This window comes from Callithrix jacchus, chromosome 2 (assembly GCF_049354715.1).
Source record: "Callithrix jacchus isolate 240 chromosome 2, calJac240_pri, whole genome shotgun sequence".
Taxonomy (NCBI): domain Eukaryota; kingdom Metazoa; phylum Chordata; class Mammalia; order Primates; family Cebidae; genus Callithrix; species Callithrix jacchus.
In genome coordinates this window covers 155209194-155281282 of record NC_133503.1, presented here as the reverse complement: position 1 = coordinate 155281282, position 72089 = coordinate 155209194, and the positions used below count along the sequence as shown (strand labels likewise).

The 72089-nt window shown below is 41.7% G+C and overlaps 1 long non-coding RNA gene across 1 annotated transcript; it reads left to right on the top strand.

Annotated features, from left to right (window-relative positions):
- Positions 1–41737: 41737 nt before the first annotated feature.
- Positions 41738–45734, top strand: LOC144581606 (uncharacterized). Its single transcript, XR_013532645.1, has 2 exons — positions 41738–44705; positions 45002–45734. It is a non-coding gene; the product is annotated as an uncharacterized LOC144581606 (long non-coding RNA).
- Positions 45735–72089: the final 26355 nt, after the last annotated feature.

Genomic DNA, 72089 nt, shown 5'->3' with positions numbered 1-72089 from the left:
AAATGCATGGAGTGCATGTGTTGGAGTTAGATAAATACTGTCCTATTGCCATTAGTGAGATTGTGTGATGGTATAGGCATTTTTGAGAAGAAAAATATGTAAAGAAAGCCAAATAAGCCTCTTACTGAACAGGTGGGATGCTCATTGCCTTTAGCAGTCTCATTAGATGCAACATTCTTCCCCATGCTTTCAGCATTTGGAACCTTCTCCAACTTTAAGGTATAGAAACAGAATAGAATTCATTTAACCTCAGTTATGAGTAAGTCTATCTTTTAAAGTGTGCTCAGTTCATTATAAAATGGAGTTAGTAAGGATCTCAAGGTTTATGGCAGGATCACAGCTATCCAGTAGCTCATTGAGCAGCTGTTTATCTGAAAGCACAGACTGACTGAATCCATCAGTGTCCCAGTTAGCATCTTACAAGATCTAACTGCCTGGAAAAATAAACTACTCAACCAATTGCATGTTATATAGTATCAATCAAATACCATGCTATGCAGTAGCTGCATGAAATAACATATTCTCAATGGTACTGAGTAATAGTACTCGTGATGTTGAATTGTCCTGGTATTCAAGTTCTTATCACTTTATGACTTTTCATTGTGGGCAGTTAGAAGGGGTTTGGCTCCAGTGGGTTATCATTAGCAAGCCACAGTCTCCTTAGCACTTAGCTTTCACTCTTTCTAGTGATCAGATATTTTACAGAGATTTTACTCTTCCTGATGTATTTACCATGAGATATATAGTAAATGAAGGTACAGAAGTGAGCAAAACCAAGAAAATACAGTCCTCCATATAACATATCTTGGAGCACCTGAAGCAATTCAGAGCTTACAAGTACCGTATTTTAGTACTTTTTCAGAGACATTTTGGAAGAAAAATTTTAATCAAGATCTCACAGCCAGTATTTCAAAATTGAATGGCACATTCATGATACCATGGCAAAAGGTTCATGGATCTTTCAGCTGTTTCTTAGGCTGTTCAGTTTCCTGTTTAATTGGAGTGGAAATAAAGTATCCCTTTTAATAGGAAGGACGTCAAAGCTAATATAATGAAGGCTAGGAATCCAGAGCAGACAGGTCTAAGGCGATGGAAAAGTTCCACTCAAACTCATTCTCCAGCAGTTTCTGTCTCAGGGAGCGAATGGAGGATAAACGGCTGTCAGCACTGTGCCAGCATTCCCCAAACCCCGTAAGATGTGGTTTTGCAAAGTTTCTTGGAAGCCAGGTCAGTACAAATCTATTCCTGATGCAATTATATGAAAGTTTACATTTTTCCCTCTATGTCTAGGATGTCAGAAGAATGAGCAATTTCCTTTTATGTTTTGAAACTTACATATTCAGTTAAAAGATCTTAAATGGGATGGTATAATGAATATGTTTTTGAGTGCCAGAATTCCCTTGGGGCCATGATTTCCCCATTCTCAGGTCATAGTATGTATGAGGGGAAAGGGGCAGGGGAAGGTAGTATTTATTTTCTATTGTGTATAACAAATCACCCCCCAAAACTGAGTGGATTAAACAACAAACACTATCTCACAACTTCCATGGGTCAGAATTCTTCGGGCCAGGCCTAGCTGTACACCTTTGCCTCAAGATGTGTCTTAAGACTGCAATCAAGTTGTCCGCCAGGCTGTAATCATCTCAAGACTCAACTAGAGGCAGATCTGCTTCTAAGCTCACTCATACAGCTGTTGGCAGCCCTTAGGTCCTTGCTGGATCTTGGACACAGCTGTCAGTTTTGTGCCACTTGGATCTTTCCAAAGGGTAGTCCACAACATGGCAACTGGCTTCCCTCAGAGTGAAGGCTCTGCAGGAAAGAGAGACAGGGTGGGCAAGGCAGGAGTCACACTCTTTTTGTAACCTAATCTCAGAGGGTGGCATCCATTTCTTTTACTGTATTCTATTTATTAGAAATGAGTCCAGCCCACACTCAAGAGAAGAGTACACAAGGGCATGAAGACTAGGAGATTGGAACCAGCGGAGGCCATCCTGGAGGCTGCCTAGGGGAAATCATCTGGTATAATCCATTTTTCTGGCTGCAGTCATTGGTTCATGGATAGTCACATGATCCAATCAAGCCAATGAGACTTCACCCTGGACCTTTGCTGGAACTCTTGGGAAAGAAATCTCTTTCAACTAGAGTTTGTATGATGTAAGCATGGAGCCTCAGTGGCCAACTCTGTCACCATCTGGAAAAAGCACCTTGAAAATAAGAGCAACATAAAGGAAAATATGACCAAAGATGAAAGTAAAATATTGCTGGTGTAACTTGAACAACTTGGTTTAGATATATCTAGAGCCAGTCCTATCCCTAGGTTTTTCTGTTCCGTGATCCAATTAAAAACACTCTTTTTTACTTATGGTAACGTAAGCTACCTTAAGCTGGGTTTATTTCACTTACTACTGAAAGACATCTGATACACAGATAGAGTATAATAAAGATATGTCACTACTTTTTAAAAATTTTTGTCTGATAAAAATGAATCAGCAAGAACTTTGGCATGACAGGAGTGACAATAGACAAATGACTTCTAAAGATTATAGTAAAATATTTATTCACTCAGTGTCCTAAATATTAAGAAAATCTATTTTCCTTCTTTCATTTTTTTTTTTTGTTGGAGTTGTTGAGAAACAGTGTTTGTTATGCTGCCTAGGCTGATCTCAAACTCCTGGGCTTAAATGATCCTCCCGCCTTGGCTCCTAGAGTGCTGGGATTGCAGGCACGAGCCACTGCAAAGAGCAAAGAGAATTTCAGCTCACTTGTCCTAAGTGCTTGTCTCATTGTTAACACCAGATAGAGTAGTTCTCTGCTTTGCTTCTGATGCTTAGCTGGCTGCTTGTGTCTGGATGAACTTTGGTTTGAAAAGTAACATCACCATAAATCAGTGATTCTCGACCAGAGATAATTTTGCCATGTCTGGAGACATTTTTGGCTGTCACATCAGAGCAGGAAGTATGCTACTGTCATCTAATGGGTAGAGGCTGGCACATCCTAAAATGTTCAGGACAGCCCTGACAACAAATAATTATCCAGTCCAAAATGTCAGTAGTGCTAAGGTTCACAACTGCTGCTCTAAACTATCTGTGGGTAACACAGCAAATTACAGTGGGAGGTTGTGTTCACTTGTTTATGCTTAACTAGTAATATAAAGAGGGTCAAACTTGAACACACACTTAGAACATACTGCTTGGAGGAGAATCTGTTGTCATTCTGCTTCATGTGGTGGGCCCTAAGGCTTGGAAGACGGCACAGCAGAGAATGGGTTCTTAGTGTTTTTCAATAGCTGCTCACTGATGGATTCCTCTGAGAGTATATCCATACTCTCTGTTCTGTTCTCAGTTATATCCATTTCAGGATGGTCTGGTATGCTGAGTAAGAAAAATAGATGATTTAGGATCCCCTTGACAGGATCTAGTTCTACACCATGCTCACAAATATGAATTAACATCTACATCCTGGTTTTAACAATGAAGGGCTTTTGTTGTAGCTAGAAAGCAGAGCAGTTAATATTTTAATATGACATTGAGATCTGAATGGAAAAACTGGGAATCAAAATTATAATCCTACTTTTCCTATTAGTAAGAAATTTAACTTTTGCATGATCTGATGGTGATTAGCTTTTCTAATGCTTCTTCTTACCCTTTCCTGGGGATATGTTTTGAGACCCATCCAGTACTGCTGTTAACGGAGACATGTTATTTCATTCATTTATTCACTTATTTAATACACGCTTGTGTACCCCCCTGGAGTGCCTAGCACATAGTGAGTGTTCGATACCCTGTACACTGTTCTTTGTTATAAAAGATCCTCCAATCTTCAAAAACGGGTTCCTAAATCTGGGCCCTCCTGTGGTCTGGGGGCTTGGGAGGGTTAAGGTTTGTTATTCAAGATTTCAGGTCTGCCTCACATGGTGGCTAAAGCTGTGTCAAGCAGGAGGGAGTATGTGGAGGGACCAGATTCCAGCCCATGCTCCCCTTCCCAAGCTGTGTGCTTGACCTGGGGCTATGTCCACCAAAGATCCTGACCGCTGGCCAAGCCATGCTCCCTATGGGACTACATCCTTCTCTAAGGGTTCATCCTTCTCTAAGCCTTCAGTAGAGGCTAGTGGAGGCCCTGTGAGGATGAGAAACCCTAACTAAACACCCACTGGCTATTTGGCAAAGACCTTTCTACATGTGTGCAGGTGTTCTGAGCTCCTGGAGCTTTACTGCAGCTTTCCATTACCCATTCCTACATCTGGGTTCATGGGCAATATAGTTATCATTGCAGCGAGGCCCTATTAAGTCCTACCACCCAACCAGAGAAGACGATAGGTACTTATTAGGCCCTGACACATACCCAAAGACAAATTACTTGGACACTGTGCTGAGAGCAGGCATCTGTGTCTTCCACTTGAAGCCCAGGATGTCTTTAGGTTTTACTGCAGAGTAATCATTTGGATGTAGAGCTGGGATGTTGTGCTTCCCCTCCTGCAGTTAATGATTAGCTAAACCACTTACCAGGAAGGTGAGTGAAAGGAAACCACTTTGAATCAAAAGGTGAGGTCTGAGAGGTCATCTGCAGTGACCCCGAACCAAGAAAGGAAGCAGAGAGGCTGTTCCACGCCCACCGCACTCTCCTCCTCCCTCCTGTGTTTCCCTTCTCAGTGAGTGGCTCCATCATTCTCCCAGTATTCAAGTTGGAGACCTGGCTGTCACTCTTGCCTTCATCTTTCCCTCCCTCTAAGCTGGAAGAGTGACTGGATTCTGTCAGCTCTGCCTCTTCAGTGCCTCTTTCATCACCCCCACCTCCTCACCCTCAGGACCTCGCTACCTCAGTCCATTGGTCACCATCTGTTGTCTGGCCTATTACAGTGGGGTGTGTTCCCATGTCCAATCCCCTCTACAGGCAGCTGACCCCAAGAAGGTGAAAACATAAATCTCATCATCCATTTTCTGGCAGGGACAGTGGCTATGACGTGGCCTCCATCCAATCTTCCTATCTCAACTCTCTTGAGCCCTTGAGCCCCTACCTCCTGGAGTCTGGCCTGGGAAGCACCTTGCAGCATTCTAGATCAACCAGGCTGCCTCATGGCACTGTACCTTAACCCGTGATGCAGCTTAAACTCCTTTCTGCCTGTCCTTCTGATGAGCATCTAGCTCCTCAGCCTACAAGTCCATCCACGTGTCTCTCCCTTGAGAAAACCCTTTGTTTTCACCTTTCCAGAATTGGTGGCTCCCTGCCAGAACCTGAACAGACTTCAGCACACCTGTGTCCTCGACACTGGAAAGTCCTTCATAATTGGGACATCTTCAACCTACAGTATCCAACATGGCCCCTGGGGCTGACTGGCTACTTATTAAATGCCTGTGATTTGCCAGAATGCTGTTTCATCCTTTACTGCTCACAAAACATTATTGAAAACACACTAACTTGAAAGGTGCTTCCTGGAGACTTGCATCCTGGCTCTCGGGAAAGTCTCCTGATATTTTGCACCTTAGTGTCCTAGTCAGTTGGGGTATGATCACAGCTATTTGTGGACTAAGGTCCATGTTCTCCCTGTCTTGCAGCTCCTCCTTGAATGAGGAGAGAACCTGCCATTTATATATGTTAGTGAGTTCAGGTCCTGTTGGGCAAGACGGAAAACTTTTTATCGTCATTAACCACAACTTTGAAAGGCAGATTCACATTTCAGTTTCCACTTTTTTATGCACTCAGATTCTTATGTTGTCTGTGCAGAGTATGCCTCACTGTAGAAGTGTTTAAAATGAATCTGAATAGATAACATGCACACAACTTAATTCATCTGAAGGACACTTGGATTTCTGACCTTCTTGGAAGCTTTAAGGCAGGTCAAGGCTACTATGGCATGAATATTATAACCATTGTGTCTAGGGTGCTGTATTTATCTTGGTGAGTCTCCTTCCTACTGAAGCCAAGGAATAATTCAATTAATACACTGATTAAGTATTTACTGTGTATTCTCCACAACAGCTTTCACAGTACTTTGTACAAAGTTTTTATCCAAGTTACAGAAGGCTTGGCTCTCTCTGGACAAGTTGAGGACATCTCATCCCTCTTATAGATTAGAACTAAAAGAGTAGGCTGGGCTCGGTGGTTCACACCTGTAATCCTAGTCCTTTGGGAGGCGAAGGTGGGCAGATCACGAGATCAAGAGATCGAGACCATCCTGGCCAACATGGTGAAACCCCGTCTCTACTAAAAATACAAACAAATTAGCTGGACGTGGTGGCACACGACTGTAGTCCCAGCTACTCGGTAGGCTGAGGCCAGAGAATTGTTTGAACCTGGGAGGCGGAGGTTGCAGTGAGTGGATGTCAAGCCACTGCACTCCAGCCTGGTACCTGGTGACGGAGTGAGACTCTGTCTCAAAAGAAAAAAAACCTAAAAGAGTAGTTTAAATTTGACCATTATTGAAAGAGAGGATTGGAAACTAGGAGCATAAACAGGCAAGATCATGACCAGCTGAGAGATCAATCCACCCTTGCATTATGGGAGGAAAATTAGTCTTTCCCTTAAGATCAAGCAGGAAATATATTAGCTGATATTTATTGAACTCTAATCATGTTAAATACTTTAAAGAATTATTTTATTTAATCCTTGAGAGTTCCATGAGGTTGATATTTATATTCACATTTTATAGAGGAAGAAACTAAAGCATAAGGAAGCAGAGTCAGAGGCGTGGCAGTGATAGGATTTTAACCCAGAGAGTTTGGTTTCAGATCCCTCTCAATTTACCCATCGTCTATACCATACCTGCCAGCTTCTGATGACTGCATCAGGCCCCACCCACCTCTGCAGGTGAACAGTTGACAAATGTGCCCAAGCTCTGTTGTACTCAGTGCCCATAGTGCCCTTTTGTGAACATGGTGGGGAAAATTAATGGAAGAGTCTGGTTCAGCTCTCTCTCCAAAGTTGGAAGTCCTGGACTACTTACACAGGACAGCTTTGGGTTTGGGAAAGAAATGGAGTAGACTTGTGTACGTGTGTGTGTGTGTATATATGTGTGCAGAGGGGTGGGGAGGGGAGCCAAGCAGGCAGAGGGACCCCTTGGAGTATCTGCACCCTCAAAATGAGAAGATACCCTGCTCTTGGAGTGTCTTCTCATTTTGAGAGCTGACCCACCAACTTGGTGAAAGTGCTGCTTCTGGTCTGGATCCATTGACTCTATTGAAAGTGAAGTACAACCTCTGACTCTTTGTCCTTGAACTTAAGACCTCATGGCCTTTAAAACCTATAGAGGCCTGGTGCCATTTCTCATGCCTGTAATCCCAGTATTTTGGAAGCCAAGGTGGGAGGATCACTTGAGGTCAGGAGTTCAAGACCAACCTGGCCAACATGGTGACACCTCATCTCTACTAAAAATACAAAAATTAGCCGGGCATGGTGGCATGTACCTGTCATCCCAGTTACTCTGGAGGCTGAGGCAGAAGAACCCCTTGAATCTGGAAGGTGGAGGCTGCAGTAAGCCAAGATTGCTACTGCACTCTAGCCTGTGTGACAGAGCAAGACTTGGTCTAAAAAAAGAAAAAAAAAACCTAGTGGGAAGACATACCAGCCAACATCTGGTGCGGGAAGCAGAACTCAGGCAGCAGATCTGCCACTGCATAGTCACTGTTCATCTCTCTTTCCAGGCACCCAAAGGAGCCCACGTTTTCAAGCCTCTCTCACTGAACTTGTGTCACCTACAGAGGCAAAAATGAATTTTACAAAGCTGTAGAAATTCAAAGCCAACCATAAAAACCCATCTCCTTGAGGGTATTTGTATTTCGCATCTGATGAAAATAAGGCCATTTCAATGACATCATACAGCCATGTTTTTATCCTCCTGCCATCTCCACTGGGAGACAGCACAGTGCTCGTCCCCAGCCAAAACTAACAGCCAGACCTCTTTTATAATGTTTAGAAGGCACTCTTTTATTGAGAAATCCTCTCTAAAGGAATGTTTCATAGAACTATGCTCAACATCCTGCTCTTCTGTAGGAAAATAAATCCGGGATGGTTGTAAGGTTAATCAACTATCATAGAGTAAAAATTCATACTCTTAAACCAGGCTATTGTTTCAGCAGATGTGTAGCGTGTATCTGTTATAGACACTTCAAATAAAACAATTTGGTAATACTTTTTTTAAAACCTCTCTTTCTACCAATAAATAAATGCTGGATAATCATAGTCCACATGACTGAGTTTATTCTCCTCTATACCAAGCTGTTATTCATGTAACTTTTATTGAGCATCTACTGTATGTAGCTCTCTATTCTGGGTGCCATGGCAAATGTAAAGTTGAAAAAGACGCCCGTTTGCCTCTCTAGAAGAGACTGGGAAGATATAATCACATACAATACATCTCAATGAACCATATGACAATCAGTACTAGCTGAAGGATCCCCTGGAATCTTAAAGGATGGGAATTCTAATGGTATCTACAATAATTTGCAAGGCTTTCCTGAGTAGATATGAGATTAGAAGAGTCACACATGATTATGTCATACAAGTGACTGGAGAATGGCCACATTTACTATAACCATTCATTGTCAATAATTCTGAAGTCTATATTTCAGCCCCACTGCAAAACCTCAAACCAGGCCAGAGCAGATTAGTTTGACTTTCTTCCACTGGGACAAGGAGAACCCTACTCCAACCCCCTGCACCTCCTCTCCTGGGGAACAGAGAGGAGTTAATCGGAGATTTCAAGAAGCCCGGCATGTCATTGCCCCTACTAGCAGTCTGATCTCTGAAAAGGTCGAAGTGTTTGTGGCAGGCTTGGGAAGACGCTGGTCCCTGGTCCCACAAATCTCTGAAGCCCATTTCCCATGTGGGGTTCTGCGTTTAACAAGACAAGAACGCTGGCTCCCCTGCTACCTCTTGGGCCATGTTTCTCTCTTAGCATAGCTTCCCAGAGATGAGCAGATGCCAGGGGAGTGGATCCAGCCAAAACATGTCCTTGGCAGAGATGCCAAGACAGAGCCCTGGAAAACAAAGCAAGTCTAACAGATAACTGGCTTTCTCTGAAGGAATCTGGAGTTTTGACTGCCCACACTGAGCTGCTGGCACCATCAGGGAATGGAAACTGGGCTTTGCAAACAGAGTCCCAGCTTGTCTGTGCACCATGGTGGCTTGGACACAGTCAAATCATTCTCCCACAGCCCCAGCCCGGCACACACGCAGGCTGAGTGAAGGCTGCGTGCAGGACATGGCAGGGCTCCCTGTCTGTGTGGTCTTTCCTAGAAGCCCAGCCAAACCACTGAGAAGGGGGCATAGACACACACAGGGAGCTGTGGGCTCCAACCACCAGCAAGGTCTGCTCCAGGCCAAGGGAATTTGTTGTGATTTCTACACACACGCACACACACTCTCACTCTCTCTCTCCATTTATCCAAACCACAGATAAGAAATAATCCAGGGCAGTATCTGTTGTTGTTTTTTTTGAGATGGAATCTTGTTCTGCCACCCAGGCTGGAGTGCAATGGTGTGATCTCAGTTTACTGCAATCTCCGCCTCCCAGGTTCAAGAGATTCTTCTGCCTCAGACTCCTGAGTAGCTGGGACTGTAGGCGTGTGCCACCATGCCCAGATAACTTTTGTATTTTTAGTAGAGATGGGATTTCACCATGTTGGTCGGCTAGTCTCTAATTCCTGACCTCGTGATCTACCCGGCTTGGCCTCCCAAAGTGCTGGGATTACAGGCTTGAGCCACCGTGCCCAGTCCAGGGCAGCATCTTTCTGATATCAGAATCATTTGGTTTGCTTGCTGTAAAGACAGATTCCTGGTCTCCACTTTAGACTTGCTTGGTGAACCTGAATTGGAAGATAGAAACTGAGAATTTGCACAGTTTAAGAAATGCCTCAAGTGAGTCCCTTGTCCCAGATCAGTGAAATCCTATCTCAAGTTGCAAATAAAAAGGGCAAAGGACTGAGAAGCTTGTGTTTTGTATTCCAAGCAGGGGGTGATGGCATCATTAGACATAAATGGAATTTAAGACGTTCATTCACTTCCCAAACACACTTAGACCCTGAAGCTGAGGTGCTCCAGGGTGGGAATTTAGATAGTAAGTAGTTCAGGACCGGCAGTGGCATCTCTCCTACCTTAACGTGTTTTCTTATCTCAGGCAAGGCAGTTGGTACATCTGAGCCTTGGTTTCTGCATTTTAAAAGGATAGAGTTGGATGGTTGAATAAAGCTGGAACCAAAAGTTTGCCTGGTTCCGTCTGGGTTAAACATAGGACCCCAGAAGGGAATGAACTCCAGGAACCAAGTTCATATTGGACCGGTGACAATCATCTGCTTTCATCCTTCTGAAGGTTAATGGTTGAGAACCTGGGCTCTGATCCTGTCCAAATCTAAGCTCTGACCCTTATAGGTGTAAAATATTGTGCAAGTTACTTAACACCCCTGTCTCAGTTTCTCCATCTAAAAATGGTTATAATTTTTTTTTTTTTTTTTTTAGAAGGAGTCTTGCACTATCACCTGGGCTGGAGTGCAGTGGCGCCATCTCAGGTCACTGCAACCTCCACCTCCCAGGTTCAAGAGATTCTCCTGCCTCAGCCGCCTGAGAATCTGGGATTACAGGCACCCGCCACCATGCTGGCTAAGTTTCTGTATTTTTAATAGAGACAGGGTTTCACTATATCAGCCAGGCTAGTCTCGTGACCTCGTGATCCACCAACCTCAGCCTCCCAAAGTGCTGGGATTACAGGTGTGAGCCACCGTGCCTGGTTGCAAAATGGTTATAATATTATACACCTCATAAGTACTATAGGTGTGTAATGCACTTAGAACAGTGCCACCTGGTAGAAACACTCAACAAATGTTACCTGTTATTATGCATTTTGCATTGCACTAATGATCTTAGAAGATCTTCCTGCTTAATTAGTGAGAGCTCAATGGAGCTTGAACATAAATTTCACTGTGTGTGCTGGGATAGCAAGCCGTGTTCTTTTAGAGTCAACACATTTTTACTGAGGCCCTACCTTATGCAAAGGTGCAGAGGAAAGGTGCTTTGCCTTCATGGATCTTGTTGGGAGATATTATTTTGGTGTTGATTTACTTGTCCAGAAACACACAAAATAATATGAACAAGAGAAGCGTCTGTCAGTACTTGGAATCCTTTCTGCTTTGCTTTGATGGCTATAATCTCATTTTCACCCTAAACATCAGCCCTGAGCAAAGTGTGCAATACTTTGGAGAATCGTTTTCAATACTCAGTACCTTAAAAAGTGGCAGATGAAATTGAAGGGTCTCCCTCCTCCCCCATATACACACTTTTTCCAGCCAGAATCCCTCTCTTCTAACATGCTTATTGGACTTCCTCATAAGGCTTTAGCTGAATCAGGGTCCTGCTGGGTGTAGAGTGGTGTGGAAGAAGAATTCCAAGATGTGGCTTTGTCCTGGGCAAGTGAGGACTTCTGAGGGACCATGCCACAGAACTGATATATTCAGGAAAAAGGGGCAGAGCCTAGGGGCTCCTTAGTATTTGCTTCCCTTTGGGTTATTCTCGGAGTATAGGAGCCTGTAAACCAAACTTGCCCAACCCGTGGCCTGTGGGCTGCATACGGTCCAGGATAGCTCTGAATGTGGCCTAACACAAATTCATAAAATTTCTTAAGCCATTATGAATTTTTTTTGCAAGTTGTTTTTATTTTAGCTCATCAGCTATCCTTAATATTAGTGTATTTTATGTATGGCCCAGGACAATTCTTCTTCCAGTGTGGCTCAGAAAAGCCAAAAGATTAGACACCCCTGCAACAATTTAGACCCCACTAAAACCATTTCTTAGCACCTACTTCTTCACCTAGAGTTACACATATAAACCTTGCAAATATCATGATGAAATGAGGGAATAACACCCCAAATTTTTTTAAAAATGCACAAGTCTGAAAGACATATAATATATTTATAAATGCACACCATATTGGAATATTTTTAAAAATTGAGCCTCTTATTCATAAAATAAGCATCTTTAGGATAATTAATGTTTGTTAGGATACTTGTTTCAGTGCACTGGAAATTAACTAACTGAATTTCCTTTAAAATTAAACTTTTGTTACAAATAGAACTGTAAACTATTGAACTTAAAATTTTGCAATTTTAAAGCAGCCAGAAAACAATTTTATAGTGCCTCATTTTTGAACTTTGTGTCCATAATATATTTTTCCAGAAAAACATATTTTGAAATTTGTGTCTAAAATAGACATTTCCAAATGTGTTTATGTCTCCTTATTGGTAGGTATAAACATATTTTGTGTTTATTTTAGAGTCTCAAAATATATTTGTATTGATCTGGGCCATTTGATGGAGAATGTTCCCAAAGTTGTGCTTATTATAATCATAAGCCTTAATTATTATTATTAATATAATAATATTATATGTTGTTTTCCCTTCTTAGTCTTTGGCAGAGTTCATTTGGAAAATGCCAGCTTCTTTTTGCTGTGAAAATGCTTACAGACAATAAAAACAATAGAAAAGCCACAATGTTTCTAAAATACTTGCTGGGCTTCCACATTTCCATGTAAAATCAGTGCCTCAGATCTTCTTCCGCTCCAGGCTTTAAGGATTGGCACCATTTTCCCTGGTGCATTTCCTGGCATTATTTTTTCTTCTTGCTATTTGCCTTGTCTTATTTTATTAAAGTGACCTCATCATGTTGGTGCCAGCAGGTCAATTAATTGCCACGTTGATTTCAGGAATGAAAAATAATGGCCATCAATGTGCTGGAGGTAGCATAAGCAGTGGATGCTGTGGTGCTCAGCACAGATCTTTGAGGATGATGTACTCATGTACCAACTATGGGGGGAGTTGGCAGCTGAAGTGCTGACCTGGGTCCTCCTGGCAATAGCCCTTGGCCAAAGGCCATACCCTCTCCCTGGGGTGGCCTGCATCCAGTGACTGCTGGGTGTGCAATGTGGTGAGGCTGTAAAGATTCTGATCTCGTCTCTGGGGGCAGCCTCAGCCCCAGGGCTCAGGGCTTCCTGTGGGATCACTGAGGTCTCTGTTGCAATCGCATTGCAGTTCTGCTTCTCCCCTTGTCCAGCTTGCTTCCCTCGTCTCCTTACATATGCGTTTCCAAGAGCACTCCCTGATCTCAGGGATTCAGTGTCTGTTTCCAGGGAACTGATTTAGGGCAGACAAGGCTGATTTCATGGGATTACAATCTGTGTACAGGGGCCCATGCTCAGAGGGCCTTGCACTTGATTTAATGCTCTGCTGCTGCCATCTTGAAATTTTTAATATTTTTTGAACATTGGCTTCAACATTTTTATTTTGCACTGGGTCCTACAAATTATCTATCCAGTCCTGATGACTGCACTCAAGGGGAAACCTACCTGGAACATCATGTGCAGTGGAAACCTGAGATGTTCCCTGAGCTCATCAGGAATGACTGCTTTGATGAGTTGGCTCTGCCTGCCATGGATGTGGGAAGAGGTGAGGGGCAGTGGGAATGCTAAATGCTTCCCATCCCTGGCTGACTGGGGCAAACACCAGCTTAGGAGAAAGGCTTAGCTGGGTGCTCCAATCCTCTGGGCCCACTCACTTCTTTGGTCTGGTCTAAGAAATGCTGGACTCTAGCCTTTCTAAGCTTCCGAATCTTTCTATGATGCTCAGTCAGGAGCATCCACTCCTCTCCTTCCCTTTTCCCCATCAGGCCCATTCAGAAGGGGCCTGAACTGGGATGAGGCCTTTAAGTCTACTCATTTCACTTTTTCATTTCACAACACGACCATATTTACCTGTAAACAACTAAGCACATGACATTTTGATGAAGTCCTCCTGGTGTGACCTTTTTATCTCTGAAGAATTTTGTTATGGGAAGAAAAATCAAGTAAAAAAAAAATTGAGTTGTATGCATAACAGAAATATCATCTCATCTCTTCTGTTCTCTTTTAATAGCATTTTTACAAATCTACCCAGTAAACCTGTACCTTGTTCATGCCTGAGCCATCCTCAACCTCTGTATCTTTTCCCAAACCCTACTCTGCTTCTTGCCCCAAACCTGCCTTCCTCCACACCCAGAATTTCTACTCCTAGAATTGCATCAACAATGAGTAAGGAAAAAGGAAAACTGCTGATCACTAAGTGAAATGTTCATCCAAACAGACAAGGCACCCCATTCTAAATTAGTAAAAATAATTGCTAACATGTATATATTATAACATTTGAAAGAATACCTGGCCCAGATAATAAGCACTTATATAGAACTCACTCACTCCTCACAATGTATTGTGACATACAAGTTAAATGAATTCCCTAATATTACTTTATAGCCTAAGTGGATGGGGCCAGGATTCAAAACCAGGTTGCCTGCATTCTTTCTTAATCACTATGCCATCTCCACATGCGTCCTCAAGTCAAAAGGTGAGGGCTTCATCAAATATGTGATTTTATTTTTTTTACCTTAAATATAAAGTTTAAGAGATGAACGAGGCAATGGCCAAATATAAACTTGGTCAAAGCTGCTCGTCGACAAATGCTAATTCCAGTTCAGTGTGGAACAGTGGACGTGTGACAATTGGTAAATGAATTTTATTCGTTCAATCTGGTAAAGACCAAGAATATGAGCAGAACATGTGAAGGAGAGAATCATCATAGAAGTGCTTAAATGTATGAGAATGGAGAGAAGTTTGAGATTTTGAGCTGGAGAAAGGAATACAAAGGCAGAACTACTTCCAAATATCTGAGCGCAAGCTCCTATAATTTTCTTATGAATTAATCATAAATGAAAGATTGCCTTTCAACCTTTTGTACATTTGGAATAAGTGTTGATACCAGAATTCATTTCAATCAAATATCCGTTGGTGTTAGTAAAGTGAATTTTCAGATATTTTATTAGGGTCGATTTTATTAAAGGAAATTTTCTAATAATAGTGATTTTGCCAGTTGGTACCAACAATGAGGTATGAAGTGGTGGTGGGGGTGGGGTAGACGAGGTTCAAGTACAGGGAGCGGAAAGAGGGGAGCTAAAGATAATAAAAATAGTACATGCTAGGCAACAGGTTTCAACAAATGTGATAATTGAGGAGACACACCAGAGTGGCGTGAAGGTCAAAAGAGGGCAGTTGACATTACCTGATAATTTAATTTTTGAGTTCTGTGTTAAAACGGTTGTGTCAAAATGGCCTCTTGGTAATGTTCTGCATCACAACTCGTGGGTAAGATGTGTGAAATGCTTGGCCCTGATCTCTGGAGGGCCAGTGTTCTACATGACCTTGCAAATGGCTTCTCTTCCACAGCCCTCCAGAAGAACAAACCTAAGTCAGAGGAGAGGGGCTTGTTCCAGTGAGTCCTAGGCTTTCGCCTGCACGCGGCAGGAAACCCTGGGCTGCTCTCCAGCTTCTGCAAGACTTCACCCAGCTTTCAAACTGCTGGGCTGGAGAGATTGAGAGAGAGAGTGTACGTTTTCTTCTATTTCAAAATCTCTGTACAAAACTGGTTTGATGATTCCTGCACCTCATGTAATTGCCCAGAGGTCATCAAGGTGCAGGCTCCCATCATTCCTTTTGGAATTCATTCCCCATTGATATTCTATCTCTACATGAAGCTTTTTTCCAGAATGGCTGCTGCATAGATAGTATGTTGACTTTAATAACTTAAAAATAGCTGCCAGGGTGCATTTTTAGATATAGTTAATGGTACTTTCTGAGAATCTGTGATTTTTGAAACCACCCCAGTACCCAGATATATGAAGCTAAAAAATAAAAAGGGGGAGGGATTTGGAGACAGATAACCTGAGCTTATGCTATGTTTTTCGGACACCTATGAGTTTTATAAACTTAGAGAACTATTCTTGGATCCTTAGTTTTCGAATCTATAAAATGGATGTCACATTACCCCTCAACTTTAAATGAAACTCGAGGCAACTGAACAGTAGCAGATTACATTAAAAAAATTTTTTTTAGTGAAGAATTTTTATTTTAGAAGGGAATTGGGTTTTTTTGTTGTTGTTTATTTGTTTGTTTTTTATGCCCATTTCCTGATATAAGGTATTGGTATCTAAAAGGATGGCTTATGAAGAAAAAATATAGACCAATGAGTGGCACCGACTGCTAATATTTATTGCATATGTACAAATGTTTTACATGTATCCCTTCATTTTAGCCTCATAGCAATCTTACAAGATACACATTTTTATTATCTACCTTTATAGGTGAAGAAAACAAGCATAGAGAGAGTTGAGTTGGCTACGTGCCTGAGGTCAGCCAGGAGAAATGGCAGAAGCTGGATCTGAACCCCGGTCACACTCCTACAGGGCCTGACCTCATGACCTCATAACATCATCCTTTGAAGGCCTGAGGTCGGACCCTCCCCACCCCCACTCCATGGGCCAGCTGCTAGAGCAGTAATTCTGCTCAGACATAAGGTCTCTTTTAAAATATTATTTACCTTTTATTCATTCTATAGGCCTCACTTTAGATTGTATTTATCTCAATAGAGAGGAATACAAATGTGGAGAAAAATCATGTCTACGTCTTGAAAACTTAATTAGAAACAAACATTTTCATCTCCTGCCATGAGTGTCCTTAGTCCTTTTGAGGCTGAGAGTAAAAGTTTGCTTCCAGAGGTAGCCGTAGGTAGACCACTGAATGCTTTCCCAATCAGAGGAATTACAGTTTATAGCCAGGAATCTGGGGACATGAGCATTTTAAAATTCCAGTTTTTTTGAAGGCATATCATGTTAAAAAAAAAACTTCAGAAAATGCAATGCATTAGAATCCGTACATATTTGTAGATTTTGTAGATTGTATAGAGTGGCTATTCTTAATTGTGGCTGATCGCAATACAGGCATATCATAGAGGATCAGTAAATAAATTTCAGATGAACAGATGGACAAATTAACTTGGTGAAGCCAATGTCAGTTCCAGTTCTTGCCAAATAATAGTATCTAATATTCACTGACAGATGATTATATGCCAAGTATAGTCTAAATGTGCAGAAGGCCCTTATTTGTTTAACTCTCAAACAACGCTAGGAGGTAAGGACCATTTTTAACCTTTATTTTTCACATGAGAATCCTGAGGACCAGGAATAGGAACTTGCTCAAAGTAAGTTATGCACCCGAAATTCAGACTTGGGTCCTATGGCCTGAGTCTACGCTGGAAGCACCGGGGACAAGCCTTCTCTCGAAGAAACAAAGTTCATCTAGGCCTGAATAAGCTATGCTCAAGCATTCTCAGAGGAGAAGCGATCTGCAGATTTTCTGAAGGGGTGTCCTGGAGTTCATTGATTATGCTGAACAAGGAGGTTATGCAAGAATATTATATCTCAGCAAAAGTGGATGGGCAATGAGTGAAAGTGAGCTGTGGGCCCAGGCTCTATCAGGAAAGGACTAAAAAAATCTTCAGTTCCTGAGGCCAATGGAGATGGCACTCCATTGTAAAGATCCTGTCGGGGATCCAGTTAGAAATATTCTTTGATAAGTGAATGAGACTGAACATATGGGGATTATGGCCCTCCATTTTCAGCATCTAACTTCAGTGTGGTGTCCAATATCTTATTTCCCGGCAGAATGGACAAAGGCTCAGAGAAGCCTAACCTCAAATACCTCCTTGAGCCACAAGGACCATGACTTGGGGGAATAAGGATCATCACTGTCTGTAGAAATAGGGTCTCTCTCTTTTTTTTTGGAGACACAGTTTCACTTGAATCACCTAGAATGGAGTGCAGTGGCTCTATCTTGGTTCACTTCAACCTCCACCTCCCAGGCTCAAGTGATTTTCGTGCTTTAGCCTCCCAAGGAGCTAGGACTATGGGCATTTGCCGCCATACCTGGCTAAGTTTTGTACTTACTTTTTGTAAAGATGGGGTTAAATTGCTGGGATTATAGGCATGAGCCACTATGCCTGAGTAGGGTCTCATCTTATGCTCTGGCCTACAAGATGAAATAGTAATTCCCAGCAACAGACCACATGGATAGATTAAAAACAGATTCATGGCCGGGCGCGGTGGCTCACTCCTGTAATCCCAGCACTTTGGGAGGCTGAGATCTTTTGACCCCATCGTGAGGTCAAAAGATAGAGACCATCATGGCCAACATAGTGAAACCCCATCTCTACTAAAATACAAAAGTTAGCTGTGTGTGGGGATGCACGCCTGTAGTCCCAGCTACTCGGGAGGCTGAGGCAGGAGAACTGCTTGAAGCTGGGAGGCGGAGGTTGCAGTGAGCCAACATTGCGCCACTGCACTCCAGCCTGGCACCTGGCGAAAGAGCGAGACTCTGTCTCAAAAAAAAAAAAAACTAAACTAAAAAAAAAAAGGATTCATAAAGTGGTGCTCCTTTTACAACCTCTCTTTGACCATCATAGTGACTAAAAGGAGTCTGTGGGGGCAACTCAAAAGAGGATTTTCCTAGGGCTCCTCAGAATAGAGGGGGATGTCGTAATCAAGACTTGGGAATCTGTCCATTAAAATCAGGTTGATTAAAAAAGAAATCAGTAGCCTGGGTGTGGTAGCTCACACCTGTAATCCCAGCAGATGTGAGGCTGAGGCAGGAGGATCACTTGAGGTCAGGAGTTCAAGACCAGCCTGGCCAACATGGTGAAACTCCATCTCTACTAAAAATACAAAAATTAGCTGGGTATGGTGGCACAGGCCTGTGGTCCCAGATACTTGGGAGGCTGACACAGGAAAATTGCTTGAATGTGGGAGGCGGAGGTTGCAGTGAGCTGAGATTGTGCCACAGGAATCTGTCTCATTAAAAAAAAAAAATCAGGAAGGAGTATAAAGAAGTTCCACAAGCTTCACATGGTCCCATCATTCTGTTTCTTTTCTTGGGACTCACCCAGGGATTCCATACCACCTTGTTCTTCACCAGAGTCAGGCTGGAAAAATGCAAGACCGTCCTTTCACAGGTGTGACCTATGCAGCACACACTGCTGCTTCAGTATCATTGTCATATTCTGATACGTGTTTATGCAGATGCTGTATTATTACATATGACATGTCTATGCATGTGTGTGCATACAGACACACATAAACACATGTATATGATGTGATATTCCCCAAATTCACTAGATGCAAGAGACCAGGAGCTTTCAAAATATTTTTATAAGAGGTCTTTTTTTTAATTAATAGAATTATATCTGGAATCTCAGCACATACAATAAACAGAAGCTGTCTGGTTGAAGTTGGTGTGGGATGGGGCTAGAGCCATTCTGGCAGGAGTGGTGGAGGGAAGTCTAGAGGTCTTCCTATAAATCTAGCCACGCACAGAGCAGAGCCCCTTTAGGGCACTGCACTCGGGGCTTTGAGCATGCACTGCAGAGGGTGCACCACAAAGGGTTTCAAAGAGCTTTGCATTTCTACTATTTCCCACAGCACAACAAAGACTTTTATCCCTTGAGAAGAGTTACTCTGTAAGTGACAGGTAAACTACCGAGTCATATTGAGGAGGACGCTTTGCTACACCTCGGTTTTCTACAGGCTCACTGGCCCCTTGTATTTTCATGGGTGCTGAATGTGTGTGTGTATGTGTGTGGGGGTGGGAGGTGCAATACGGCAGCCTTGCCTATCACCTCCCACCAAGAGCAGCCATGTCCCTATTCGTTGCTGAGTCAAAAATACTCTTTTCCATACTTCTTTTCAGAATGATTGGTGGGTACTTGCCTTAGACTTACTTAACCGAAGAATTATTCAAGGACTTCTTGAAAAATCATAGAGGGTGATTTTATGATAAAAGGCTGACAGTGTCTCTGGGACAGACCTGAGTACCAGGATTAGACATGGAGGACGTTGGTGAAGTATCTGCATCTGCTGATGCTACGACAGCAGCACATCAGCTCATTCCCCAGGTATCAGGAACCATGGAAGGTGTGAGAGAGGAGGCTGGGAACGTTTTTGTCCTTGGTCGGGTCACAGTGCTCCTGTAAATCTTTAACAAAACATAATAAGTTGTTGACATACTTCCCCTTTAATCCCAGAGTTAGATTTACAAAATATTTAATTGCTGTTTTTGCATATTATCTCAGTGCTCTAAAATTATCCTAGCTGACCTGAAGGACTGGGTAAAGACCCCTTAAATAAGAATGAAATTAGTTATGTTAGTTCTTTTGCTGTTTCACTGCTTTAATTCCCAACTGTCAAAGGCTCATTCCACAGTCTTATGGGATTAGGGACAATGGGATGTCATCTCTCAGCTGGCTACTTGCTGCTGAACAGGGTCAATGTGGGGCAACTGTGGAATGAAACGTTTTGGCCTGGCAGCGAGCTGATGTTCAGGCCCTTGTTCCTACCAGGTCTTTAGGAAGACCTATCTCTTGGTCGAAAAAGATGGAGGGTCACGTCCGTGGGATAAGTGGTCCTGCTGGAAGCAAACTCATAAACAAAAGTTAGTGTATGTAGTGTCTAGTGTCTTAACCTATTTGGCAATTGTTAAATCCCTTAAAGCATCAGCTGGTTCTTACACCAGGGCAGAAACCCAGAATGGTCTACTATATCAGCAAGAAAATCAGTACATTTGTTCCCCACTGTCAATTGTATCTGGGGCTCCTGTGGGGAGATGATGACAGATGGGCTCAACATACGTATTTACCGGATTACAGAAGTAGCTATGAATATTTATGAAAGTGGTCTTGACACATGTACAGAGCAAACATGCATGTAACACATGACTGATGTTTACCTTGGGGTGGAGACTTAACCCTTGCCTTAGGTCCTGTTTATAATTTGGTATCTTGTTGCCACAGGCTGTGCTGCCGGTCTCACCAGTCTCATGATCTCTATTTTAACATTAGTGCTGTTGTGTCTGTTGTTGTGCCTACACTATAAAGGAGGCAGGGATAGTAAGGCATACCCAATTTCGTTTCTCGGGTCTGACTTTCCAGCAGTGGGCAGTGGACATGGGTTCAGTTACACCAACACGTTCAAGTAGAAGGACCTCTTTTTTAAATATTCGAATTTTACATGCTCTCACATAATGGTCATTATATTTTTAGTATCCAGTGATTGCTTTTTGCCATAATGTATTTTCTCAGACAAAAATTTAGTCACATCTTAAAATAAACTTTTATTTTACTTATCAAACCTGCCTCTATAGGACTTGAAAAATAGTAATAAATAGATGTGAAAAACACATTTAATTGTTAAGCAATGCTTAACACACATATAGATTCATGGGTTACCCTCCTCCCCCACAAAATCTGATGGTTGAACTCATCTAAATAAATCGTATTACCTTTTTTTAAAAAGCTACTTTTGGTTAATTTATATCAATTATTTTTCAGGAATGTAGTTCTAGTAATAATGAATGAATGCACTGTTTATTGACTATTTGCAAATTGTTTTTGTTACCTCAGATTGAAATTTGGGAGGGATCAATTCCTTGAGATAGGAGGGGAAGGGAAGGAAAACAAACCACAGCCTTTTTCTTTCCTTTTGCTGCTGCTGTGCGCTTTCCCTGTCTTCCGCGCTATGACTCAGGGCTCAGAGAGGGCATCTCAGAGGGCACCCTGCCTGTGTTCTCTGTTATTGCCTGTGAGCCACCGACAGGCACCATCATTTTAATCAGTCAAAGAAGCCTTTCTTTCAGGAATGTATATTGCTTTTCCGTCCCTGCCTGCTCCCTGGTAATCCTGGGCAAAGAGTCAGGGAAAGAATGTGAGTGCTCAGGCTGAAATCAATGGGCTGGAATTGTTTCTTCACTTTGGGCGACTCCACTGTTACTCAAGGAATGAACTGACTGGCACCAAGCAAGAAGAACAGCACATCCCTTTGGACTCATTGCCTTATTTATAAGCCATAACCTTAGGGACAATAAGCTAGAGACCCTGCCAGCACCCTTGAGCCAGGATCTCATCTGATGTCACAGTAGCCATGGTTCCCTGGCATCTGAGAGCCCAAGGATGCAAATAAAGCCCAGGCCAAACTAAGCTCTGACAATTAATGTTATTCCAAAGAGGAGGCAGCAAGGGTAGGAAGTTCTGTTTCCCCCGTCTTCAAGTTTCACAGCCAAGAGCGATGACGGCTTTAGTCAGTAAGTACAGTCAAGGAGCCTATGAGGCAGAACTTGCCACAAAGATGGCTGATGTTTCACATGGACCTTAATGGAGAACCAGTGGTTTTTCTTCAGGAATGGGCACAATCCAGAGGTTACAAACCATGGGTGAGTAACAGGATCCGCAATAATCTCATCTGACTCACTGCAGAGATTGCTGGCGTCAACTCAGCATTTATTCTCCCTTCTTCCTTACTAAGAGAAACTCAATGTGTTGTAATCAGCAACATATCCCCAATGGGAAAATCACATTTCAAACCTTCCTTTAGATAGGTGCCTACATTTTGGCCAATGAGATACAAGTGAAAGCTGTCAGGTGGGCTCCTCATGAGAGCTCCTTTAGAAGAGGCTGACCCAGCTGTGCAGCCATTTGTTCTGGTGCTTCCTCCTCTCTGCTGACCACAATGTAGGTGTGATGGCTGGAGCAGCAGCTGCTGTCTTGGGACAAGAGGAGACCTTGGGTAAACAGAACCTAGGATAGCAAAGGAGATAGAGGAGCCTGGGCCTGAGATGATGTGGCAGAACCTCTATACCAGCCTTGGACTGCTAATCTCTGGACTTAACTTTCAGGAAACAAAATTAAATTCTATCTGGCTCAAGCCACTGACACTTTATGGACCAAGAGCATTGGCAACACTTGGGAGCTTGTTAGAAAGGCAGGTTCTCAGGCCCCTTCCCAGGCCGAATGAATGCAGATATGCAGTGTAGCAAGATCCACAGGTGATTTGTATGCACAGGAAAGTTTGGGAAGCACTGGCCCAGATGTAGTTAATTTCTCTGTTTATGAAATTATTAATTGATATAGCCTGGGAAATAATGAATTCTATTTGCTGTTACTAAAACTTGGTAAGAATGATATAAAGACAGGGTAGAACAACTAAAATGACCTGAGTTATTAGATAAAAAGAAAGCATTCATGTCAATTAGTTAATTCACGTTCCAGCCTCCATACATGGCACCAGAGAAGTAAAGATATCCCTACTCTAGAGTTCATAGTGTAACAAGGAAGACGTATAGGTACTGTGTACTGTGTTGTATTGCACTGCATTGCAGGAACCTATTTGGATGCAGTAAGAGAGATATGACCAGGTGTTCTGGGGAAACAGATGAGGGGTCTAAGCCTACCCTCCTGGGCTAGGGAGTAGGTTAGAGAAAACTTCTTGGAAGAGATGTCACCTGAGTAGTTAGGAATTATCTTGCTTCCTTCCCCAGTTTCAGGGATCAGAGGCTATCCTTTGTGAGCCTAAGTCAGCCTATTTGCCTCTCCAGCTCCTGCTTAAGTGCTAAGAATTGGCATAAAAGACACAGGTTACATCACGAATGTCTTTGCCCTACACAATGTTTAGTTTCTCAGTTCACAATGTGGCCTCCTTGGCTCCATTTTACATATGAAAGATATTTGGACACTGAATAGAGAGTAAATTTCAAAGGATTCAGAGAAGGTAAACCCATATGAGGGTTTAGAGTTAATTGGTCACTAATACCTTCTTAATTTTGTGAACACCATGTTTTGAATTCCTTTATTGATTAGCTGTTTCTCTTCATCTGTCTTCTACAATCTGAAATTGGAAATGCTTTTGTGTGATGTTTAGAATAAGTCAATGTTTTTCTCCTCTTTGTATTTCTTCTGGATATTCTTCAGTTTTCTATACTATTAAAATGAAATCACATTTTTGGATACTTGTGGTTTGGCTGGCTGGTTGGGAAACTTTTCTGGCATTCATTATTGCTTTTCTTTTTTCCACTTAAAGAACATTTACTGGATTTGGTACTTGAAGAAAGAAAGTGACAAATTAAGAAATGAGAGAGAATAAATGCACTGTGCATGCTGAAACCCGAAGAAGACTTTTTCTCTCCTACTTTTTATGGATCTGACATGTTGGAAATGGAAACATTGTTTCCAATAAAATCCAAATTTGTATCTCTCTCTCCAAGAGATAGGGCTTTAATCTTTTTTCTTTTTTTCTGCTGCTTTTCTGAAACCGTTGGCTAGGGCTAATTTCCTCTTCTTTGAAACAGATCAAAATATTCCTGTGGGTGAAAAACATGCAGGAAGTGAAACAGAAAGACTTAGCTTGCCGGGTGTTCGCTGTCTGTCAGCTTCTCTAGCCAGTGCCTGTGTCCACAGCTCACTGCTGTCTGTTGCCGTGAGGTAGCTGCAGTGTGGGGAAGACACGAGAGGCTTGAAGGCATTTTATATTCTATTCTCTTCTGAAGAATTCACAAGTTAGCAAGCACTCAAGCACTGCTAACTAGAAGGTATTGCCAAGCATAACCAACTACACACATCAACAAGGCCTCCCTCAGATTGCAACCCCAGCAGAAAATGATGCAGCAAAAGTAATCCCCAAACCTTGGTTGCCTGCCACCCGAGTTCTTGTGCCAAGATTTGTGTTTAGCCAGCTCTGAAATGCTGCCACCTTTTCATGTGTCCGACACAAGGCTTTCGACCATAGTTCCCTCCACCCGGAATGTGTTACTTGGCTCCCACAAATGCAAGAGGAAGTGCCCTTCCCTGAACAGAAATCCAAACACAGGGGGAAACCACGACTTGTTTCAGCAGGCCTCCTGTTGTAAGCCCTCCCAACTGTGCCGCCTTTCTCCCAGAGAGCTGGGACTGGCAGCTCGAAGCAATGTAAATGGTCTGTGCCTCTTCCTGAGGCTGCCTGTAACAAGGGTCTCAAGAGCAACTCGTTATCAGCTGGAGATTTACCAACTTGGCTCACTGAGCAAGATCGTGTTTTGTCAGATGTGAAATTCTGATGTTCTGTTACACAGCTTGTTTGCAAACCATGCCTTAAATAAATATATTCAGGATATTGAACAATATAGTGCTCTGAACTAGAGCATCATTTACATCTTTATTTATTCAATAATCACTTATAAAGTGCCAAATATATGCTAAGTACTATGCCAGGTGCAACGGTGATAAAGCAGGAAAGAGACACTATTGCCCTTAGTGGGCTATAAGTTCAAATCTCTATCTCATCTCATCAAGCAGTCCTTCCGCCTCAGCCTCCCAAAGTGCTGGGATTATAGGCATAAGCCATCACATCTGGCCCACAAAGTTTTCTTTAAGGGGTGAGGCTTGATCTCAGTTTTGAAAGGTAGGGAGGTGTTCACCTAGAGGACAGGAAAGAACAGAGCATTCTGGAAAGAAGACTGTGGAGCAAAGGCAAAGAGGTATTTCACAGCCTGGCACAGTCTGGGAACTATAAGCAGTTGAAGTTGGTGGTGAATGGGGCATGAGAGGAAGGGGAGATAGGCAGAGGCTTGATTGTGGAGAACCCTGTATTCTAAGCTAAAAAGCAAAGTCATCATCCCAAAGGCTGTGGGGGAACTATTGAGGAGATTCCCAGAAAATGAGTGAGATGGTCATATTACTTGTCTTCATGACAGCAGCAAATTGAACAGTAGGGGCTGAAAACAGGGATCGGCTAAGTAGCAGATCATTGCAATAGTCCAGAAGAATGAAGGCTTGAAATGTCTACTGGCAACAGGGATGAAGAGGCGAGAATGGATCTGAGAGCTGTGAAGGGAGTAGGATCTGCAGAACCTGGAGACGGATTGGATTCTAGCACATTAAGGAGATGGAGATGTCAAGGGTAAATGGTTCCCAGTTTATTATTTAGGAACCTGAAGGAATGCTGGTGCCTCTCATTTGAAAGAGATGCAGGAAGAAGAGCTTAGAGGGGTACTCTCAGAAAAAGAATGCCAGGTTCTCTTACTAATGGCTTTCATGTGTGGATGGCACTGCTCTGTCAGCTGCGAGGCGTGTGGCAGGGAAAGTGCAGGGGAGCTTATCAGTCCCAGCTTCACGTCACAGGTGGCTAAGAGCTTTCACTCAGATCAAACCCCGAACTCGAGCTGCCTGCTTTAACACCACACAGAAAAATGTCCTTCCCAAGCTATGACTCCATTGTCTCCGATTGCATCTGAAGAAGCCAATGTGTACCACTGATTCTGTGGGGAAGACGGTGCTGGGCCTTGGCCTAACATCCCAATTAAAGGAAAGCCACTGAAGCATATTCTCTGACACAGGATAACATGATAGATGTGCCAAACAAAACAAAAAGTCTACACTCCTTAGCACCAATAAAAGACACTACTCTTTGGCTGCAAAGTATGCATACACTCACCTAGCAGAACAGTGGCCTGGACTAGAGCTCTTCTTACTGGTTGCTATTTTATATGTATATGTATACGCACACATACACACACGTATGTGGAATATATGTATCTATAAATGATTTAGATGTATATGTAATCTGGTATGCACATACATGCATATACAGAATACCATCCAGTCATCTCAATATCCACGAGGGATTGATTTCAGGACCCTTATGGATACCAAAATCGGAGGATGCTCAAGTGTCTCTTGCATAAAATGGTGTAGCATTTGCATATAATTGACACACATTCTCCTATATGCTTATATCATCTCTACATTACTTATAATACTTAATAAAATATAAATGATTTGTAGATAGTTGTTATACTGTATTGTTTTTATTTGCATTATTTGTATTGTTGTATTTTGATTTTTCTATTGTGTTTTGTATATTTTTCAGAATATTTTTGATCCATATTCAGTTGGTTGAATCCACAGATGTGAAACTTGGGGATATGAAGGGCTGGCTATGTATGTCTACATATATGTATATATAAAGTGGTTTTTGCAAGAGATCTATCTATCTATCTATCTATCTATCTATCTATCATCTCCTAAAGGTAGATTATGTACTTATCGTTTTAGTTCTCAATTTAATGGGAGTATATATTTTTGAACTTTTTATTATGGAGAATTTCAAATATGTATGAAAGTAGAAGGGATAATGTAATGTACCCGTCCACGTATCCATCACCCAGTTCTAATCATTAGTAAGTCATGGTTAATCTTGTTTCCTCTAACAATGCCTCTGCCAGTATTTCCTCTTGCCTCCCGATTATTTTAAAACAAATATATTGGAAGTGTGTGTATGTGTACATGCTTGTGTATTAAAAATACTTTTTATTTTGGGACAGTTTTAGATTTAAAGAATTATTTTAAAAACAGTATAGAAAATTTCTCTCTACTGTACACTATTTCCCCTATTAATAACATTTTACAATAGGATGGTACATTTGTAACAATTAGTGAACCAATATTGACACATTATTATTAACAAAAGTCTATGCTTTCTTCAGATGTCCTCCGTTTTTCCCTAATATCCTGTTTGTGTTGCATGAGCCTGTTAGAGGGATATTTTACGCTGCCTTTTCAGGTCCTTGTGGACTTGGGGTACATGCTCCACTTCATCTATTACCTGTGAGTTTTTCAGGTCTAGGAAGCCTGTGTGGGATTTCAAACCCTCTCCTCCCCTCGCCTTCCTCTCTTTCTCTCCCATGCTCTCACTTGGTTAGGAAAGGATACCAGAGCATAGCTGTGCCCAGGGGATTAGGAGCACTGACACCCCTATCACCCTGTGGAGCACTGTCGGTGCTTGCTGGATTCTCTTTAAACCGCCATTTTGGAATTCATGCCAGGACAAACTACTGAATATAATTTGGGACAGCCTATGAAGCAGAGAATTCAGAAAAAGCCAATGTACCTTTGAAAATACATTTGAGAGACCACCACGTTAACCAAATGAAACAGAACCAATGGCTCCCAGGCTGTTTGGGTTAATTTCCACTTTGGCTGTTCACAGTGTGGGGGGTCACAGGGCAGTGATTCAGAGGCTCCATGGAGACCCTGGGAGGTGCAGCTTCTTGGGGTCCAGTCAGTTTGCCCTTCAACACCACGCAGCCCCTTGGGAGGAAGCCCTGTGCGCTCTGCTGGTGGCACAGAAAGTCAGTTCTCTCTGGAGGTGCTTTGCTTAAGCCAGTGCTGTTTGTGTTGCCAGGTTTCTGCCTCCAGCCAGCCTGTGGAACCAATCAAAGTCCGATGGGCAGCTGGCTTGGGGCCAGAGTGGCGTCACTGCCCATTCATAGAAGTTGATGGAGCTCAGAAAAACGCTTTCAGTGTGGCAACGATCCAGCTCCTTCTACACTTTGTCTGCCTCCAGGCAAATATATGGAAAGATCAATTTAGGGATGCTTATTTTTTACCAGTTTGTGTTAATTTAAGCATCAATTTGCCAAGTTACTGTCGAATTAAAAAAAATGTGTTGTGACACATCTTGTTTTTTCCTGATTTATATAGTCTTTTATAGGTTCTACTTTTTTCCAAAAAAAGGTGACTTACTACAAAGGACATTTATTATTAGCATGGAAGTTTTCTCTGCTTTTTCTTGATAATGTTCTACTTATGTAACTATAGTTGATGAAGTATCAAGCTATTGATATTTCACTGTATTCCATAAAGCATGGGTCCCCAACTCCCAGGCCACGGAGCAGCGTGGATCCCTGGCCTGTTAGGAACCCAGCTGCACAGCAGGAGGCGAGTGGTGGGCAAGTGAGCATTACCAGCTGAGCTCTGCCTCATGTCAGATCAGCAGCGTGAGATGCTCATAGGAGCATGAACCTTATTGTGATCCACACGTGAGGGATCTAGGTTGCATGCTTCTTATAAGAATCCAATGCCTCAATGATCTGTTACTGTCTGTCATCACCCCCCAGAGGGGACCATCTATCTAGTTGCAGGAAAATAAGCTCAGGGCTCCCATTCTACATTGTGGTGAATATGTAATAATGACAGAAATAAAGTGTACAGTAAGGGTAGCATGCTTGAATCATTCCAAAACCTCCCCCTACATCTGTAGCAAAATTGTCTTCCACAAAACCGGTCTCTGGTGCCAAAACGGTTGGGGACTGCTGTCATAAACGGTATGTACAAAATATGCAAATACTTATGCCATACAACAAGATAACACAAATTACAAATGGGCGAGAAAGAAAAAAGGAAACACAAGTTAGTAACATAAAATATAGCTACAGAAATTCATACCATGAAGTCCTATATACTTGCTCCAAATAAGTCGCACATCAGCAAATAAGGCTCAGAAGAGCCAGTAATAAAGGGAAAATGTGATCGTTTGGCCAACTGTAGTTCCAATCATCTAAAAAGAAGCCACACGACTCTCTCTGATACAGACATTGGGAAGGACTTAAAGAAGACGCTATGTAATAAACATCTTCCACAATATTCTTACCGGAGACTGTTACAGGCTAACTTGTGTTCCCCCCATCCCACCCCCGTCCCAAATTTATATGTTAAAGTCTTAACCCCCAGTGTCTCAAAATATAATTATATTTAAAGATAAGGTCTTTAAAGAGGTAATTAAGTTAAAGTGAAATCATTAGGGGATTTCATTAGGGAATCCCCCTAATTCAAAATGACTGGTATCCACAGGATATAGATAGGCACAGAGACAAAACCACGTGAAGACAAGAAGAAGCCAAGGAGAGAAGACTCAGAATAAATCACTTCTGCTGATACCTTGATCTTGGACTTCTCGCCTCCAGAACTGTGAGGAAATAATTCTGTTGTGTAAGCCACTTAGTCTGTGGTATTTTGTGATGGTAGCCCTAGCAAACTAATACAGAGACACAGTAATACGTTTCCTAAGGGCTATCTCTAACGCCAACCCTCTTTTCAGGCTGAAGATGGCACCCTAAGGTACCCAGATTCCTCTTTCCCCTCTTCCCAAGTTGCCCCCACATCCTACTCAAATTCACATGGTCATTGTGAATGGCCATGACCATATGACCTTGCCATGCTGGCCACAGTTGCCTCCATGGTCTGGAGGCAAAGAACCTGGCCCCAGCTGGCCCAATCAGTCTTTTCCTGTTTTTTTTCCACCTGGAACTGAGAGTGCTTGACATTAGTCCTCTCTGGCAGCAGAAGCTATAGGATGTAAGCCTCAAAAACAGTCAATAGCCATATATTATCCCAAGTAGAGAAGATCAATCTGTGAGAAGGATGAAGCCAGAGACAGTCTTAGCTTCATTCCAATCTCTAGTGCATTTTTTTTTTATTCAACATTATTTATTGAAGGCTTAGTAGATTGCAGGTCCTGAAGTCCATTGCATCCCTGCTTTCCTGGGAATGTAGTTTTTCCTATGCTTTCATTGATTCTATCACCAATAAAGCCCCCCCTTTTTTTGCCTTAGTCAAATGGGGTTGGATTTCTGTTGCTCATAACCAAAGTATCCACCACGATCCCCTACATCTGCCTTTCCCCTCTAGTTACTCTGGATTGCTGGCAGCTTCTTGAACAATTTCTGTCATCACAGGATAACAATAGTCAGGTCAAGGGGTAACTTTGCTGCTTTTTTTTTTCAGTCTTTTCCATGTAAAAATAAGCAATGTTCAAATATTAATTATGCTGCTTTCCTTGTTCTGCTTGTAAAAGCTCATTTTCCCCGCAGTTATCCGAGCTGATCCAGACACTCCTCAATCTCCTAGATTTGAGAGGGTGGTCATGGAGGCTTTTACTTACAACCATGTGATTATTCCAAAATGTAGGAAGTAGCTAACCTCTTTTATAACCTCTCCTAGTGCATAAATGACTGGTAGTGATAAAATTCAATCATAAACTCACGTTGTATGTATTAATGACATTTCTTCCATTTCGTAAACTCTTCTCATTTATTTAATTTTACCATTAAATATCAAGCTGGTATATTATTTGTCCATCTCATATGAAATTTGTCTTTTAAGAAAGATGCACACAGATTTTTGTGTAGCTTACTTATATTCTCATTTTGTGGATTTTATATTTTTCCCAGTACAGAGACAAAAAAACTTTTAACTTTCACCCTAACTAGGAAATAGGTACTCAAGCAAATATTTTTTTGAAACGTTTCCTCATAGAAGGTACCTATAACATATTGTTGAATAGATGCATTCCTATTCTGATAAATAACACCAAAGTGGAAGACCTAGTACTGTTTTTAGTCAGAAATCCCCGTGTTATTTCTGTTTCTGTGTGGAAACACATGGTTGTTAGCAACTTGAGTTTGCAAACCAGAACCACAATTTGGTAAGTGGAAGGCCTCTGCCAAGTAGGTCACTGGACTGCAGAGCCTCAGTTTTTCTCACCCATAAAATGGGAATTAAAATACCTATTTTGCAGAGTAGTTAGATAATTAAGTCAAAGGTGTATGTAAATGACTGTCATGAGAGCCTGCCATAGTGTGAGTGTGATGGTTAATTTTAAGTGTTAGCTTGACAGGATTAAGGAATACCTAGAGACCAGTGAAGGATTACTTCTGCGAAGGTCATAAGAATGCCTTCAGAGGAGATTGGTGTGTGTGTTGGTGGACTGAGTGGGGATATCTGCCCTCAATGCGGGTGAGCACCATCCACTTGGCTGGGGACTTGATAGAACAAAAAAGGTAGGGAAAGGTGATTTTCTCTCTCTCTCTCTCTCTCTCTCTCTCTCTCTCTCTCAGAACTGGGCCACTGTTCTTCTGACTTTGGACATCAAAACTTCAGCATTTCTTGATTTTAAACTCAATGGCCTCCACCCTCCGGTCTCAGGCCCTCAATCTTGGACTGAGAATCATACCATCAGCTTTCTTAGTTCTGTAAAAGCTTTCAGACTTGGGCTGAGTCGTGCTACCAGCATCCCAGTGTCTCCAGCTTACAGACAGCATGTCATGAGACTTCTCAGCCTCCATAATCATCTAAGCCAATTCTAATAAATCCCCTCTCCTATCTATCTATCTACCTACCTACTGTCAGCTGACAACAGGTAGGTATCTACCTACCTACCTCTCTATCTTTCTTTCATCATCATCATCATCTTACTGGTTCTCTCTGAAGAACGATAATACAATGGAAATTCAGTAAATTGTATTATTATCCAATTCTCTGTATAATTGCTTGTCTTAATTTTCAATTGCCTTATGTACTTACTGTCTATTCTTTCTTTCATAATTTTCTTTTTATCATTTGATACATATGATTGTACTTTGGGTGACACAGAGTAGCTACCCTGACATATTTTTTTACTTTGATAAAGAAGCATAGGGCCGGGCGTGGTGGCTCAAGCCTATAATCCCAGCACTTCGGGAGGCCAAGGTGGGTGGATCACAAGGTCAAGAGATCGAGACCATCCTGGTCAAATGGTGAAACCCCGTCTCTACTAAAAATACAAAAAATTAGCTGGGCATGGTGGCATGTGCCTGTAATCCCAGCTACTCAGGAGGCTGAGGCAGGAGAATTGCCTGAACCCAGGAGGCGGAGGTTGTGGTGAGCCGAGATTGCGCCATTGCACTCCAGCCTGGGTAACAAGAGCGAAACTCTGTCTCAAAAAAAAAAAAAAGAAGCATAGGTGAGAAAAAGGCAGAAAACAAATAATAATTCTACATTAAATTGTTCGTTAATTCATAGACAGTAATCAGTATAAATAGCATACAACCCTAGAGAAGCATGAGGTTTTCAAACCAAAGTATGTATGTCAATGCATTTCAGCCAAAGATGGGCAGGAACACATCTGTTGGGTTTATTACTATTGCAGGGAAGGAAACCACACACCATGGGGAGCCCTCTTAGTAAGAGGGAGTTAGAAAGGACTTACAGGATTTAGGCTTGCATTAGGTGAGCAGTAAAGGAAATAGCGCTTTTGTGTGGATTGGATGATCTCAGGAAGAAGGAGTAATTCTATGATCTTAATAAATCTTATGTAAAAAGAGGAGAGGCTAAGATCATAATTGGTAAAGAAGTAGCAGTCACTGAGATTAGCAAGAACAGAGAAATGTTTGGTCATTGTTGTGGTTTGGGCAATGTTCACATTTTTGTCTGTGTTCAGACATGATATACAGTGGTCTTGTTTATGTCTTGATCCATCAGGGTCAACAGAGCGACCTTGGAGATGCTGATGTTCTGAGAAATTGTTTACATTCAACAGGAGAACACTCTGACCTATGTCTAAGTGCCAGGCTAGCTCCTAACAACAACAAGACCTAGCTGTAAGTGTCAGGCCAGTTTCCAGAGTCAGGCTGCTTTTCTCATTCTTATGTATTAGCATGCTCTGTAATAGAATTTGGGTGCAGACAACAGACATCACTCTGTTTTATGACAACATGACTTAATATAGGGAATTAGGTGCTTACAAAATTGTTGGAAGGACTGGAATAACAGCTCTGGCTTGGAATCCAGGACCAACTCCAAGAACTACTCCATAGAGCTAGTCCTCCAGGGAGCTGCTAGCTATCCTTCCCCACCTTTGTTATTGTGCTGACCACCACTGAAATTCTTGGCTCCAGGAACACATTAGCTAATTTGCTCTTCAGAGATCGGGAAACCACTGCTGCAACAATCACTTATGTTTTGAGATGGAATCTTGCTTTGTTGCCCAGGCTGGAGTGCAATGGCACAATCTCAGCTCACTGCAACCTCTGCCTCCCAGGTTCAAGTGATTCTCCTGCCCCAGCCTTCTGAGTAGTTGGGATTACAGGCATGCACCACTATGCCCCCACTAATTTTTGTATTTTTAGTAGAGATGGGGTTTCACCACGTTGGCCAGGCTGGTCTCAAACTCTTGACCTCGTGATCTACCCACTTCGGCCTCCCAAAGTGTTGGGATTACAGGCATAAGCCACTGCACCCGGCCAACTTTTTTTTTTCTAATTTTTTATTTATTATATTTTAATGTGTTATTTGATTTAAAGATGGGGTCTTTCTGTGTCACCCAGGCTGGTGTGCAGTGGTGCAATCATAGCTCACTGCAGCCTCAAACTCCTGGGCTCAAGAAAGTCTCCCATCCCAACCTCCCATGTAGCTACCTAGGACTGTAGACGTGTGCCACCACACCGGCTAATTTTAACTATTACCTTTAAAGCCATATGACACCTGCTAGGTCCATGGTAACTTTTCTGAGTCCCGCCTCTTGGTCACCAGTAGTGACCAGAGCAGCACAACCTCTGCCACCTCTGCCATAGAATAACCCAACATTGTGATGACCACCCCTGCCAACAGCAGCAGCACAAGGTCCAGTGGCCTATTTGCTATATCACTTACGATTCCCAGATCTCACTTCTGCAGTCTGACTTCCCGAACCTAAATCATATCCAAAGCCCGAGCTGCGAGGGATTTTTGGAGTCATATGATCTAACCACTGCAGTAGGAAAGCATACTATAAGGAGACTGGAACGGATGTTCCTTTACAGTCCAGCGTATTCACCACAGGTCCTAACCAGGAGTGAAGAGGCCTGGATCTACGCCTGATCCAGTCATGAATGTGCTATTAAAGTTAAAAAAAATTCTCACCTTTCAGAGACTCAGTTTCCATGACCAAGTTACACTGGTTGATAACCAAGTTTCTTTCTGATTCTAGAATTCTGTGGCTCAATTATGAATTTTGTTGAAATTTTCTTAAGCGTGTTCATTTTGAAAAGCATTTTCCATACTTTTTAACGTAATTATTTTTTTCTCATTAATACTCAGAAGAATAGGAAACCTCCAAGATAACCCCCAGTGATTTTTACCTCCCAGTAGTGTCACCTTCTCGTGTTGAATACGGCTGACCTGTGTAACCAATAGGATATTGTGCGAATGACAGCATGTAGCACCCAAGGCTAGGTAATTAAAAAATTGCAGCTTCTATCTTTGCTTTCTCTTGGATCACTTACTCTGGGTGAAGCCAGCTGTCATGTCATAAGGACACTCAAACAGCACAATGTAGAGGTCCACGTGGTGGGGACTGAGGCCTCTTGCCAACAGCCAGCATTGATTTGCCAGCCATATGAATGAGTAAGCAAGCTGCCTTGAGAGTGAAGGGCTCAGCCCCTGTCAAGGCTTCTGGAGACTCCACCCCTGGCTGATATCTTGACCACACTCTTAGGTGAAGCTTTGAGCCAGAACTACCCAACTGATTCGCTCTCGAATTCCTGTCAGGGAAACCACGTGAGATCATAAATATTAAATGCTGTTTTAAGCCATTAAGTTCTGGGGTAAATAGTAATTATGCAGCAACAGAAAATTAATGCATTCCCTGATCGGTGTACAAACGGCACGAGAATTGCTGAATTTTATTCCTTAGTCTCCAGCATCAAATTTTATTTGCTTGTCCTTTTCTGACATGAAGCCAGTAGCCTTTGAGATTGTGTATCTCTAGACATATCAGAAGCCATTAAGAAGTGTGTAAATCTTAAAGATTAAGTACTTATTTTCTGAGATTTTTAAAAAAAATGTGGTAATGGGCAGACAGGAAAATTTCTTCTTTACACTCTAAATAGTAACTATTTCTCAGGAGAGAAATGCCAGGCATATGAAACTTATCTTAGGACTAATATATCCTTTAATAATAAAGCTAGCTAGCCATAGTGGGTCACACCTGTAATCCCAGCATTTTGGTAAACTGAGGCAGGAGGATTGCTTGAGGCCAGGACTTTGAGACCACTCTGGCCAACATAATGTGACTCCATCTCTAATAATAATTAATAATAAAATAGATAAATAATGAAAATAAAGCTAATGAAAACATGAGAGTTGAAAGGACTCCTTCACAGATATCGCAATCAACTCTGCAAAATGACTCTTATCTTAATGAAGGAACCATGCTGTGTTTAGAGGTTAAAAAACACTCCCATCTGTTAAGGAAAGATCAAAGTTGCCTGCTAAGGTAAACTATTTTGGTTTTTAATCTAAAAGGTAAAGAAATTAATCTAATGTCTTGCACTTTATGATGGTTTAAAGTTTCATTGAAGAAAGAAAGTTCAACAAAACTTGTTATATATTTCTTGACTAACTTTTTTTTTAAATTGAGATGGAGTCTCTCTCTGTCACCCAGCTGGAGTACAGAGGTGAAATCTCAGCTCACTGCAGCCTCTGCCTCCCAGGTTCAAGCAATTCTCATGCCTGAGCCTCCTGGAGTAGCTGGGATTACAGGCAACCATGCCTGGCTAATTTTTTTATATTTTTAGTAGAGACAGGTTTCACTATGTCGAGCAGGCTGGTCTTGATCTCCTGACCTCAAGTGATCTGCCCACCTCAGCCTCCCAAAGTGTTAGGATTACAGGTGTGAGCTGCTGTGTAAGGCCGTATTTCTTGACTAACATTAATTTTTATTAATGCTCTTTTCTGGATCCTGCACCCATGTCTGGTAAGAACATAGTTACTTAGAGCAGCAAACTTCCACTTACCATAAAAAATGAGACTGAGTGAGTTTTGGAGATGTTAAATAGAAATCTGAGTTGTAAATAACACAGACTGTTTATGAATTGGCTTGAGAAAAAAAAGGAATTTACTGGATGGCCGCTTCAGTGTTCTGGAATTCAAGTCACAGCCAAGTTTGGCTTCAGGCACCAATGAAGCTAGAACCGGAAACCACCAGCTCTCTCCCCTTGCCTCACCTCTGCCACTCTGGATGCCAGCTTTGTCTTCTGCAGACTGGCTTTCTTTTTGTTGATGAAAATATGGTTGTTGGCAGTTTCTGAATTTCATACTTTTCAGCTTTAGTCACTGAAGACTTGTTCTCCGGTTTCAAATGCCAATTTTCAATGAACTCTACTAGGGGAGGGCCATGTTGATCAACATGACTGCTCCTGTGGTAGCTGGGAGGGAGAGAGATTTCCCAGAAAAATAAGCGGGTTGGGAAGACAAAACCATGCTAGGGCTGCTGTAACAAACTACCACAGACTGGCTGGTTTAAACATCAGACATTTGTTATCTCACAGTTGTGGGGCTAGAAGTCCAAGATCAAAGTGTTGGCAACATTGGTTCCTTCTGAGGACTCCGAGAGAGAATCTGTTCCAGGCCTCTGTCCTATCTTCTGGTGGTTTGTTGGCAATCTCTGGCTTCCCCTAACCATCAGCCTAATCTCTGCCTTCATCTTCACATAGCATCTGTTGTTGCCCAGGCTGGAGCGCAGTGGCACCATCTTGGCTCACTGCGTCCTCGACCTCCTGGGCTCAAGTTATCCTCCCACCTTAGCCTCCCAAGGAGCTGCAAGTTTCCCTCTTTTATACAAAACACCAGTCATATTAGATTAAGGTCCACTATACTCCAATCTGTCCTCTTCTTAACTGAGCCAATTTTATCTTCGATGACACTGTTCCCAAGTAAGGTCCCATTCTGAGGCACTGGGGCTAGGATTTCAACATATAATCAAGCTTATTCAACCCACAGCCCACTGCAGGCTGCATATGGCCCAGGACAGTTTGAATGCAGCCCAACACAAGTTAGTAAACTTTCTTAAAACATTTATTTTGTCAGACCCTGGTCTTAGAACTGTTTTTAAAACAAAATTAATAAATCTCTGTTATGAGATATGTCACACTCTCTTAAAAAGGCAAAAATGCTACCTGAAATAAACCATTTCTTCCTACCAGCCGTATCCCCACCTAAACCAGATACATTCTGCGGTGTATGGTATATGGGCTTTAGGACTGCAAGCTGATGGAGTTTGCAGTTTGTTGTTCAAGAATAATAGTGGATTTCTACCTCATTTTCTGCCACGGCCCTTTGAGAGAGAAAGCCCTAAAGATGCCCCCTGCTGCCATGAATAGTTGGAGGGCATCAAGGCAGCAACAAGTGGCTCCTGGGGCCCAAGATGACAGAGGAAACCAGCAAGATCCCTGCAGCCTCCGTCTCCTTGCACTGTGCATCACAAGAGACCACATGGAAGTCTCCACGGCAGCAGCACCAGTGGACAGATGCCAACCTGCCACACAGCCGTAGGGGCTGCCTGTGAACCCAGGTCCATCCCGAGGCAGGGGAGGGGCAGAATCTTTCATTGATGGAGTGTTTGATCAGCAGAGACTGATAAAGTACTCAATTAAGCTAGATTTGGTACCTGAAATTAACATAAACGGACAGGATTAAGGTTTCCACTGTCAAAGTGGAAAATCGGAATGGGAGATCTGATTGATTATAAAGTTCAATGCCCAATTTGAGCATCTAAAAAATGAAAACCGATTCTGCCTGCTATGCTTTCATTTATTTATCCGTGGGATAAGCTGAACACAAGCATCTCATTTGTGCAACAAATCAGAGTTGTACTATTATTATTACCATTTTACAGACAAGAAGACTGAAGCCTACGGAAGTTGAAGACCTTGGACTCAAAACCAACTTTCAGTTAATTGTAAGGCATGTGAGTTTTATCTCAAAAAAGTGGGTACAAAACAAAACAAAATGAAACAGGTCTGCTTGGTCAGGAAGCCCATGTACCATACTCCACAGAATATATCTGGTTTAGATTGGCCTATAGCTGGTAGGAAGAAATGGGTTATTTCAGGTGGCATTTTTCCTTTTTAAGAGAGTGTGATATATCCCAAAGCAGACATTTATTAATTTTGTTTTAAAAACAGTTCTAAGGCCACGGGCTGACAAACTGTTGAAAGTTCTGTGTTTGCACGTTCACAGGGATGAGACTCCCAGGAAGAGTTACATTGTCTGCTCAAAGCACTACAGCCACACTGAAGTCTGCTTTGCTTAAGAAAGTGGGGAATTCACTTAGATTTATTCAGTGTGACTTTAGCGCTTTGGACATTAACTTAGATTCATCACTTTTCAAAACTACGTTTAGTGTGATATTGATAAAAATCTTAATTTAATCCCTTATTTAAGGCACTGGTACCACTTTGAAGTGGGCATCGCCAAATACACTAGGAGGAATTCACACTGTTTTCATGTCCTTCTAAAAGCAACATGGATCATCACATTATAAGATTTATGAAGAAATATTCATTTTGTTTTTTAAAGTTTCTTCTAAGTTCACAAGCGCCATGACCTCTTGTTTCATAATTTATGGTAATGGATTCACACTGTAGCTCATTTTGTAACTTATTATCTTAGAAAAATTACTTGACTTGGGGTGTTAAAATGGATATGTACTGAGACGAGAAGTTTGAAAGCTTTTCAAGAGTTCTGTTCACCAGTCTTCTGAGGAATGTAGGCGACATTTCAAAGTCCTTTAATTATCTCAGATGATGTGATAAGGAAAATAATATCTTAACTGCCACATCAAAATCATACACTGGGATGAAGTCAGTTACATACACAATAGATTCCTTTCTCTTAAAAGCCTCAGTCTGGACACATTTCAGTAACTTTCTTCTTTAGCCACAAAAGTGAACCACAGAGAAAGCATGAAGTCTGCATTTCTGCATGGGGCACTTTCAAAATGCTGACTTGCTGCCACGAAATGTCGCCCAGCATACTGAGCAGAGTGAAAAAAATGCAAGTTGCACAACAATGCATGCAGTGTGACACCATTCACAGGGGAAAACAGATACGATAAGATGTATTGTGACCTGATACAATACTATACTATGTTATGTTGTGTAGAAAGCCAATTCTGAAAAGACCCAAAGGAAACAGTTAATAATTGTTGCTTTAGGGTAGGATAAATTGGGGACGATGGTGTCGTTTACATATAATATTCCAAAAGGTTTTATGTCAGTGATATCAAGAATATTAAACTGAGCAAGTAAAGAAAAAAAAGAGAGTTGCCACATTGTAAAGAATAGCATGCAAGGAGGGCTGGGTTTGTGCGGCGGGAGTGGACCCCAGCACCCCTCACTTGCTCATCCACCAGTGATGACTTGACGTCTTTGTATGTGAACATCCTCTTGTGCTGTCTGAGCTCCTTTGATACCATACACTGTGCTGTCAGGAGCTCAGAGCACTTTGCTGGGGTGCGGCTGAGACTTCTGGGGGTCCCCACAGTATCTCTTATCTCTGACATCATCATAACAGCTCATGTGGGACTTCTGCTATGGTGGTGGTTATTGTCAGGATGAATACCATAGCATTTTAGTAGATACTGAGGTTTACTAAAACTGGGAAATTCCACAGCTAAAGATTATTTTTGATTTGAAAGAAAGAATAATTAACTGAGCTAACTATGTTTTCAATGACACTGTTCTCAAGTAAGGTCCCATTCTGAGGTGCTGGGAGCTAGGATTTCAACACACAATCAAGTTTGTCCTACCTGTAGCCCACAGGCCACATGTGATCCAGGGTGGCTTTGAATGCAGCCAAACACAAATTTTCTTAAAACATTGTAAGATTTTTCTTTAGTTTTTTTTTTTTTTTTTTCCCCAGATCATCAGCTATTGTTAGTATTAGTGTATCCTGTGTGTGGCCCAAAACAATTCTTATTCTTCCATTTTGTCCCAGGGAAGTTAAAAAACCAATTGGACAGGGTATCCAATTGATTTCACGCAGGGCAGCAACTTATGCACAGGTTGGACAAGCTTGATTAGCTCAGTTGGTGTGAGAACCAGCAACACAAAGTAAACCCTGGAGAAGTTCTCTATCGTCCTGCTGATCGTCCTGCTTGTTCCATCGTCCTGCTGATGCAGAATATTGAAAACATCTATGAGATTTGTAGAATAAAGTTTGAATTATTTTACCTTACTATTCAAACTGTATACTTTCACTTTTTAAAAGAAGCACATCTCCATGTGGAAAAGAAACATCTGTTTTCTAGATATTTTAAAGCTTCTTTGAGATGTCATTTTATTCTTCAGTCTACCTTCCTTCAGCTGGAGATCTGATGTGCTAGCAGAGAATCAATGGTTGTGTATTTGAAAATATCAGTAGTAATGAGTTCCGACATCAAATCAAAAGGTGGGTATTTCCAATGAAAACTTCCAAGTAGCACTCGATTTGTTATGTCTTAATAGAATGTAAGATTTTGAAAAATTTCGCAAAGCGTCAGAGATAGGCTACAAGCAAGTCTGTGATAAGCAAATACCTGCCATCCGTGTTATCGGAGCTAGGGGGCTTTGCTATGCTTCTCCCTGATCTCTGAGACGTGACAGACCCACAGAACAAACCTCCTTTCTAGACTATAACAGAGAAAACTAGATTCCAGAGGTGTGGCCTTGCTTTCATATTTCTGTGTTCATTCCCACCCTGGGGTCTGCAAATTACATTTCCTTCTGCTTGGAATGGTTTCTCCTAGATCTTCACCCAGCTGCCTTTGTTTTAGTCATTAAATCTGTGATAGGTAGAATAACAACTCTCTTCCACCCCCATGCCCTCCTAGCCCCAACCCCTGATGACGTCCTAATCCTTGGAACTTTACAGATGTGATTAAGTTAAGGATATAGAAATGGGAGGATTATCTAGGTAGGTCCAATGTATCCACAAAGGTCCTTTTAAGGGTAAGGAGACAGGCAAGTGAATACCAGAAGCAGAGAAAGGTCTGAGGTTGGTACTTTGCTGGTTTTGAAGTTGGAGAAAGAGAACCACCGGAAGGAATGCTGACATCCTCTTAAAGCAGGAAAAGGTAGGGAAATAGTTTCTTCCTAGACCCTCAGAGAGAATACAGCCCTGTTGACAACCTGCTTTTAGCTGAATGAGACATGTGTTAGACATGTGACTTCCAAAACTATGAGCTAATAAATTCGTGGGATTAAGTCATTACATTTCTGGTAATTTACTATGGCAGCAATAGGAAACTAATACAAGGTGATAACTCAATTGTCACTTCTTAGAACTTCTTCATACCCCAACTAAAGAGTCTTCAGTCACTCTTTACTGTATTATTTTACACTCTTCATAGTGTTTATTAGCACCTGAAAAAATGTGAGATAAGAAGTACAATTTTAAATAGTTTTCTTCCATTCGAATATGAACTCCTAGAGACAGCAGGGACTGTCTTGCTCATCAAGGTAGCCACAGCACCCAGACTAATGTCTGGCACATAGCAGGTCCTCATGAAAACAGCAATGCTTCTTCCTTTACAGTCATTCTTCTTCCTCTTCCACTTCTTTTCCAGAATATATCTGTGGTAAGAAAAAAATTATTTTCATTTAAAATGTTTGTTTTTATTGGAAAATAAACCATTTGGAGCCATATTTAAATGGGTGGGCATAAGAGTCCCCTTGCACCTCTCCCCTCACCTGCTTGCTTTTTCCCCAAAGCTGAGAATGAGTCTGGCCAGGTAAGTTATTCCAGAATTCCATCAGGTCATTCAAGCCAAGAAAGGGGCTGAAATTCCAAGATTTGTATCACTGGTAAAGTTCCTGAAAGATGCAAATTGGGCCTGAGCTTGATGTATTTCTAGATATGACATGATTGTTCATTGGTGACTTAGTGGAAATCTCCAAGGACAAATACTGAAGAAAAGACTAGGGGATGGGTGGGTGGGGGCATTTGTCAAATGCCTGCGCTTGGCACACGAGAGTCCTATTGCTGGTAAATTTCCTGGGGAATGCAAATTGGGCCTGAGCTTGATGTGTTTCTACATATGACAATACTGTTCATTGGCAACTTAGTGGAGATCCTCCACAGGCAAGTACTGCAGAAGAGACTGGGGGATGGGCAGGTAGAGGCATTTGTCAAATGCCTGTGCTTGGCACACAAGAGTCCTACCTTCCTTGGCCACTGTGGACTTGTCCAGCCTCATCCTTACCCACTCCCATTTATGCAAGTTATGTTCCAAGATCCTTTGCTTTCATTCCTTGTGTCTTTCTCTTGCTGCTTCTGAGCCTGGAAGGTCTGTCTTCTCTTTGTCCCTGTGGTAAACTCAGTCTTCCTTCAGAGAACAGTTCTCTTCTTCTATTCCTGTCTGTGTCTCCCTAGGTAACTTGTATTTACTAAGAGTTCTAACAGGCATATCTTCATGGTCATCTGTCTGAAGACAGGGACACTGTCTTGTGCCCTCTTGAATCCCAAATGCCAAGCATAGGTATGGCACAGTCATTTTCTGGAGGTAGGAATCTCTTTCCTGCATTAGACTGGACCAAGATTGTGTGTTATTCATTTCTGAACCTCAGAATCATGATGGCCTGGAGTGGCACTGAATATGTGTTTAATGGCTAGACTTAATTAAATGGCATGGGTGACAGAGACTGCTTGCTTTCCCCTAGTGATTTTTTTAGTGTATAAGACTTTCACCTTGACACTTAGCTAACTAGAGCGTTTCTTAGCTTTATAGCTAGGTGTGGCCAAGTGATTATGTTATAGTCAATGAAGTTTGAGCAGAAGTGTCATGTGGCAGATTCTAGAAACCTTTGCTAAGAGATGGATGGAATGCTCCCTTTGACTCTTCTTTGGGTTCTGTATCCCAGCCTTCTGTTTGGAATATAGATGCCTTTAGTCGTGTGTCATCAGAATCCCAGTGTGGTACCCTGGGACCAGTAACAGTGAGGTAGTGTTACCATTCCAGGCCTGGGGCAAAAGAAAGGAGGTGTTTATTGGTATCTGGAAGAAGCATGTTCTTGGAGAGGGCCTCCCATCAGGCGCCATAACTTTCTATGGAAAGAACTAACAGCCTGCAGGGATGTAGCTAAGAAAATAAGTATCTGACCTCTCACTCTTCTGCATCCTCAAATCAATGCTCCCTATAAGCTGAACCAACCAGAAATCAGAAAATAAGAGAGCCCATTGATGTGAACCTTGGAGGCCCATCTCCAGGAGAATAACAGGTAGAGAGATATAGCACATCTGGGTAGACATGCTTTCTCATTTTTAAAATAAAGGAATTAGATTAAATGATCTCTACTATTCTTTCTGGTTGTAATATTTTATTAGACTTTCTGCGTTCGTCAATCTTACTTTCTCAAGCATTTTACAAGCCTTTTTCTTACCTGCAGTCAGGCATTCCTGAGCATCAGGTCTTACACAGACCAATGTTCCCAACTCAAAATTATATTAATTGATAAAGGAAGACAACTAGAACAATGGGTCATATTAAGGAGTCCATAAACAGACCCACACATATATGAACAATTTATTTTATGACAAAAGTAACACTGCAGAGTAATGGCAAAAGGATAATCTTTGTAATAAATCATGCTAGGTCAATTGTATTCTTTTTTTTTTTTCTTTTGTTAAAAGAGAATTCCTAAATCTGAGGTCAATTGTATTCTTATGCAGAACAAATAAATCTTAACCTGTACCTTGTACATAATTGTATTTGGACTATGAACCTAAATGTAAAATAAACAAAGCTTCTAAAGAAAACATAGGAGAATATCTTCGTGACATTGCTATAAAGTAAAAGAATGAACAAAAGACTTGAACAAGCATTTCATAAAAGAAGCATATCCAAATGGCCAATAAACATAAGATAAGGCATCTAACTTCACTGGGTATCACCAGGATGACTGACATTACAAAGATTGACAGTAACACGTGTTGATGAGGATGTGGAGCAACTGGAACTCTCATACTCTGCTACTAAGTATAAAAATCGGTATAGCCACTTTGGAAAATCGTTTTCTAGTATCTACGAAAGCTGATCATATACAAAACCTATGGCCCAGAACAAATAGGTATATCCACAAAGGATATGCATGTGTATATTCACTAAAACAAATATACAAGAATACTCATTGTAGCATTACATGTAAGAGAAAAAAACTGGGAAAATGAAAGTAGCAACCAAGAGTAGAGTGGATACAAGACTTGAGGTGTATTTATATAATTAAATACTAATACAGAGCAATAAAATTGAATGAATAATTGGTACATGCAGCAATGAGGCTGAAACTCATGAAAAGTACATAGAAAAACAAATACTGGTTATTTTTACATAGATTAAAAACAGGCAAGTGATAATGGTGTCAGAAAGCAGGATTATGCTTACCTTTTGGGAGGATGTAGGGATTGGGGTCAGGGCAAGAGGGCAGCTACTGGGGTGCTGGTAACTTTTTGTTTGTTTGATCATGGTCATGGGTGTGTTCACAGCAAAAGCTCTTTGCACTTGTACACTGATTTGTGCCTGTTCTTTTTTATTTTTTTGAGATGGAGTTTCACTCTTGTCACCCAGGCTGGAGTGCAATGGCATGATCTGGGCTCACTGCAATCTCTGCCTCCTGAATTCAAGTAAGTCTCCTGCCTCAGCCTCCCAAGTAGCTGAGATTATAGGCGCCCGCCACCACACCTGGCTAATTTTTGTATTTTTGGTAGCGATGGAGTTTCACTGTGTTGGTCAGGCTGGTCTCAAACTCCTGACCTCAGGTGACCCTCCTGCCTCATCCTCCCAAAGTGCTGAGATTACAGGTGTGAACCACTGTGCCCAGCCAATTTGGATTTGTGCTTATTCTTATAAATCCTTAGAAATTTATTGACTTCAGTAAGTAAATGTTATCATTTCATACTATTTTTTCTTTTCTTTTTAGAAAAGCTGGGCCAAGAACCTGAACAGTAGTCCTTCCATATTCAAGAGTAATGTAAGGATCAGGACGAGAGCATGTCTGTGTTGCCACTGAGGAGGTAACAGCAAATGCTTCCAAACAAGATTTCTTTGAGCAGGTGTTCAGAACCAAAAACGTTTCCTAAGTCATTTGTGAAACCGAATTTTAACTGCAGTCTGGAGCCCAGGGTATTGTGTCAGGAATCATATGCAATGAGATCATTTTCTTTTGCCCACATTTCTGCCTGATAAAGAAAATAAATCTATTTTACAGAACAAAGAATTGCCTCATATGAAAATATGTTGAGAAAAAGGCAGCATTATTCTCAACTCCTAGTGCCTAGGAGAAAAATGATATGAGGTTTAAAAGAGTTTTCTGTCCTGAGAAAGATTAATTTTTACAGATTCTCTCAGCAGTTAGTGCATTTATGAAATAAATTCTGGGCCGTCCACAAGCTAATTCCAACAAATATTGTAGGTGGCTTACTGGGAAAACATATCAAAATAATGACAAAAACCACAATGATAATCAAAACACCCCAAACAAGAGCCGTGTTGATGACAAGAGGCGTGGGAGGTAGTTTTAACATAAAATCTGCCTATGCTGAAGTAAGTTAAACTAACTGAGCACCACACTTAACTATGACCATCCTGGTGGCCAAGGCAAAAAGAAACTTGATAAATTGTTTAGCTCATTAAAAAAAAAAAAAAGAAATAAAGGAAGGGAGTGCGCTAGTGCAATATGAGAGACAAACATTCCTAGCATATTAAGAGAAAGTAATCAAGAGAGTTTGTTTTACGTAGTTTTTAAACCTTGTAATAGAATTTGTTGTTATGGGAAGTTTTATAGTGTACATGAAACACTCCCAATTATCTCTGGCAATAGGCAAAGGGATAATAACATTAAGTAATGGTCTCTTAAAAGCACAATAGATGAACTTCTGGCTTTGAAGCAATGGTGTAGTGTCCTGGAGGATGTGATGGATTTGTGTAGCCTGAGTTTCCTTGGCTACACTACTCAGAGGCAAAGTTAGAGTAACAAGCAGGATTGCCTGGCCCTGCCCCTCATCAACGCTACAGACTCCCCCCAGCTGCTCCTGGGAACCCCCAGGGGATGGCACATGTGTGCTCACCATATGGCCCTGTCAGCTACCATATGACCCTGCACTCAGCTTCCCTCTTCTACAGCTCCCTGCAGTGATGTTTGTGTTGGGGCATGATGGACCCACCCCCACTGAGGACACTGACACCTCCAAGCTGCTATGGTTATGCTTCAAAGCCACAAGATGTAGCCCCTGCTGCTGCAGCTGTTGGCACTGACCCCTCTCTGTCTCTGTCATGCCCACCAACTGTGATGCCTCCCTCTCCTTCTCCCCAGTTTGGGGTGAGGTGGCCCCAGTGCAAACTGTTTCTTCTGGGCTCCATACAACTCCAATTCCAACCCAAACTAGAAGGCGCCATAACACTTTCTTATGCTCTCCTCTGGACCATCCAAAAGCTGCCTTTTGGGCTGCCTGGCAGGCATATTTTTACAGTCTTACATGCTCCTACAGCATCCCTTCTTTAGCACCCAGGCCAGAAATGTTTAAATAGCAATAGGCATAGTTGCTTAATGTCTGTTTCACACCACATACTATGAGGTATTATTTCTGCTTTTCACAATCACTACAAAGGAAGTGCTGTTATCCAAATCTTAAACACAAAGAGGTCAAGTAGGGAGGTTGAATGACTTTCCCAAGGCCACAATGAGTGGCCCAGCTAAGACTCAAACCCAGATTGGTTGGAATCAAGCCTAGGCTTGCCTTGCGTAATACAGTTTAGCATTACACAAGCCTTGGAACCGGAATCTGGTACAACTCTCTTAGGACATATTCAAATATTTTCATCCTCTTTGCTGAGAATTTGAGAGATGGGTGTGGACTCCCAAACACACATAGCCTCTTGAGTCCCGGCATAAAGTCTGTTCTCAGAGTCCTTTTCTTTAGACAAATTTCACACTGTCATCATTTTCTAACCTAGGGCAGCTTCCACCTCAAGTACAATAGGAGTATATTCTCATAGTTGATCAGTTCAAACTTCCTCCATTATCGTGGTTCATTCTTGGCTCAGAAAACCTGAGCCTACTCAGGCTGAAGGGAACCCCTCTCTTATGCTTCTAAGTGTCATATGATTGAAAAATTTTGACTACAAGAGATGTCTAGCATGACTGACTCCATCTTGCTTCTAGCCTCCCAGGCTGGCTGTCCTTGCTCATTCCTGGGCATAGGCCAAGCTACCCATGGGAAGAATTTAGTTTCTAGTTTAACTTTGAAGCAAGGATGGTAATAGTCCCTTCCTAAAACTAACATCCTTCTTGCTCAGGGACAGAAGCTGTCTTTGTAAAACTAATGAAAGACCATGAGATTAAGATTATGGAAGGGACCTGAATTCTGCTAAAATGTAGGCATAGTTTTTATAATCCCTTATGCTCAGGAGCATGAAGCTATAAGATTTGTGACTTTCCCAATTATTGCTATAGATAACATCACTATTGTAGAACCTAATATTGGTCTTTGAGATGTTTTTTAGACTTTTGCATTCTGGCAACTGACTGACCCCACCTGGACACGTGACTCATGACTTACTCAACCTATGGCCCCAACCTAGAGGCAGATTCAGTCACACAAGGGCCATTTTTCACACCCTTATGATTTCATCCCCAACCAGCACCCCTTCCCTACCCACACATCCATGTATTAAAAACTCTAGCCTCTGAGATCTCAGAGAGGCTGATTTGAGTAATAGTAAACTCCTGTCTTTCTGCTTCGCCAGTCTTGCATTAACTAAATTCTTTCTTTACTGCAATATTGCTGTCTCAGTAAATTGGGTTTATCTGTGCAGACAGCAAGAAGAACCCAACAGGCGATCACATTAATACCCCTGTGCAAACCCTTTCCCTGATAGCAGCAATTCTTGCTATCTTGTTTTGTCCTGTCCCACAGCTCTATTTCCATTTAGGTATTCCTGTGCCATTGACTCTCACACCTAGCCTCCAGGGTGGAGCCTGTGACCATCTTCTGGTCATGTGATTGATTAGTTCAGCTTAGCCACCAGCCCCACCCCAAATGAACCACTCTGAGTCTCAGGACATCTTCCAGGAGTGCTGGCGCAAAGACACACTCTTTCTTATGGGATCTGAAAAAGGAAGCATGTTGCTCTGAGAGTTGCTTATGGCCATTTTGGGACTCTGAGCCAGGCCAGCCTTAGAATGCAGCCAATATCCCAGAAGGCAGGTGGAGAAATGGAAAAGAAATCCAATGGCTGGGCTGCCAGGAGTGAGCTTGTCTGAGGCAAGCCTTCCTTGAGAGTTTTCAGTCATGTGAATCAATCTATTTCCTTCCTGATTTGGGCCTGATTGAGCCAGATTTTCTGTTGCTTGCAATACAGGTATCTTACATATACAATTTGAAATAATGGTCAAATTTTTCATTGTCTCTCTCCCTAGTTTATGAGCTTCTTGATCCATAAGAGAAAAATTGATGAATGAATGAATGGATAAAAAATATAAGGAAAAATAAGTCAGTTGCTCATGTGTGTTGAGGACTTGTTTAAGGTCATTGCCATTTAACTGGCTATTCATTGTTCGTCCTGATTCATGGATGTTCCAATTCAAGAGCTGGATCCTTTGAGACATCTTCAATACCAATATCCGTGGTCAGGAACAGCACTCATCTTTGGTGATAAGGAGCTCAGCTCAGAACTTACTACATCTGTAGAGAGAGGAATAACTCATAGAGAATCCTGCAGATGAACCTGCATTTCTTATCATGTGATAAACAAAAGAAACTGATTTATCCTTCTATAAATCAGAGTCTTGGAAATAAAGCACTAGGGAAATGGATACCTATAGGAGCCTCTGCAGAAATGTTGCCCCTTGACTCCAAGCTCAGAGAGCCTGGTATTTGAAGACTTCAGCAGCCTCCTGCTCCATAAATGAATCATGAGAAGGAGGGAATGAAGGTGATTTAAGTAGGTGTAGGCCTTTCATCCTTTACCATATGCCTATCATGACTCTCTGATGTTGTTATGTACACATATGTGTACTTGCACACCTGCACCCTTCCAACACAACATTTTCTGTTGGGAATTTCAAAGGAAAAAAGTGAAGCCCTAGGAGAGAAAAGCATAAGTGGGGTTGGATTTCTTGCAATTTCCCCTGCTGCTGCTTGTCCCAGTCCTTGCCCCACCCACCCACTATGCACACAGGAACAGCTCTGCTCGGCAGGAAATGCTAGCCAGAAGGAAGTGCCCTGGTCTTGACCTCTTAACTTCACAGCACCACAGGCCAGTGGTGGTGAGCACTGTGGAGGAAGCACTACATGCATAACTGAGTTAGCAAATAGGAAAGAGGGCTTTCAGAGAGCAGTGGGCAGAAGAGAATGGGTGGCAGAAAGTATTGCTGCAAGAACGAGGCTCTAAGCCTGCACTGCCACCATTTTTGAGCCAGTCTTTATGCTGCTTTACACCTTGATTTCTTCAATGGCAAACTGCGGAGGTTCTGGGTAACAAGATAAGGCACCATGGCTGCTACCACCTGGATATATCTATTTAGAAACCAGAAGGAACACAAAAGCCATTTTTCCAGCTTCTCCAGGGTTTGTCCCACCACCACCACCAGCTACAGGAAGATTGTGTCCTGAATCCCTTCTCTTTTTCCCGAAGATGTCCAACAGCCTCCTCCACACTCAGACTGCCTCATTTCCAGAGACTCAGGACTCCTGCCATGCTGTCCCATTTATGAATAGAGAAAAGGAACATTCACTTGGTACTCCAAAACTGTGGGGATCATAGTGAAAGACCACCTGAAAGAGTGTCACAAAGAAAAATACACCTGTAAAAGGGCACTAAAGAGTTATCGTTCTATCAACAGCCACTCACTCATTCATTCATTTACTTGTTCAACAAATATTTATATTGAAGTTAATCACTTACTCAACAAATATGCTGCCAGGATCTGGAGGTACAAGAGTAAATAAAGTACAGAAATTTCTTTTTTGCTGTTTAGTTTAGTAGGAGATACCAGTAATAAAGCAAGCTTAAAAGCAATATAATGAGATAGCCTTGGATAGAAAATTATAGAGAGCTATGAGAGTGCACATGGTGGTGGGGTTGAGGGGTTGTTCCTGGTCTGTCCGAAGGAAAGTCCAAAGAAACAGGGATGAGCAGCAGGAGTGATCAGGGAAAGAAGAAGTGGGGTGGAGTCTACAGAGAGTGTACCAAGCCTGGTGAGGCCTGAAGGCCAGAGTGAGAGAGGACAGGTGGGTTGCAACAGAGATTGCATGAGAACAAGGGTGTGGAAGTGGGGAAGCCTGAATAAAAATGGTGGTAATAGGGTGCTTCGGTAGATTCTTGAGCAAGAGCATGACATTATACAGATACTTTAGGGAAAAAAACACTCTGTTTTCTATATTCAGCGTGCATTGGAAGTGACAGACACCAGAGGTAGGGAAAAGGGCAAGGGGGTTTTGGTAGTAATGAAGACAAGGACCAGGGTGCTGTCTCTGAAAACAGAGAATAAAGAACAGGTATAGTAAAGACATGAAATCAATCCAAATGCCCATCAGTGATAGACTGGATAAAGAAAATGTGGTACATATTTGGAATTGTACGCAATGGAATTATACACAATGGAATTGTACACAATGGAATTCTATGCAGCCATAAAAAGCAATGAGATCATGTCCCTTGCAGGGACACAGATGGAGGGGGAAGCCATTATCCTCAGCAAACTAACTCAGGAATACAAGACCAAACACCACACATTCTCATTTGTAAGTGGGAGCTGAACCATGAGAACGCATGGACACAGGAAGGCGAACAACACATACCAAGGCCTGTTGTGGGGTGGGGTGGGGGGAGGGAGAGCATTAGGAAAAATAGCTAATACATGCTGGGCTTAATACCTAGGTGATAGGCATAGCAAACCACCATGGCACACATTTACCTATGTGACAAACCTGCACATCCTGCACATGTACCCCAGAACTTAAAATTAAAATTAATTAAACAAAAAAGAACAGACAACCAATAGGCTGTCTTTCAGCTTAGTCGAGGCTGTACTAGGAAAGCCTGAGAGAGAACTCTGTTTAGAAATAAACAAGCCTAGGGATTGCCCTCTATTTGCCTTATATTCCCTTGGACTTACTCATCATAGTGCTTTTTCAAACAGTGTTCAAAAATCCCTGGGGTTTTCCAGAGGTGCTTTAGAGACCCCATTCAACCATATTGACCCTTCGGACAAAGGGTTGAAAACCACCAGTACGCCTTTTCACACTGTGCATGCTCTGTCCGAGGCTGAGTGCTCTTGGTGGTTATTAAATGTGGATTTGTCTGTGTGTATAAAGACTGCCACGCACTCTCAGAAGTTCATTCTGTGCCCCCCATTCAAGCTCCTCTTGAAAACAGGAATCTCTCTGTTTCTGGTTGTTCTGCCCCTACCCTCCCTACCTAAATCCTGACCCTACTTTAAAAAGAAAATGCGTTCTCAGCATTCCTCCCCATGTTAATTCTCTTGCCGCTCTTCTCTGGAAGTTGGAAAGAATCCATTATTGTTATCAACAGCAATCATCATAAGGCATGAAAATGAAGTGTTGAGATTTTTTTTTCCAATCAAACCTCTTGAAGAGAAACAGAAAACAAAAACAGCATTTTCTCCTTGACTAGAATGATTATTTCTCAAAGGAAGTAACTTCAGTCCGGTACTTTGTGGGAGGAAAGTGACAGGAGATGGAGGATGTTCAGGTACTGTGCCTGGCTCATACACATTGCTCATAAATGTTTGGTTCATAGTTTATTTCATTCATTCTATCAACATAAACTCTGATCTCTAGGAGGATGATTTTATTTTCCTCCTGCGCTATCTCTTGGCAATGCCAAATCACCACACAAATGATGCAGGTGACTGCCAGCTGGTTTGCAGATTTCCTGAACTGCCCAAGTACAACACAGTGAGCATGAAAATCAAAAGGCTCTCAAACCTGGAAGGAACCTTTTAAAATGACCCGAGGTCAATTGCCCGGGAAAATCCCTGCCAAGTGCTTCAAGATGAGGTTGGAAGTATCCAGTCTCTCTGATGCAGCCAAGTCTGTCTTTGGACAACTCTGTTAGAGAGCTCTTCCTGATATTGAGCTGAAATCTATCTATCACTTCATAGCTTTTCTTTATTGCACCAATAAATCCTGTATGAGAGACAGGGAGGCAGCACAGGATCATTCTAATCCTTTTTCTTGGCAATCTGTTGAATATTGGAAGTCAGAGGCCAAGTTATCTGAGTCTTCTCTTCTCCAGGGCCTCTGTCACCTAGCATTTTAAATCTTTCCATGGGATTAAGTCTTCAAATTATCCTGGTCCTTTTCCCGTTAAGAAGCTTTACTTTCCTACTCTTAAAATAGGGTGTCTAGAATAGAAATAATTCCACGTGACTTAACCAGTACAGAAGGGAAGAGACTCTGCTCAATCTGATTTCAGAGACTGCTGCTTTCTAGGAGTGCAGCTTTGGCAAGTTACTTTCCTTTTGGGAAACATGGTTTAATATGTAGCCTCACATAAAGTGCCTACTACAGTGCCTGGCATAAAGGGGTGTCAATCCCCGATATCTGCTTATCAATTGTTGTTATTATTTTGTTAATGCAGCTTCGGGTGGCACTAGACTTTGAGGTGATAATGTCACACTATTGACTCTGAGGTTTTACTGACAAGTAAATTCAGAGTATTAAGTGGTTTTAATCCATGGCGCCCCCATCCTTTACTCACTCTGTGTGTGTGTGTGTGTGTGTGTGAGTGTGTGCACACCTAAGCATCAGAATTTCTATTTATCTTATTGTATTTGTTCGATGCAGGTCATTATTTAATGTGAGCAAATTTAATAAACAAACCTCTATCTTTTTATCTAAAACTAAAACTAACAAAAATGGTTACAACGTCATGATACAGAACCAAGCCCTGCTACCACTAGAAAACTTGCTCTAGGCTGATCTCTATCTATTAACCAGTATCTTTGAATCAATTAATTCAACCTGTAAGTAACTGTCTTAATTTCATTTTTATCATGTGAATATTTTTTTCTCTAAAATAGAAGAATATCAAAGCTTTGTGAAATGATCTGGGCAGTCCAGAAAGACCAGAACTGCTGGGTTTTCTTTCTCTACCCATCTAGTAAATTATCAGAGTAGGAAACGTGCTCTTTGTGAACTCCTACAGCTTTCTCATGAGCACAGTTTTCCTGCCTCGATGTTCATAACTTACCTTAATGCCACACTTGGGAACCTTAGTGAGAACTAGAACTTTTCTATTTCCCAAAGTAATTTTACTTATGAATTAAGATAATGCTAGCGGTTGAAGCCAATACAGCCCCACGTTTTGGTGGCTTAACCCAGAAGTTGTTTGCTTCTCTTTCATGTCAAGTCTGCAACGGGTGTTCCTGATCTGCGGGCCATCTTCTTTTCAAGCAGTAATTCAAGGTTCCTTCCCTTTGCAGTTCTGTAATCTTTCTAATAAACCCAATACAGAGGATAATGCAGGATTAAATGGAAAAGATTTCAGTAGAGAGAAGGCAGAGAATTTCAGACTGACAGAGAAATAAAGAAGGACAGAAGCAGGGATGCGAAGAAGTATAGGGTACGTGGCATTTAAACCAGGTGTGTGGAGAAGGCTTCTAGATGGGATCTGTGCCTTCAAGTGGGAGACGTGAATGATTCGTGTCTCAGGCAAGGAGGTAGCCGAGGAATTTATACCCTGAACTCACTCTCCCTCTCCAGGGCTCCACATTGTCAAAACTGAGCTAGTAGCCAGAAGAGAGGGAGTTCGCTGATGTCATACAGATTGGCCATCGGGACAGAAAACGGGGAGAAGGGTACAGACTGGGTCTGCAAAGGCAAACAAGATAGTAGCCAAGAATCACTCAACATTTTAGAGGTAAAAATAGTACACTCTGACCTGTGCTTTACAGAAATTAATATGGTGGCAGTGGAAATGAGGGTTGGAGGGGGCAATATTGGAGACAGGAAGACCTTTAGGGAGGGAGGGCCAGCATAGAAAGTAATTGTAGGACTAGAGGTAAGAGCTGAAAGCTGGAATCGGTGAACGGTTAGTTAGGAGAAGCACGAGGAGAGCTGAAGGGGACTCTCAGACCATGGTTTGAAAGGCAGATGACAAGTTCATTTGGGGACATGTTGAGTATAATTTGCTTTGGGACATCCATATGGAGATATTCTGAGTCAGCACAGCCCCAGGGGATCTGATTTTGTCATCTGGTTCTGCCACTTTCTGGAAAGCCCTCAGAAATACATGGATAGTTAGACCTCATTCAAAGCAAAATCTTAGATGCCTATCTTAATCATCTTTCTCTTAAAAAATATCTGGGGATCAAAAAACATTTTGTATGAATTCCCTATCTTTAAAGATTTTTTATTTGATGCTACATTGCATTTGTTTACAGGAGATGCATGTTATGGATGAGTATAGGGTAACATGGAATATCTGAAATTCAAATTGAACTTAAAAATGCGTGCTGGATTATCTTCCAAAGGGAAGAAACTAAATTAGAGTTAGTATGTAAACTTTAGTCCCTGTCTCAAATGTGTATTTTAAATCTTAAATCATCTCTCTTTAATTCCTTGTTTAAAAACATAAAAGTCAATAAAAGCTCATGAAGCTTGGGCTCTTGCTTGTCAAATATTTGCCCCAAATTAAGTCTACTTTGGTATAACAAACTCAATAATCAAACTTATTCTTGACTGAATATTGAAAATATAATTCTCGATTCAGCACAAGTAAATGAGCCTGAAATTTACCATGGGCAGCAATAATCCATGTGTAGTCCCACATTTCCATTCATTTAAAAAATACCTTTGTACTCAACTGTCTACAATCTTATCTTTATAAGAAAGATAGCCATCTAATTACTTAATTACCTTTCTAAGGGGATTTGGTTAGTTTCAGGCTGAAACATTTTAAATAAAATTATGGAGGCTTTAAAATATCTATATTTACATATTGAAGTACAAATAGTTACTTTTGTATTAATAGACAATATGGTATCAATGAATAAAGATCAGGAAAGCACTTTAAAAACAAGGCAAGATTTTGCAGACACGATTTAGGCTAGATTAGGCAGCAATACTTAACCATGCACATGATATCTCACAAGTTCTAGCTGGTATCATAAACAGTTGCTTTGATAACATTTGCAGTAGGTGAGTCATATTTTTAAAATGATTGACTTTTCAGGCTCCCCGGTAAATGGGAAAATGTCCAAATCTTCTCAAAAGAAGTTTCTCTGAAAATAAAGGAGTATGAAATAGGTTTTGGCTTTAGTTATTGCTGCCTTAATGATCAGTTACTCGAAATAAAATAGAATGGATTATCCTGCAGTAACAAACTAAATTCTCAGTAGCTTAAAACAACAAAGTTCATTTTTCAACTTAGGCCACACACCCATTGCGCTTCAGCAGGAGCCTCTGCTCCACGAGGGCACTCAGGGAGGCAGGCTGATGGGCCTCCACTAAATGGAAGGTTGCTGATCACAGTGACACGGGGAAAGGACCATGGCAAACTGTCACTGGCAAACCCTTAAAGACTTCCACCTGGAAGAGATACATATGACTTCCATTTAAATGTCATTGGCTACAGCAAATCAGATGGCTATGTGTCTAACATCAGGAAGGCTGGGAAAGGTAATCCTACTAATGCCTAGAAGGTAAGAATTAGAAATACAGTCATGTGCTGAATAACAACAACTGTACTTGTGAAAAGTATCAGTGCCTGCCACACCAACCTTTGTTAAAAGTTTGTTTTCGGGTTCAAAAGTGAGTTGCCAGATCAAGCAATTAGAGAGAACTGAACTTGGCATTTGGGAGTTCCTGGATTTTGAGGACAAAACAGTGCTAGAATCAATGTACATTTGGTCATCTTGACACAGACTGAGCTGTCCTAAGATTTGCCTCACATGAAAATTTTCAGGAATATCACCCTGATGGACGACATGTGTGCGAATATCGGACAAGTCAGAATGAGGGAATGCTCCTCTTTGGAAGGGTGATATGCCTTCTGATCTGTCCTCACCAAAAAAGCTGCTCATTCTTGAACAGCTCCGGCATTTTTGCTTTGGGAATGCCTCATACATTTGTAGCTTAGGGAAATACTTCCTGCCAAATGGTTTTAATTTAAAAAAAAAATTCCTCCTTTCTTGGTATCATCTGTATTCAGTTGAGAGGAATATTTTGGGAGAACATTAATCTAAACCATTCTAATTTTCTTATTTTCCAATTCATTACTTTTTATTTTGGATCAAGTGACTCCATTTTTACATTTTTTTCCCTTAAGTGGCTCACAATGTTGATTCCTTGGATTTTTTAAGGATGTAATAATTTGGCATTAAACACAGTGTCCCACATTGAATCCAACCACACACTGATTTCCCTGTCACTCTTATTTTTTATTTGTTAAGAGTTTTTTGAAGCCAGGTGGGATGCTTATTTTAAAAAGGCAATCTCCAGTATAGAATAGTTTCTTCCGAATATTGAACAATCAAGAAATTCCTTTAAGCCATCCTATAATTAGAAAGCATCAGAGGTTGGAGTGAATTTAAACCCTGGTTTTCTTTGAGGACAGACAGGATGAAAACTCAAATTGGCAAAGAGGAAAACCTGGCTTTAGAGAAAAAGCTGGCCCCAAATCTTTATGGAGGGGCTCCATCCATCAATGGGCTCTGGAATTGCTGTGATTGCTGGACGTGTAGAGATTTGCTGGAGGACAGAAGTGAAAAAAGAAGGAACTAGCTAAGTCCTACTCACAGAACTCCTCATTCTCCATTCCTAAAGAAAAATTATTTCAAAAGTTGGCATACCTCTTACCCAATCAGGGTGAATATGAATAAAGCCCCATAGACAAACTACCCAGTATTTGAGTTTGGTAAAGCAAATTAAAGTCTTATTTCTAAAAAATTAATATTTTTGGAACAGTTTTAGGTTCACAGCAAAATTGAGTGTGAAGTACAGAGAGTTTCTGTACATCCCTGTCCCCACACATGTACAACCTCCCTTCCAGTCAACACACCTCACCACATGGTACATTTGTCACATTGAAGAACCTGCACTACACATCATTACCACCCACGGTTTGCATCAGGGTTCACTCTTGATGTTTGGCGTTCTGTGGGTTTGGACAGGTGTAAAATGACATGTATCCGCCATTATAGTATCCTATAGAATAGTTTCACTGCCCTAAAAAACCTCTGTACTCTGCCTACTCAACCTTCCTTCCACCTAAAACATCTTGCAATCCCTGATCTCTCATTATCTCTGTAGTTGGAATCATGCAGTAGGCAGCATTTTTAATTGACTTCTTTCATTTAGAAATATGCATTTAAATTTCTCCATGTGTTCTTTGGCTTGATAGCTCATTTCTTTTTAGCGCTAAATTATGTTATCTGAATATATGTTCGCTTATTTATCCATTCATCTCCTGAAGGACATCTTGGGTATTCCCAAGTTTTGGCAATTATAAAAAGTTATAATAGATATCCCTGGGAGATTTTGGTGTCGACATAAATTTTCAACTCCTTTGGGTAAATATGAAGGAGCACAGTTGCTCAATCACATGTAAGAATATATTTAATTGTATAAGAAACTGCCAAGCTGTCTTCCAAACTGGCTATTCCATTTTGCATTCCCACCCACAATGAATGAGAATTCTTGTTGCTTCACATTCTTGTCAGCATTTAGTATTTTCTCATATTTTCTGAGATTTCTGGATCTGTACTTTGGTGTTTGACTAATTTGGGTGAATTCCTCAGTCACCATTGCTTCAAATATTTTTTCTATTCCCCTTTCTCATTCTTCTCCTTCTGGTGTTTTTGTTTACTTTTTTAAGTTATTTATATACACATAAATAACTCCTTTTGTAGTTGTCCCCAGAGTTCTTGGATATTTTGTTAAGTTAGCCCCACCCCTTTTTTTAAATCTCTTAGTTTTTCAGTTTTAGAAGTTTCTATTGTCATATCCTCAGGCTCAGAGACTTTTTTTCCTCATTGTGTTCAGTCCACTAATGAGTCCATCACAGGCATTCTTTATTTCTTGTACAATGTTTTTTTCTCTAGAACTTCTTTTTGTTTTTCTCTTAGAATTTCCATTCTTTGCTTACATTGTCCACTTGTCCTTGCATGTTGTCTAGTTTTTTCATGAATGCTCTTAGTATATTAATCATAGTTTAAAAAATTTCTTGTCTGATAATTTCAACATTCTTGCAATATCTGACTCTAGTTCCATTGCTTATTTAGTCTTTTCAAACTGTGCATTTTGGCTTTTAGTTTGCCTTGTAATTTTTGTTGAAAGAGGGACACAATGTGCTGAGTAAAAGGAACTATGGTAAGTAGGTCTTTGGTAACACAGTGGTAAGGTGTGAGGGGAGGGGAAGTATTCTACAGCCCTGTGGTTAGGTCTCAGTCTTTTGGTGAGTCTATGACCCTGGACCATGAACTTTGCCAGTGCTTCTTAGTTTTTTTCCTCTCTTTTTTTTTTTATTCTTTGAGTAGGGAAGAGTGGATTAGAGTTCAGTAATTATCTTCCCCCAGACAAAAGGTTAGAAAAAATTGAAGTCGGGTTTTTTTCTTTCCCCACATGGAAGGCTAGAGTGAGCTGGAGTTGAGTAATTACCTCACCACATGTGAAAGTCTAGAAAGAACTGGAGTTGTATATTTTCCTTTCCCCAAGTGGAAGGCTAGAGCCGGCTAAAGTTGAGTTATTTCCCTTCTTCCAGTAGGTTTAGGCTCTGATAAAACCATAGCAAGTGAGGCTCTAGTACAATAGCTTCTCCTAGACACACGCTTTGTTAAGATGAACAAAATGCTCTGGTATATGTTAAAATGGTTTTCTTTCCCCTTTCCTGACCAGAAGCCCAGGAGGATTTTTCCCTGATACTATGGTTAGAACTTGGTAGGGTTTCTGGAGGTAAAACTCATGAAATGGTGCCACCTCCCTCATGACTGGGTCCTCCTGGAGTTTTTAATCTTCAGACTTGTTCACATCTAGTCTACAGTAATTTCTCAATTACATTCAGATTTCCCTACCCAAAACTGGTTCCTATGGTGGTTTCTACTTCTGGGCTTCTGCCACAATGAGTTGTGATTCTCTGCAGTTGGCTGTCTGTCTCTTTAATTTTAGGGACAGTGGTTTTCCTTCTGACTTCACTTCTTTGGCAGACTTAAGAAGAGCTGCTAATTTTTCAGCTATTTCAGTTTTTTGCTTATTGTTAGGATGGAGTAATGAATTCTGAGCTCCTTATGTGCTGGACTGAAAACCTAAAGCCCTACTCAGTGGTTTTCAAACTTTAAAATATTGAATGAACACCCCACATTATAAAATGAGTCAGAATTCGGCTGGGCGCAGTGGTTCATGTGTGTAATCCCAGCACTTTGGGAGGCTAAGGTGAGTGGCTCACAAGGTCAGGAGATGAAGACTGTGCTGGCAAACATGGTGAAACCCTGTCTCTACTAAAAATACAAAAATTAGCTGGGCATGGTGGCACATGCCTGTGAAACCAGCTACTCAGGAGTCTGAGGCAGAATAATTGTTGAACCAGGTAGTTGGAGGTTGCAATGAATCCAGAACACACCACTGCATGACAGAGTGAGACTCTGTCTCAAAAAAAAAAAAGTCAGAATTCAACCATAGCAGTGTTAAAAAGAAGCATATGCACAAACATACACAATTGTTTTGTGAACTCTAAATCAAGCTTTCTCTAGGCTGAGGTGGATGGTTTCTGTCTTCCACTTTGTGATATTCTCTGTTACGGGTCTTTACATGGGAAAAGCAAGAGTTAGAGTCTTGGGTGAGATTTACCAGCTGGTGCAGTTCCTCCTTCCCCTCAAACTTCTTACCCCCCACACTAGAATCACTCAGCTGGGACTGGACTTTGGCCTTTTCTCCTTTAGCACTTCCTGACAAGGCTTCTAGAACCAGTGACTGCCGTCTGAACCACTGGACCCAGGACAGGAGGCTCTTGCTCTTCCGTCTGTCTTCTGGTCCTTTAGGGCTCCCGACAGAGAGGCTCTGGAGCAACTGCTCACAACTGGTTGGTAACATGAATGTGGGTAGACTCAGTAGGGGCATGAAGATAAACTCCTTGTTCCTAAACATCTTCCCAAGTTTTTCTGAAATCCATCAGTAGTTACTGCCCTCTCCCTATCTGTTGTTATTTTGGGTGGCGTTCATTTTTAAAGAATGCCTTTTAAAGAAGATAAAGCCTTCCTTTTCCCATTATTTTTAAAAATTCTTTTTCAAGGCTGACTCTTATAGAGCCCACATTCTCAAATTCTGCCTTCACTGCTCTCTCATTTCCCTTCATCCCTTTTCCTCTGCTTGAATACACACACACACACACACACACCCCCCAAGAGGGGACTTTGTTAAGGATAACTCACCCATTTCCCTAGGAGGGATATAGGCACCTGCAGGTCAACATGGCTTGAGAAGCCAGAGTTGTTCAGAGTGTGGGCTCCACCTTAATGTGAATCTGCTTCTTTAGTTAACATTTCCATGAACTTGGCTGGTAACGTATCCTCTTTTTCTTCAGTTTCTTCATCTGTAAAATGGGGGTGATGATCAGCCTTTATTCTTTGCTAATAATGGACATATTTACTGAGACCTTCCAGTTCAGATACTGTTCCAAGTGCAAGTCTTGGTAGGCAGAATAGGAGAGATTGGTGGTGGGGGTGGGAGTGCTATGAGCATGACATGGGAGAAAGAGAAAGAATACCAAAAAAGGAGCTAAGAGTGGCAGCATAGCAAAAGCTGAAGCTCCGTTCAAAGCAAATTTCATCTCTTCTATCTTCAATTTTTCTAGAATTAGTCCTGATCAATTACTCCAGAAAACTCCCAGGAATGTGGCTGAGGGAGAAAGTGAGGACAAATATTTCATTTCTCTCCACCCCTCCCTCTGAGGAATCCAGGGCTTCATTGTGGACCCCTGTATTAGTCCATTTTCACACTGCTACAAAGAGCTACCAGAGACTGGGTAAGTTATATATGAAAGAGGTTTAATTGACTCACAGTTCTGCACTGCTTGGGAGGCCTCAGGAAACTTACAATCACAGCAGAGGGTGACAGGAAGCGAGAAACATCTTGGCAGAAGAAAGAAAGAGCAAGGGGGAAAGTGCCATACTTCAAAACTATCAGATCTTGTGAAAACTCACTCACTATCACAAAAACAGCATGGGGGGAACTGCCCCCAGGTTCCAGTCACCTCCCACCAGGCCCCTCCCTAACAGGAGATGAGATTTGGGTGGAGACACAGAGCCACACCACATTAACCCTTTTCTACCTTCCTACTCCCAGCACTGTCTCCCTGAGAGGGATCTGTAAAGTGGCCTTTATTTGAATGAAAGAAGCCAGCTCAGATTCAGAGTTTTGAGTGGTTTTTTTCCATCTCTCAGCTGAGTCAGCCAGGTCAGCACCAGGCATTCTGGCGCAGGGTGTAGAGGATGATATTTTAACTACGCTGGAGATTTTACAAGTGCAGAAAATCCCAGGATAGGACTACAATAGGAGCTGAAGGCAGGCCACATGAATAGCAACCCCACTTGACACGTGTTCAGAGCTTCCCGACCAGTCAGTGAGAAACACAGGGACACATATTGCCTGCTTTACAGAGAAGTTCAGTGATCTTCGCAAGGCTAAACAACTTGGAAGAAAAGGGTGGGAGTTTCTGATGCGCATTTCTGTGTTTTCTGTTTGCTTTTAATGGTTTCTGACTACTTGCTGCTACGTAAACTGCCATAGTTTGTTTTTCAGCCCTGATCAGATTAAAATTGTTATATATATATATATATATATATATATATATATAAAGAATAATGTATTTACAATCTCAAAGTAGAGAGGGGTTTCTTCCATACGTCATGAAAGCAGCACCTGCAAAGCAAAAGATTACTTAGAGTGTTTTTATTGTTTTAGGTTTTAAAATTCAATGTAGTCTAAGTGAAAAACCAGCCACTGACTGGGGAAGAGAACTGATCTTCACGTAATCATCGAAGGAAAAGTATCCAGCACATAAACAGAATTTCCACAAATCACTAGGATAAAAAAGCCAATATTCAATAGAGAAATGGACAATGGATATAAACCAGCAACACACACACACAAAGAAACCAAAATGTGAAATCAACTAAGAGTAGGAAAATGGAAATTAAAACAGCCATGAGCTGCTATTTCTCCACAATATTTCCAATACTAAGGGATGTTAGACTCTTCCACTTTTGTCAGTCTGATGAGTGTGAAATTATAACTTACACAATGGTTGGGGGGTGGTCCAAAAAGGTGCAATCAATTTAGAGAAGAATTTGACAACATAGAAAGATAAAGATGTGCCTACCCTTAGACCCAGAAATTTCATTCTGTTTATCTACCCCTCAGAGACTCTCATACACATAAAAAATTACATTTATGAGAAAGTTCATTTGTGGTATATTCATAATTGTAAAAAATTGAAAATCAATGTACATCAAGAGAAGAATGGATAAATAAAAGGTGGTATATTCACACAATGGATACATCTACAGTAGTTAAAATTAATAAAACAGAGACACATGTATCTATCTACAAATATAAATCTCAAAACATGGTTGAATTAAAAAAGCAAGCTCCTCCATGCCCCTTTCAGCTCTGACTCTCTCTGGTTCTGATCCTTGAAGGTGGGGAGGAAAACTAATGATTCTGCACATCCCTCAATCAGTGAGGGTCCTCCCTGACAGAGAGGACGAGGCAAAGGCCCCCAAACATCCCATGACCAGTGCTAATGGGTGTGGTCCTTAGCTGCGTTACTACTGCTCTCCCAAAAGCCCAGAGCAGACTCCAGGGCTCTTCCCCTTGCTCTTCTTTCCACATATCCATGTGGGGCAAAGGGATCCATTCTGGTGGGGCAGGAGGAAGCCCGCAGCAGGTGAAGAGTTGGCATACTGCTTAGGGCCTGAGCTCAGAAAAAAGACAAGGCTCAGGCCCTGCACTGGGTGGAAAGTCTGGGCTGGGTGGTTGTGCTGGGAGCCAGAGCACTTTGGGAGAAGCTGCCAAAATAGCTCAGACAAGCACTTGGGGGAATTTCAGTTGTCCCCAAAGTACCTTTTAATTTGAAAAAAATCAGGAGGCAGGTCAGAGGATTTTTCATCATTTGGCAGCGAGTGATCTTGGAGAGCTTGGACTGTGTTGCTCCAGGCTCCAGTTAGGTGTGAGAAGTGGGGCCTAGTGTCTGCCAGCTGGGCAGGAGCCAAGCAACTCATCCGTCCTGGTCTAATCAACATCAGAGGCTCCAGTGCCAAGCACACAAAGACCAATGGTACCATTTATCACATGGAGCTCTCCAAACATTGAAGGATGCTCAGGGGTTCTGCAGCAAATCTATGCACCGAGGGCCTAAGATGATACCACTCAGAGATTTCAGAAAGTAGAGATGCCGGCGACATAGTTACAGTACATGTAAGTGGTTGAATGTTGCTGGATGACGTCTATCTGTCTTTCCAGGCAAAAGGAGGAGGAGTAAGGACAGCTTTAGATAGAAACTCAAGACAGATACAGAGCTAGGTGGCTGCTTCCTGGAGAGGGCTCTGAGGTGTGAGAGCCTTCCTGCCCAGCTGGCAGACACTAGCCCCCACTTCTCACACCTAATTGGAGCCTGGAGCAAGGCTCTGGATCCCAGCTGTGTGATCACCGGCAACTGTTTGACTTCCAAGACCCAGTGTACCTGGTTGTAAAATGGGGTCATGATAGTGCCAAATTCGTATAGTGGTGGTGAAAAGAAAGAAAACAATCAACTGAAATACTGGGTACAGTGCCCAAAGCATAGAAATGTTCAAACTGACAGAGGGGATTACATAAATAATAAACCAACAAACTGCTCTTCCAAGGTCTAAGAGGTGTGATTTAAAGACCACCCATTGCATGATACTTGGCATTGATCCTGAGAAAGGCTTTTGTAAAACTGTCAGGTGTTATTGGCCGTCTGTTTTATAGATGAGGAAACTGAGACTTCACAAAGTAGTAGTTTGTATGAGTTCAGGCGACTAGTTTGTTAAAAGGTCAGGATAAAATTCCAGGACCAGGACTTTTGACTCAAATCCTATCTTGTCATCATAGCACATAATAAGCCATTAAAAAAACTATGTCAATTATATCTTCAAAAGCAAAAGTATGCAAGGTATAAATGTTAGGAGAATAGAACAACAAAAAAAAATCTCTAAATGTCCTTGTTCCCTAATGTAGAATTTGCCTTAACAGTGAAATGCTCCAAGTTGTATTAGCGTGGCCTGAGCTGCACTGTGAACCTGCCTGACAGGAAGAAATCCTCCCCTTCTTCCCCCAGAAATCCAGAAATCCTGCACTCACAACAACAGGGGCCATTTGAAGAAGGTGCCACTGCCTTCACAATCCCTTTCTATGCACTATTTCCTTTGCTTTTGCCCTGATATGGCAACCCAAGAGTCACACCTTTTTATTTATTTATTTTTTAAAATCACTTCCACAGATATATAGAAGTGCTTTTTTTGTTTGTTTCTTTGCTTGCTTGTTTTAACACAGAGTCCTGAAGGGAAACATCCAGAAAATTGCAGTGCCTGGAAAGGTACTTTAGACACAGGCTCTTAACAAAATCCACACTAGGAGGGGTTGACCCATTAAGGCTGAGGTCCACTGTAGTGTTTACCTGATAAGCATGACCTGCCTTCCACAAACGCTGCCTTTTCCCTCATCCCTGTATCAGCATACTCTTGTATTCTGTATCAGTATCAGAATGAACGGAACAGTACAGAAGACCCTGTATTCATTAATTTATACACCCACCCTCACTTGAGAGCAGGGTCAGTATCCTTCTACTCTGTGCCAGGAAGAGCCCAATACTGATGATACTGAAAACCTAACCGCATTGGAAGAGAAAGAGTGTTCCCATGTATTCTGGATCCTCCTGTTTGGAGACGTCATGCAGATTTTACCAAATGATATTTTACTTCCCATCGTCTTTATTACTCAAAAGCTGTGTACCGAGTCCCCTGCTCTTGGATATCTGGATCAAATTAACCCAACCCTGCTCTCCCAAATCCACCACTGGCAGGAGCCCATGAGTCCTGAGAATCCCCACTTTCTCATGAGGTCCTCCTCTTATGCCTGTCTCACACTATGCGCTGTACCATGCGGACCGTACTACGGAACACCTGCCCCCTTTCTGATTTCCGCCGAAAAGAAAATATAAACAGAGGAGTCTTTACGGATGATTCAGGAACAGAAATGGAGTCTGTGACACAGCAAGGCAAGGAAGCTCATGTGGAAGAGCAGCCTCACCATGCCCCTCCCACAGCCTCAGCTGCCCCCATAACTGCGAGCTTCACCCGCCGGTACCCGCACCTGGTCCTCTCCTCTGTACACTTGGCTCCAATGCTCTGTCTCCCTCTTCCTTGCATTTCTTCTTGTCTCTCTTCTTCCTTCATCCCCAAAACAAAATGTGAATTTCTCTTATATCCAGTGCAAGCCAGTTCTATATTATACTATGAAGTTTTGTGGCTAAGAAACACCCAAGCCCTTGGGGCCCCAAAACATTTCTAAGCAACAGCTATTGAGATAATAAAACTTTGTTTCATCTCATTATGTAAGGATCCCATGAAGTTTATAGATATTGCCAGATAGGAGTCTTCTCAACTCTGCTTTCTATCAAGAGAAAGTGAACGTTTTGTTATTGGGACAAAATCAAAACAGAAGCTAATTTTCAACTTATCATCCTGGTTCTCATGCATCATGTGAGCATCAGTTCCAATCCTGCTCAAGTTACAAACTCCCAAATCAGAATGTCCCTCGGATACATTCTCCCAGGGCTGCAGAATTTCCTTTTTACCTTCAGTCTCTCCTCTCGTTTCGTTCTCTCATGAAAGAAAAAACAATCACTGATGAAATAAGCAAATGGGCAAAGTGGCAGGCCCCTCCAACTCTATGGTTCCCCTCACCCTTAAGCGCCTCCTTTTCTTGCCCTCTAGGCAGAGGTGCAGAGCAGCTGCTGCCCCAGGCCTCAGGGCAAAAGGGCAGGGTTCTTAGCTTTAGAGCTGGAGAAGGTCGGCCCAATAAAAGTCAGTGTGGGGAGAGGAAGAAGAATCAGAAGCATCTACCAACTACAAGACCCACTGACAGCTGCTTGGCTCACGGTTTCTGAGGCCTGTTGGATCGGTCAAGAAAGTGCATTAAGCACTTAGGTCATTTAAAATCCTAATAGGCTTTTCCCCTAGAAGTAATTGCAGGGAATTCATATGCATATATCTTCCTGACTGGTAGCCTGGGGCAAGTCTTTTTCTCCAGGCCTCTGGGTTCCAAGTAACCAATTTACAGGGAAACTTTACAGAATGCTGTTTAGTTTTAATGTTAGGATGCCTGGATATCACCACTGGTTGTCTTCTTTCAAAGGCTTTAACTTCCCAGTTCTCTCTTTTCCTTTAACCCCACGGCTCCCCAGACCAATAAAAACATCTAAAGGTATAAACAAATCCACTAAGGTAGCTCATCACTGAAAACACCTATGTTTTACTGAAACCAGTAAAACAGGCCATTGTCTGTTAAACTTCCCCACTGCTCTTCTACCTCCACCCCCAAAACCAAAAAATAGCCAGCTCTGTTTTCAAGCGTGTCTATTTTTCTTCTTAAAAATAGATTGTTTCTAAATCCAGTGTTTTAAAAAAAGAAAAAGCTTATTTGCAAACCAGCAAAGAAGAACCTAATGCCAAGAAATTGCATTTAGATTGATCTGCAGGGGAGAAGTACAGGTGGGCTCAGCATTAAAATGGTTGCCAGAGCTGAGGTTTCTGCTTGATTATATTAATCTCAAAATGATACAGATGTATGTGTGTCCTCCAACATAGGCTAATTTAATTAGAGTCTATTTTCAGTGGGCCTTTCAGGGGGATGGGGCATCGTTGTGGGGAAGAAATAAAACTTTGTCTCTATTGACCCTCATAGTAAGTGACCCTTAGTCACTTAGTGATTTTAACTAATGCAACTTGGTCATACAGGTGGCCTTCTCTAGGGACACCACATCTGAAACTCCATGGGGGTAGCCAGCATCTTGTCCCCCATGTCCCTGTTTTAGTGCTGTTTCTACAATTTCCACCCCGTTATAGACACTGCTGGCCTTAGAGTGGCCCACTATCATTAAGAGAAATGGCCTGGGTTCTTAAGAAAGTTAAAATGAAAATACTTTGAATCAATTGAGTGTTTTCATCTTTGAAGAGGAATGGGCACCAGCTTCCCTCTCCTAAGAATCTGGACTTTGTTGGTTTCTCTGAAGTCCTTGTCAAATATGAGAAGAGCTGGAATGAGTTTGGTAGGGCATATATCAAATATCAGGAGTCCTGATGCTCCTTGCAGAGAGATTTCTAAGAAATGTTCTGAAAGCTTGTCCAGATTGTCAGAAAGAGCAAAGACTTCCTGTCCCTTAGATAAGGTTCTCAAAATTAGATGATGTCTGAAAAAGAAATAACTGGGCCCCAGTAAGCTCCAGAGGCTCAAGTCAATGAAGACCCAAGGGTCACAGGCTGGGTCTCCTCAATAACAGATTTGAACACGGGAGGTTTATGCAGGAGTGCTTTGGGGATTGAACATTTATAAGAAAAGAGAAGAAGGTAGGACTAGGCAGAGCCGAACTGTGATGCTGGATATCTCAATGGATGACACGGTCAACACTGCAGGGAGTTCTGAAGGTGAAACCATCTTAAAGGTGGCCTACATGGAGAAGAGGAGGGAAAGGGGATAGTATGTCTCCATGTTGATTAGTCACTGGATATGAGCCACCCAGGAAGGAAGTGAGACCTTAGGCTAGGTGGCTCAGGGCCATCCCACTAGTTCAGAAGTGCCTCAAATACTAAAGGGTGATTGAGGTTGACCATAATGCAGCCATCATAATCCACACATTGCACTATCTGGACCTAGTGCTTCAAACAGATTCTGGGAGCAATGCCTCCAGGATTTTAGTGGGCCTCTCTTCCAGGGGGAAGTTTAGGAGAATAAGGTTAGTGGGATAAACTACAGCTGCTGATGATCTCAAGGCTAAAACAAATACCTACCAGGTTCCTCCTTTTCTCTCTATTCTGGATTTCTCTAACATCTCTGCTGGACTCACTGGCTTATGTGGTCCTGTGAGCCAGACTTTGAAGGGTCTGCGCCCCTGATTACCATGGCTTTCACAGGCCAGGTTGCTGCATTTGACCATTCACTGTCACAATCAAGGAAAAGAATACCAGAAGGCACCCAGGGGAATCAACTGGAGGCCAACTATATTCCTCTGTGTCCTTATTGCATAACAGCAGGAGTCAATTACGCCTGCCAAGATGGTGATTCTTCTCCATACCTACCTGTCCCTTGCCACGAGGAGCTAAGGTGCCCAAGCAACAGCCACAGCTTATCCAAAGAGACTCAACAGAAGTGTCTGGTGACTCACCGGAAGTCTGAGGATGGGATAACTCACACAACTGAGGTGACCAGGAATTGGCCAGAACTTCTTAACCAGTATTTATCTGTCACTGGATACCGGTCACCCCAGGAAGTATATATGACCTCAGCCAGGGGCTTTCCATGGTAGGGGCAATCCTTGGCCTCATTTTTTCTGTTGAAGTGTATTTGGAATTGTTTAAAGGCATTTTGTTTGTTTATTTTTACAAAAGTTGGGTGGTGCTATTGAACTTTTTGTAGTTTCTCATTCCTTAGAAACATGCTCATTTCTTTAAACATAATAAACATTTTGTAGTCTCTATCTTATAATTCTAACATCTTAGGTCTTTATGGTCTGGTTCTATTGTCTGTTTTTTTTCTGCTGGTTCTCATTTATGTTGTCATGTTTGTGCAACTGGTCATATTTGACCCTGAACTGGTTGTTGTATTTGAAAAATAATTTGAGAGCGATTGAACTCTGAGACGACAGAATTTCTCTCCGGAGACCATTCTTATTTGTTCCTGGAGCACCACCAGCAAGGGACTTTTTAGTCTAAGTTCAAGGTTTGAGGTTCCTTGGACCATCCAGTTGATGCAAACCTGGGCTGCAAATTCAGGCAACGGTTGGTTTCCTTTAGGCTTTCCTTTTCCCTGAGGGCATAGGCCTTGGATCCCAGTTTAATGTCTATGGAGAGGACGGGCTCCTTACCACGGTGGGCCCGGGCTTTCCCTGTTTCCTACTTGCTTTGTGAGGCCACCAAGACAGCACCTCAGTTTTGCGTGTTTCTTCAGGTTTGGGAAATGCTATTGGGATCAAAGTAGCTTGATGTGCTCGATTTACCTCCCTGAGATTTTGTCTTTGATACTTTCGTAGATTACATCTTCACTATCTTATTAACTCTTGGATTTTTCAAGAAAAAAAAAATGTAAGAAAATTATTTCACCCAACTTATTTTAAAGTTGTCCTTATCGGGAAGGAAGAAAGCTCTAGTGTTTCTTGTTTATAGTCAAAGCCTGTGGTATTCTCTATGAGAATCCAAGGTAGGTGGGGAGGCACTTTACTCAATACCTTAAATTTGCAAGCTGCTTTCGCTCCTTGAAGTAGCAGTCAAGTAAGTCATATATTAGCTATGCATGATTCTAAGAATTTAAAATAAATAAAATTTAAAACCCATACTAAGCATGGATCTGATTTTCTACTTAGAATGTAACCACATAAACATAAGATTTTACATCAAATTATCAAAAGTTTTCTAAATTCAGTAGGATAGGATGCCTAAAATAAAGCTGTAGAAATATCTGTATCGTCAATGGTATTTTTAAGTTCGTCAAAGCTTACCGGTTTTGATACCTTCTTCGAGGATAAGAAAATAAAAAAGAAGTCAAGTATTTTTTCAAGACAGGAGAGACATCATTTTCAGTGAAAGGAAGAAAATTCAGGCCCTCCTTATAATTAGAGAGCCAGCACATGGTAATTACGTGAGAAAAGCCTCTCAGAGATAACAACGTAATTGTAACCATCCAGTGTAGGATAATTTTCCTTACCTAAAAAGTGCCAAACACAATTAACGTTGACTCACTTTCAAAAGAATAACCAACTTTTATCTCTCAGATTCAAGTTTACTCCAGTCTAAAGAGATGAGTTCTCTGTTTCAGGAACTAGTCACCCACAAATGGACCCTCACGACATAAATGAAACCCCAAACTCTCTTAAGTGCCAGATTTATTTCCATGAGGTCAATTTAAACCAAAAGGATTTCATTCTCTCGGAAAGTGTATTCCTTCTTCCTTGCAATGCTGTGGTTTATATAGAGTTATTATTAGCTTTGACCACAATTATGCCACTCTGACAGCTCCCACCTGCCTGGACCAAGAGTGATCTCTTATCCCTGGAATGCTAGTTGCACTTATTCTTCATGCTACCGGGCTACTCAGCATTGCCCAGTGCCACCTAGCCTTTTATGGTCATGGCTATTTCCTCAAGGAGACTAAACTCTTAGAGGACAAGGACCCTACCTTGCTATGTCTTATTAGAGATCCCTGAAGTGCCCAGTATAGGCCCCTTTTACAGAAGGTGCTCAAGATTTGTTTGTGATGGTAATGATGATTCACATTTGACTTGAGTGACAAATTAACTTTATTCATTCTGTTTCCTCAACCTCTAGCACATTGCCTGGCCCAGAGTCAGTACTCAAGAAAAGCTTACTGAATGAATGAACAAATGAATTAATGAATCATTAGAATCTTAAAAACTAGTTAGAAACACACACAGAATGAACATTATGATCAGATTATTTCGTAGCCTTTCCTTTTTTTTTTTTTTTTTTTTTTTTTGAGACAGTTTCACTCTTGTTGCCCAGGTTGGATGGAGTGCAATGGTGAGATCTTGGCTAATTACAACCTCTACCTCGTGGGTTCAAGTGATTTTCCTCACTCAGCCTCCTGAGTAACTGGGATTATAGGCATGTGCCACCACACCCAGATAATTTTGTATTTTTAATAGAGACGGGATTTCTCCATGTTGGTCAGGCTGGTCTTAAACTCCTAACCTCAGGTGATCTGCCCGCCTCGGCCTCCCAAAGTAATGGGATTACAGGCATGAGCCACCGCGCCTGGCTCCATAGCCTTTCCTTTTAAAAATACAAAAATAACCTCACTTTCTTTTCTTTTAGTTGACCACAAGAAGATAGACTGTAACTTGATTGTTTTAGCCACGTGCTGTTAAATCCCACACTCCTTTTTCTTGACTCAGGAATACAGAATATGAAGGTAGAGTGCCCTCACTCTCTCCCCAATATCTTTGCCTTGTTCTGTGAACAAACCCAAAGGTCTAATGTCTGTGGCAAGCAGTTCTTGATTTTCTACTCACTTCAGAATAAGAATGTGACCCGTTCCCTGAGATGGTAAGTGAACAGAACATTGGAAAGCTCTCTTTGACCGTAAGTGGAAGACGTCAAAATGATGTAAAGAAACAGGTTTAAATTTCAGCTAAAAGTTAAGTGACCAGCACTGAATTCACATTGACTTTCTCCCTTGCTAGAGTATTACTTTCCTGATTAAACACATTATTCTCTAAGAGTGATTCTAGCTCGAAGATTCAGGGCAGTATAGTAGGAAATATAGATTTTAAAATTTGAAGACCTGAGTGCTAAATTCTAGTTTCACCTGTTACAAGTTGTGTTACTTTGAGCAAGTCACATAATCTGACCCTCCAGTTACTCCTGTGTGGCCTGGGATGTACCATTCCTGCACTATTTCGCACAGGATAACCGTGAGTCTCATGAAAATGCTTACCACTAGTCAGATGTTAGACATTAATTGATAGTTAAGGAAACAGAGGTCCTGAGAAGATAAATATCTTCCCAAGAGACTCTAGAGATCCTCTGGCTGAGCACTTCCTGAAGCATTTCCTTGCCAACAGCATTAGTTCCACAAAACACTCATTTCACAAGTAGCAAGAGCCATGACATGACATAATCATTTCAAACAAATACGGGAAATTCTGTGCTAAACAAAACTAAGCTCATTCTTTAACTGCAGGACTTAACAGAGCCATTAACATGGTCACGTGCTTTGTGCCTCTCTAAGCATTTC